Below are 72,089 nucleotides of genomic sequence, written 5' to 3' on the forward strand. Positions count from 1 at the left end.
GGCAAAAAAGCCTTGTCATAGCAGCAGACAAGTTTTTGAAGCTGCTTATGCCTCCAACGTCCCCCGAACAACAAGATGCAGGGTCCTTCAGAGGTTTGCAGCTGTGCATACGCCATCCTGTCGACCTCCTCTATCCACTTCACACAAGCAGAAACGGCTCCAGTGGGCCAAATATTACATGAAGACTGATTTCAAAACTGTTTTGTTCACGGATGAGTGCCGTGCAGCGCTCGATGGTCCAGATGGATGGAGTGGAGGATGGCTGGTTGATGGACACCCCACGCAAACACGGCTACAGCGCCAACAAGGAGGAGGTGGAGTAATGTTTTGGGCTGGAATCATGGGGAGAGAGATTGTCGGCCCCTTTAGGATCCCTGAAGGCGCTAAAGATGAACTCCATAATGTATGTGGATTTTCTCAAACAGCACTTCCTGCCATGGTTCAAGAAGAAGAACCGTGTATTTCACAGCAAGATCATTTTTCTGCATGATAATGCACCATCTCATGCTGCACATAAAACATCTGCATCTCTGGCTGATATGGGCATAAAAGGGGACAAACTTATGGTGTGACCCCCATGCTCCCCTGACCTCTACCCCATTCAGATCCTTTGGAGCATCATGAAAAGGAGTGTCTATGATGGCGGGAGGCAGTTCACATCTAAGCAACAGCTCTGGGAGGGTATTCTGTCCTCATGCAAAACAATTGAAGCAGAAACCATCCAAAACCTGACAAATTCAATGGACGAGAGAGTTCAGAAGATCCTTTCGAACAAGGGGTCCTATGTGAAAATGTAACATCACCTAGAATAAAGTTTTGAGTTGAAAACTGTTTGATTTCAGTTTCTAATAACCTGCTAATGCTTATAATTTCAAAAATGACCATTTTTTTGGTCTTTATTAAAATGAAAAGGTTGATCGAAAAGTTTGGGGATCTAAGAGTGTGGCAACCCAGTAGTCATGATTACTTCGAATTCTGACAATATGAGGGTCATGCTGCAGGTAGTGCAGCAAGAAGGCACTTATATGTCTTGCGCATCTCGGAGCCCCAAAATTATTTTCCGGGCTAGATGCAGCTAAAAATTATTTTTAATTTTAAATCTGGTGGAGCTTATTATAGATGGCCTAATAGGATCAGTGCTGCACACTGCTACAAAGCCCAAATTATTTTCCAGTCAAGATACAGATAAACATCATTAGTAATTTGAAAGCTTAAAACGTTTGGTAGGGTGATTTTAACCAATCATCAAGCTTTTACTCTCCCCAGGATGACACAGGGGTAGAAAAGTCGTTTCGGATCCATGATTTGTTCATCTTTATGAACGTGAGTCTGTCTACATTATCAGTGGAGAGCCGCGTGCGCTTATCTGTCAGCACACCACCAGCAGCGCTGAACACACGTTCAGACAGAACGCTGGCTGCGGGGCATGACAAGATCTCCAAGGCGTAAGTGGCTAGCTCCGGCCATTTATCCAGATTGGAAGCCCAAAAAGAGCAAGGGTCCAGTGACACAGTCGTGGCTTCAATGTTTACTTGGAGATACTCCTGTACCATCGTCTCTAGGCGTTGACTATGTGTCAGACTTCTTGTCTCCTGTGGCCTTGCAAAGGATGGGCTAAAAAAGTGGTGAAATGATTCCGCAAAATTGATGTTACCAGCAGATACTGTGGTTCTGTTACGGTTTGAGTGCTGAACACTTGACGGTCCCACGGTTGGCAAGTTGGAACTGTGAGATTCACTACGTGCACCACTGGTATTTTGTGGAAAAGCACATGTAAGATTCTGCAACAGTCTCTGCTGATACTCCTGCATGCGTGCATCCCTTTCTATGGCAGGAATAATTTCTGCAAATTTACTTTTGTACCGGGGATCTAACAGTGTGGCAACCCAGTAGTCAGGATTATTTCTAATTCTCACAATTCGAGGGTCATGTTGCAGGTAGTGCAGCAAGAAGGCACTCATGTGTGTTGCGCATCCAGGAGCACCAAGTCCCTGTTGTGTTGGTGGCGAGGTAATAATCATGCTTCCTTCCTCTGTCCTCTCCCCCCAACCTCGCACAACAGAAATGTGATCAAGGTCTCCCTCATCTGATGAGTCTTCCATCAGTTCGTCCTCCACTTCTTCCTGGGCTCCTGCACCTTCCTCACTAGTTTGGCTGCTACCATGCGCCCTGGTAAAACGATCTCCCCCACCCTCACATGCCTGCCGCCTTGGTGCTGCCGACCTTCTGGACCTTGCAGATGTTAGCCCTTCCGCATACAACTCCTCCTCCTCTACTTCCTCCACCTCCTCTTGTGCCACCACCTGACTCCGAATTCTGTTTAACATGTGCTCCAGCATGTAAATCACCGGAATAGTCATGCTGATAATGGCATCGTCAGCACTAAACATCTTCGTCGCCATTTCAAAACTGTGCAGAAGGGTGCATAGGTCCCTGATCTGAGACCACTCCTCCAGCGTGATTTGCCCCACCTCTGAATCTCGTTGGCCCTGGCTATACGTCAGAACGTATTGCACCAGGGCTTGTCGGTGCTGCCACAGTCGCTGCAACATGTGCAGAGTTGAATTCCACCAGGTAGGCACATCGCATTTTAGCCGGTGAAGTGGCAGGCCCAACGACTTCTGTAGAGATGTAAGTCGCTGAGCTGCGGGATGCGAACGGCGGAAGTGAGCACACAGCGACCGTGCCCTCTGCAGAAGGCCATCTAGTCTGGGATAGTGGGCTAAAAATTGCTGGACAACCAGGTTCAACACGTGAGCCATACAAGGCACGTGTGTGACATTGCCCCGGCGAAGGGCCGCACCCAGGTTTGCAGCATTGTCGCACACGGCCTTCCCTGGTTTCAGGTCCAGTGGAGACAACCATTCATGAAATTGGTTCTCCAGAGCTGACCACAACTCCTCAGCTGTGTGACTCACATTTCCCAGACATTTCAATGTAAAAACCGCCTGATGACGTTGAGCCCTACTGCCAGCATAGTAAGGAGGTGTGCAGGATCCCTTCTGCGCAGTTAGAAAGCTTGTGGCATGACCAGACAGGCTTTGGGTGCAGGTGGAAGACCGAGAGGAGGTTGAGGAGGCAGAAGCAGTGGAGGAACTTTGACATAAAGAGGATTGACGCACAACTCGTGGGGACGGCAAGACTTGGACAGCAGCCCCTTGTCCTGCTGTCACAATAGTTACCCAGTGCCCAGTCAGCGACATGTAACGCCCCTGTCCATGCCTACTCGTCCAAGTGCCTGTGGTGAAATGCACCCTGTGACACACAGAGTTTCTCAAAGAAGCGGTGATGTTGTGTGCGACATGCTGGTGGAGCGCAGGCACACCTTTCTTTGAGAAGTAGTGCCGACTGGGCATCTGGTACTGGGGCACTGCGACGGACATAAGGTCTCGAAAATCCTCTGTGTCCACCAGGCGGAAAGGCAGCATTTCTGTAGCCAAGAGCTTGCAGATGGTGAAATTCAACCTCTTAGCTTTCTCATGGCTAGGAGGAAATGGTCTTTTACTTGTCCACATCTGAGGGACCGAGGGCTGGCTATTGTGCTTAGACGGGGTTGATAAGGGCGTCCCCGGCAAACTGCCGGTCTGTGAGGAAGATGCAGGCGGACATGTTAGGTTGCCTTCATCCAAAGGTGGTGCTATCGATGTCGGACAGCGCTCAACACCAGCTGGTGTTGCCACCTCCAAAGAAAATGATGACCTGCCAATCACGCTGGCTGTTGCGGGTAAAGAGGTGGCAGGTCTGCGCCCCAAAACAGGTGTGACTGCTGTCCCCCCAGTCACAGAGGATGAAGAGGCCGCGGATGCACAAGATATGGCAGACGGTGGTTGGCCCGGCCGGCTAGGCCGCATTGTAGCACACTGAGCTTCCCACTGCAACTTATGCTTCATGTCCATGTGCCGGTTCATGCATGAAGTACTCAAACTATGTATTTTTTGGCCTCTACTTAGCTTTTGCTGACAAATGTTACAGATAACACGAGTTGGGTCATCTTTATCGATCTGAAAAAATGCCCAGGCTATGCAAGGCTTAGCACCCATGCGACCTGAAGAGCCACCACGACTTGTGGTGAGAGGCAGAGTTGTGTTTGAGGATGCAGTTGTTGACGTGCTTCCAGTACTACGTCTCTGTCCAGGAAGGCGCAACCTGACCTCGTCGTCACTAGCATCTTCCTCCACCTCCTCTGCTGACCTCATCTCTTGGCTGACTGTGGGTTGACAGTAAGTGGGATCTCCGACCTCATCATCATCACCCTGTGCGTTATCACACCCGTCGTCCTCAGAGCCAACCTGTTCCTGCCCTGACAAAAAACTAAAGTTGTCGCTCCAATCAGGTATTTGAGTCTTATCATCGTCTTCCTCATTGTCTCCACCAACAGGAGTTACAGTTTGGGAATGAGGGTCTACATTATGGTCAGAACCTTCTGCGTCTGGTCCTGGATCCGACTCATAAAGATTCTGGGCATCAGTGCAGATCATTTCCTCGTCTGGATTCACAGAAGCGCTGGAGTCGACCTCTGATTCCCAGGCTATAGTATGAGTAAACAGCTCTGCAGACTCAACCATCTTTTCTACCTCATACTCAGACGGGCAGCTGGAGATTTGGGAGCTGTGAGGAAGCAAGTGCGATTTGGGTGACACCTTTGAGGACTGGAGTATTTGTGATGTTGAAGTTGATGTGGAGGAGAGCCCACTTAAAGGAGCACTTGATATCCGTTGAAGCACCTGCTGTTTTTGTGCCTCATCTGGAATTTGTAGCGATTGGCGTGGCCGTAAGAAAGGGATCTTATCACATTGTCCGCTAAAAGAAGTAGACATTTTAGTTTGGCTGGAAGATGGTCTTTCTTCTGCAGATGTTACTGTTGCTTTAACACCTACCCAACGGACACAACCTTTTTTCCCCTTCCCAACACGCCTATTCCCCTTTCCACCAGCAGCAGGCCTTTTTCCACTCATTTTGGTGGTTAACTAATTCACAACTCTGGAGTTGTTTGCACAAAAAAACAATGGATGGTAACCGAGCAGAGCTGAGTGGCCAAACTGTGGTATTAGGCCAAAACTATTGGCTGGGTTAGATGCAGAAAAAAATTATTTTGAATTTGCAACCTGATGGAGGTCAGTATAGATGGACTAATACAACAAGTCCCACACACAGCTAGAAGCCCAAATATTTTTTCAGAGGTACTGTAGATGCAGATAAAAAATAGTTTTAATTTGCAACCTGATGGAGGTCAGTATAGATGGACTAATAGAGAAAGTCCGACACACTACTAGAAGGCCAAATATTTTTTCAGAGGTAGATGCAGAAAAAACTATATTCAGTTTGCAACCTGATGGAGGTCAGTATAGATGGACTAATAGAACAAGTCCCACACACTGCTAGAAGCCCAAATATTTTTTTAGAGGTACTGTAGATGCAGATAAAAATTAGTTTTAATTTGCAACCTGATGGAGGTCAGTATAGATGGACTAATAGAGAAAGTCCGATACACTACTAGAAGGCCAAATATTTTTTCAGAGGTAGATGCAGAAAAAAATATATTCAGTTTGCAACCTGATGGAGGTCAGTATAGATGGATTAATAGAACAAGACCCACACACAGTTAGAAGCCCAATATTTTTTCAGAGGTAGATGCAGAAAAAAATATATTCAGTTTGCAACCTGATGGAGGTCAGTATAGATGGACTAATAGAACAAGTCCCACACACTGCTAGAAGCCCAAATATTTTTTCAGAGGTACTGTAGATGCAGATAAAAATTAGTTTTAATTTGCAACCTGATGGAGGTCAGTATAGATGGACTAATAGAGAAAGTCCGACACACTACTAGAAGGCCAAATATTTTTTCAGAGCTAGATGTAGAAAAAAATTATATTCAGTTTGCAACCTGATGGAGGTCAGTATAGATGGACTAATAGAGAAAGTCCGACACACTACTAGAAGGCCAAATATTTTTTCAGAGGTAGATGCAGAAAAAAATATATTCAGTTTGGAACCTGATGGAGGTCAGTATAGATGGACTAATAGAACAAGTCCCACACACTGCTAGAAGCCCAAATATTTTTTCAGAGGTACTGTAGATGCAGATAAAAATTAGTTTTAATTTGCAACCTGATGGAGGTCAGTATAGATGGACTAATAGAGAAAGTCCGACACACTACTAGAAGGCCAAATATTTTTTCAGAGGTAGATGCAGAAAAAAATATATTCAGTTTGCAACCTGATGGAGGTCAGTATAGATGGATTAATAGAACAAGACCCACACACAGCTAGAAGCCCAATATTTTTTCAGAGGTAGATGCAGAAAAAAATATATTCAGTTTGCAACCTGATGGAGGTCAGTATAGATGGACTAATAGAGAAAGTCCGACACACTACTAGAAGGCCAAATATTTTTTCAGAGGTAGATGCAGAAAAAAATATATTCAGTTTGCAACCTGATGGAGGTCAGTATAGATGGATTAATAGAACAAGACCCACACACAGCTAGAAGCCCAATATTTTTTCAGAGGTAGATGCAGAAAAAACTATATTCAGTTTGCAACCTGATGGAGGTCAGTATAGATGGACTAATAGAACAAGTCCCACACACTGCTAGAAGCCCAAATATTTTTTCAGAGGTACTGTAGATGCAGATAAAAATTAGTTTTAATTTGCAACCTGATGGAGGTCAGTATAGATGGACTAATAGAGAAAGTCCGACACACTACTAGAAGGCCAAATATTTTTTCAGAGCTAGATGCAGAAAAAAATTATATTCAGTTTGCAACCTGATGGAGGTCAGTATAGATGGACTAATAGAGAAAGTCCGACACACTACTAGAAGGCCAAATATTTTTTCAGAGGTAGATGCAGAAAAAAATATATTCAGTTTGCAACCTGATGGAGGTCAGTATAGATGGACTAATACAACAAGTCCCGCACACAGCTAGAAGCCCAAATATTTTTTCAGAGGTACTGTAGATGCAGATAAAAATTATTTTTAATTTGCAACCTGATGGAGGTCAGTATAGATGGACTAATAGAGAAAGTCCGACACACTACTAGAAGGCCAAATATTTTTTCAGAGCTAGATGCAGAAAAAAATTATATTCAGTTTGCAACCTGATGGAGGTCAGTATAGATGGATTAATAGAACAAGACCCACACACAGCTAGAAGCCCAATATTTTTTCAGAGGTAGATGCAGAAAAAAATATATTCAGTTTGCAACCTGATGGAGGTCAGTATAGATGGACTAATAGAACAAGTCCCACACACTGCTAGAAGCCCAAATATTTTTTCAGAGGTAATGTAGATGCAGATAAAAATTTGTTTTAATTTGCAACCTGATGGAGGTCAGTATAGATGGACTAATAGAATGATGCTATGCCCAAAAGATTTTACTTCACTAGGTGCAGTAAAAAAATTGGTATTCTATACACAGGTGGTATATCTTGCAACACAGATAGGCTACTCCACTGACTAACACACTCTGCAATAGGCCAAAAAGGATTAGCTTTGCTAGTTACAGACAAATGCTGTGAAAAAAACTTGCACAGCACTGGCACAGACCTGCCTGGCAAAAACTGATAGTAATTCATGTAACCTAGTCCTGAAAAGGACTCCAATTACAATTAGTCTTTACTCCCACAACCTATCTATTTAAGAGCACAGACCTCCCTGATAAAAGTCGTAGGAAATGCTGTAACCTAGTCCTTAAAAGGACTGCAATCACAACTATTCCCTACTCCAAAGCTATCTGTATATTTGTGCGAAAATTGGCTTGAAATTAACAAGGTATAGCGCACACAGCAACAGCGGTGCCGTCTAACACGTAGCTGCAGCAGTGAGAAAATGGTGGCGACGGGGAAAATGACTTGGTCTTATAGGGCAAGGACATGTGACATACACTGCCAATGACACATGCCCTTGCTTGTGTGAAAAAAAGCACTTCGCTCCGTGTGTGCGCTGCTGATAGGCTGACAGATTGCACCTCCCCACTGTAAATGCGGGAAAGAGAAAAAAAAATGGAGATCTTCATTGTTCCTGCAGAGATCCATCCCCTGCCCCTCCCCCCACCCCGCTGTACACTCAAACTGCGTATTAACATTAATTTTCATCATTACTGAGAAAAAATCCAGTTATGATTTTGGTGCACGAACAGTTATCGAACACAACCTCGAACAGCCGAATTTTTCTCAAATTGTTCGTGTTCGCCGAACGGCTCGAACACCGCCCAAAACAGCTCGAATTTGAGATTGGCGAACAGTTCGAGTAGAACAACGCTCATCTCTACTAACAAGTCATGTCAGACTAACTTAATTTCCTTCTATGACAGAATCACTGACTGGGTGGATCAGGGAAATGCTGTAGATATAGTATATCTTGACTTCAGCAAAGCATTTGACAAAGTATCTCACACCATCCTTATTGAAAAAATGACCAAGTATGCAATGGACCAGGCAACTGTTAGGTGGATTCATAACTGGCTTAGTGATCGGACTCAAAGGGTGGTTGTAAATGGCTTCACATCCAGCTGGATGAATGTCTCAAGTGGGGTACCACAGGGCTCCGTCCTGGGACCTTTATTGTTCAACATCTTTATCAATGATTTAGATGAAGGAATTGAGGGTAAACTGATTAAATTTGCTGATGACACAAAGCTAGGAGGGATAGCTAATACTAGAGAAGAGAGAGAGAGGATTCAAAAAGACCTAAATAAACTGGAGCAGTGGGCAGCAACCAACAGAATGGTTTTTAACAGGGAAAAATGCAAAGTACTACATCTGGGCAATAAAAATGAAAAAAGCATATACAGAATGGGAGGAATAGAGCTAAGCAACAGTACATGTGAAAAAGACTTAGGTATACTAATAGATCATAACTGAACATGAGTCAACAGTGTGATGCAGCAGCAAAAAAGGCAAATACAATTCTGGGATGTATTAACAGAAGCATACAGTCTAGATCACGTGAAGTCATTATCGGTCTGTACTCCTCTTTGGTCAGACCTCATCTGGAATACTGTGTACAGTTTTGGGCACCACATTTTAAAAAAGACATAGACAAACTGGAGCAAGTTCAGAGAAGAGCGACCAGAATGGTGACTGGTCTGCAAACCATGTCCTATGAGGAACGGTTGCAGGATTTGGGAATGATTAGCTTGCAAAAAAGAAGACCGAGAGGAGACTTAATAGCTGTCTACAAATATGTCAAGGGCTGTCACATTGTAGAAGGATCATCTTTATTCTCATTTGCACAAGGAAAGACTAGAAGCAATGGGATGAAACTAAATGGGAGGAGACACAGATTAGATATTAGAAAAAACTTTTTGACAGTTAGGGTGATTAATGAGTGGAACAGCCTGCCATGAGAGGTGGTGAGTTCCCCTTCAATGGACGTCTTCAAACAGAGGCTGGACAGACATCTGTCTGAGATGATCTAGTGAATCCTGCTTTGAGCAGGGGGTTGGACCAGATTACCCAGGAGGTCCCTTCCAACTCTACCATTCTATGATTCTATGATTCTATGATTTGAACACGCAACCTTCTGATATGGAGTCAGACGCGCTACAGTTGCACCTTGAGGTCATATGAAAAGTAACTTTCCGCCCATAATATAACTCACGTGAAAAGTGCATGAAGAAATCGTGGCACACCTTCTCGAAATTTTCTACTTTTACTCACAGATTGAAAAAGACATAAACAAGGATGAATGAACATCTTGATATTGTTAATGCACGGTTTTCCAGTTTAAAATTCAGAGTCTAGTAAAGAACCCTTTTTTCTTATGAATTCAAAGACGACAATGCTATGATCAAAGTGAAAAGAGATCCCAACGTGCCTTAAATATTCAATGTTTTGATTTCGCTTCCCTATCATTTTTCTCATCAAATAATTGTTTATAAGATATTAATCTATAACATTCAACTAAAAGACACTTTTTCAGACACTGTGCTGACAGATAGCAACACAGCTTCAATTTTAATCCAGACATGGGTTAAGTTATGAAAAAGTTATTTGACCCCGACGTGATTTGAACACACAACCTTCTGATCTGGAGTCAGACGCACTACCGTTGCACCACGAGGTCATACACAAAGTAACTTTCCACCCATAATATAACTCACTTAAAAAGTGCATGAAGCAATCGTGGCACACCTTCTCGAAATTTGCTACTTTTACTTACAGACTGAAAAAGACATAAACAAGGACGAATGAACATCTTGATATTGGGAATGCAGGGTTTTCCAGTTTAAAATTTAGAATCTAGTAAAGAACCCTTTTTTCTTATGTATTCAAAGATGACAATGCTATGATCAAAGTGAAAGGAGATCCCTACGTGCCTTAAATATTCAACGTTTTAATTTTGTTTCCCGATGATTTTTCTCATCAAAGTATTGTTGATAATATATTAATCTATATCATTTAACTGAAAGACTCTTTTTTAGACACTGCGCTGACTGATAGCCACATAGATCCCAATTTCAGTTTTAATCCAGACATGGGTTAAGTTTTGAAAATTTTTTTTGACCTTGACATAATTTGAACACACAACCTTCTGACCTGGAGCCAGATGAGCTACCATTGCGCCACGACATCATATGATAAGAAACGTTCTGCCCATAATTCACATGAAAAGTGCATGAAGAAATCATGGCACAACTTCTCGAAATTTGCTACTTTTACTTACAGACTAGTGTTGAGCCACACCCGTAGTGTTCAAGTTCGGTTCGGTTCGTCGAACACCAGTGTGTTCGTCGAACTGTTCGTCGAACACCTTCGAACACCGTTAAAACCAATGGCAGGCAAACAAAAACACATAGAAACACATAGAAAACACCTTCAAAGGTGTCCAAAAGCTGACAAACTGCTCAGAAGACACAACTAACACATGGAAAAGTGACAAGTACATATAGTCATGCGAAAAGAAAAGAGGTGGAGGAGTAAAAGGAGGGGGAGACACAGATATAGGCATGTCATGCCCTTCAAAAATCCAAAAAGTGAGAAGCCGAAACGTTCAGTCCGCTCCTGCCCGTGCCACCTCCATGTCGCTGGGTTTGTGCCAGAGCCGCGGTGAACCCTGACGGCCAGCCCCCCTCTCCCAATACTGGTGCCTGTCTGCTGGTGGGTCGAGCAAGCCCCCCTGTGGTGGAGGCAGCTCTAAGCTTTTTAATTTAAATTGTCTCTCTAATTTGAATGAATACACTTTAAATCCATTTACAAGGATCTATTGGAGGGCAAGTCTCATGCCAGCAGCCGTGTAATTCCAGCTCCAGTATCGTCCACTAAAGCTGCTGCAGTTAAAAAGCTTTTATAAGGATCGAGCTCGGCTGTCCACTGCAAGGCATCATACTGCCAGTCCCAGCCCCTATGCCTTGGGGTGCCTCCTGATGCTCTTCACTGAGTATCCCGTGGTCCCGAAGCATTTCCTTTGAAAAAATTAAGTGTCCAAACTACAGGTGGTGTAGCTTGCTTAACAGCCGGGATAATCCGCTGACTAGCAGACACTGCTACTAGGCACAAAGTATTTCCTGGGCTAGATGCAGTTAAAAATTTCTAATTAGATACTCTCGTTGGATGCTGAGAAAGCATTCCATAGAGTCTCCTGGCACGCCATATATGATTCTCTTAAAATGCTTGGGGTAGGGCTCGGTTGCTACAGAGGTATTGCACCTCACCCAGAGGTGTGATATCTCACTCTCAGGTAAGGATGGAGTGTGGATCAGGACCCGACACCTGCATGCATTACACCACATTGCCGTGGGGCAGGGTGACCAATATGCCTCTGAGATGGGCACGACAGTCCCTGTCCCTGGCTGGAGTGGGGGGAGGGAACACTGAGGAAGGGGAACCCTGTAGTGCAGGAGCAGGGAGGAAGCAGTTCCTGGGTGCATTGAGAAGGGAGTATAAAAGGTGGGCACCATCTTAGTTCAGTGCAGAGAAGTCTGAGCAGAAGTGGCAGGGAGCAGGGGCTCTGCATGAGCTCTGCTCCGGAGGCGGGCCTAGTAACAGAGGCCCAGGCCTGGAAGAGGGAGAAGGAAGGAAGAGGAGCGGAGAAGGCTCCAGGAACGAGGAATGAAGGGATCCCAGGGGTGCGGACGGGCGAGTTGCCACCGCACGCCCGAATCCACCTGCGTGGAGGGGTCAGGCCAAAGGGGGAGACCGGTCCCCGAAACTAGTGGAGGCAGGAAACGACCCTCAGCTAGAAACCGGAGGCTGTGACATTTTATGTGGCGCAGCCCCTCGCTACACCCGCTAGGAAGGCACCACATAGGGTCAGGGAAACTGGCGCCAAGTTTACCAAGAGGAGGCCTGAGGCAGCCAGACAGAAGGGTTGGTAAGAAAGGCCAGACAAAGGACAGACAAAGGGGGTCCTGTGAAGCGCTCCAAAGTTATCTGGGAATTGTCTGAGCCCCTCACCTGGTGAGCACAGTACGACGTGGGCAGCCGTTACCTGCAGACGTGGTCTGGATAATAAGAACTGTGAGTAAAGGCCCTGGACTGCATCACTGACTCCGTGTCATTACTGCTGCTGCCCTGCACCATCACCCCCATCCTCTGCATACACTGCCCTGAGGCTATACTCCTCCCGTGGGGAGTTATGCTACGCTCTGCTGCACCCACAACACCAGCCTCAGCGGTCTGCCCTGCAGCGGCGGTTCACTCTGACCGCAATCCACGGGTGGCGTAGTTGGACATTTAAACATCAAAACCACATAAATAGTTCCGCCACTGGTTTGACCACCCTGAGCCACGGAACCAGGTCGCCGCCACGAAGACTACAACCACCAGCATCCACCAAAAAGGGTCCGGCTCCGGGTGTCCCAAGGCCCAGTGGGTGCATCAGAACATTTTCATCACCTTTCACAATCACCAATGGGACAAGGCAGGGATGTCCTCTGTCCCCTCTCTTATACATCCTAGTGACGGAGCACCTGCTCTCATCAATTCGCCATAACCCCAATATTAGGTGGATTGAGGTGGGAGGCACCGAGTACAAGTGCTCTCTATTTGCTGATGATGTCCTAGTATATATCACTCAATCACATATATCCATCCATGCTGTTATGGCTGAAATAGATCACTTTGTTACATGGTCAAATTTTAAAATCAATGCAGCGAAGTCTGAGGCCCGCGATGTCTCCCTCCCCAAATCCATATAGGATTCCATCCAGTCCAACTTTCCCTTTGCCTGGCCCTCACAGGGTATCAAATACTTAGGAATTCCTATTCATAGAGACCTCTCCCATCTATGTTATCTTAATTTTGGGCCCTTTATTGAACAACTCCATACAGACCACGGTTGGCAAGTTAGAACTGTAAGATTCACTATGTGAACCACTGGTGTTTTGTGGAAAAGCACATGTACACTGTGTTCCAAATTATTATGCAAAAAGTGTTTAGGAGTGATAAGGGAAGAATTTGTTTGTTTGTCAGTTAAACTCATTGATGGTGATGTGTCAGGGCTCTTTATATCACTGTAAGCAATTGCAGACACCTGTGCTAATTAGTTTGGCAGGTGTGTCCAATGAAAGGCAAGACTACTTAAGAAGGCTGTCTCACATTATTAAGCAGCCTACATTTTCTGCCAAAATGGGAAAGAAAAAGGATGTGTCGGCTGCTGAGAAGCAACAAATTGTGGAGTGTTTAGGTCAAGGCATGACTACAATCAACATTGTGCGATGATCAGGATGAAGTGTCTTGGCAATCAAGAAGTATGTAGCTGATTCACAGTACACACGTGTGCGTGCTGATAAGGGCAAATTGAGGACTCTTTCCTACAGGCAATTACAGCAGGTTAAAAGAGCAGCGGCAAAAAAGCCTTTTCATAGCAGCAGACAAGTTTTTGAAGCTGATGGTGCCTCCAACGTCCCCCGAACAACAAGATGCAGGGTCCTTCAGAGGTTTGCAGCTGTGCATACGCCATCCTGTCGACCTCCTCTATCCACTTCACACAAGCAGAAACGGCTCCAGTGGGCCAAACATTACATGAAGACTGATTTCAAAACTGTTTTGTTCACGGATGAGTGCCGTGCAGCGCTCGATGGTCCAGATGGATGGAGTGGAGGATGGCTGGTTGATGGACACCCCACGCAAACACGGCTACAGCGCCAACAAGGAGGAGTTGGAGTAATGTTTTGGGCTGGAATCATGGGGACAGAGATTGTCAGCCCCTTTAGGATCCCTGAAGGCGCTAAAGATGAACTCCATAATGTATGTGGATTTTCTCAAACAGCACTTCCTGCCATGGTTCAAGAAGAAGAACCGTGTATTTCACAGCAAGATCATTTTTTTGTATGATAATGCACCATCTCATGCTGCACATAAAACATCTGCATCTCTGGCTGATATGGGCATAAAAGGGGGCAAACTTATGGTGTGACCCCCATGCTCCCCTGACCTCTACCCCATTCAGAACCTCTGGAGCATCATCAAAAGGAGTGTCTATGATGGCGGGAGGCAGGTCACATCTAAGCAACAGCTCTGGGAGGGTATTCTGTCCTCATGCAAAACAATTGAAGCAGAAACCATCCAAAACCTGACAAATTCAATGGACGAGAGAGTTCAGAAGCTCCTTTCGAACAAGGGGTCCTATGTGAAAATGTAACATCACCTAGAATAAAGTTTTGAGTTGAAAACTGTTTGATTTCAGTTTCTAATAACATGCTAATGCTTATAATTTCAAAAATGACCATTTTTTTGGTCTTTATTAAAATGAAAAGGTTGATCGAAAAGTTTGGGGGATCTAAGAGTGTGGCAACCCAGTAGTCATGCTTGCTTCGGATTCTGACAATATGAGGGTCATGTTGCAGGTAGTGCAGCAAGAAGGCACTTATGTGTCTTGCGCATCTCGGAGCCCCAAAATTACTTTCCGGGCTAGATGCAGCTAAAAATTATTATTAATTTTAAATCTGGTGGAGCTTAGTATACATGGCCTAATAGGATCAGTGCTGCACACTGCTACAAAGCCCAAATTATTTTCCAGTCAAGATACAGATAAACATGATTAGTAATTTTAAATCTGGTGGAGCTTATTATAGATGGCCTAATAGAATCAGTGCTGCACACTGCTACAAAGCCCAAATTATTTTCCAGCCAAGATACAGATAAACATGATTAGTAATTTGAAAGCTTAAAATGGTTGGTAGGGTGATTTTAACCAATCATCAAGCTTTTACTCTCCCCAGGATGACACAGGGGTAGAAAAGTCCTTTCGGATCAATGATTTGTTCATCTTTATGAACGTGAGTCTGTCTACATTATCAGTGGAGAGCCGCGTGCGCTTATCTGTCAGCACACCACCAGCAGTGCTGAACACACGTTCAGACAGAACGCTGGCTGCGGGGCATGACAAGATCTCCAAGGCGTAAGTGGCTAGCTCCGGCCATTTATCCAGATTGGAAGCCCAAAAAGAGCAAGGGTCCAGTGACACAGTCATGGCTTCAATGTTTACTTGGAGATACTCCTGTACCATCGTCTCTAGGCGTTGACTATGTGTCAGACTTCTTGTCTCCTGTGGCCTTGCAAAGGATGGGCTAAAAAAGTGGTGAAATGATTCCGCAAAATTGATGTTACCAGCAGATACTGTGGTTCTGTTACGGTTTGAGTGCTGAACACTTGACGGTCCCATGGTTGGCAAGTTGGAACTGTGAGATTCACTACGTGCACCACTGGTGTTTTGTGGAAAAGCACATGTAAGATTCTGCAACAGTCTCTGCTGATACTCCTGCATGCGTGCATCCCTTTCTATGGCAGGAATAATTTCTGCAAATTTACTTTTGTACCGGGGATCTAACAGTGTGGCAACCCAGTAGTCAGGATTATTTCTAATTCTCACAATTCGAGGGTCATGTTGCAGGTAGTGCAGCAAGAAGGCACTCATGTGTGTTGGGCATCAAGGAGCACCAAGTCCTGTTGTGTTGGTGGCGAGGTAACAATCATGCTTCCTTCCTCTGTCCTCTCCCCCCAACCTCGCACAACAGAAATGTGATCAAGGTCTCCCTCATCTGATGAGTCTTCCATCAGTTCGTCCTCCACTTCTTCCTGGGCTCCTGCACCTTCCTCACTAGTTTGGCTGCTACCATGCGCCCTGGTAAAACCATCTCCCCCACCCTCACATGCCTGCCGCCTTGGTGCTGCCGACCGTCTGGACCTTGCAGATGTTAGCCATTCCGCATACAACTCCTCCTCCTCTACTTCCTCCACCTCCTCTTGTGCCACCACCTGACTCCGAATTCTGTTTAACATGTGCTCCAGCATGTAAATCACCGGAATAGTCATGCTGATAATGGCATCGTCAGCACTAAACATCTTCGTCGCCATTTCAAAACTGTGCAGAAGGGTGCATAGGTCCCTGACCTGAGACCACTCCTCCAGCGTGATTTGCCCCACCTCTGGATCTCGTTGGCCCAGGCTATACGTCAGAACGTATTGCACCAGGGCTTGTCGGTGCTGCCACAGTCGCTGCAACATGTGCAGAGTTGAATTCCACCGGGTAGGCACATCGCATTTTAGCCGGTGAAGTGGCAGGCCCAACGACTTCTGTAGAGATGTAAGTCGCTAAGCTGCGGGATGCGAACGGCGGAAGTGAGCACACAGCGACCGTGCCCTCTGCAGAAGGCCATCTAGTCCGGGATAGTGGGCTAAAAATTGCTGGACAACCAGGTTCAACACGTGAGCCATACAAGGCACGTGTGTGACATTGCCCCGGCGAAGGACCGCACCCAGGTTTGCAGCATTGTCGCACACGGCCTTCCCTGGTTTCAGGTCCAGTGGAGACAACCATTCATGAAATTGGTTCTCCAGAGCTGACCACAACTCCTCAGCTGTGTGACTCACATTTCCCAGACATTTCAAAGTAAAAACCGCCTGATGACGTTGAGCCCTACTGCCAGCATAGTAAGGAGATGTGCAGGATCCCTTCTGCGCAGTTAGAAAACTTGTGGCAAGACCAGACAGGCTTTGGGTGCAGGTGGAAGACCGAGAAGAGGTTGAGGAGGCAGAAGCAGTGGAGGAACTTTGACATAAAGAGGATTGACGCACAACTCGTGGGGACGGCAAGACTTGGACAGCAGCCCCTTGTCCTGCTGTCACCATAGTTACCCAGTGCCCAGTCAGCGACATGTAACGCGCCTGTCTGTGCCTACTCGTCCAAGTGTCTGTGGTGAAATGCACCCTGTCACACACAGAGTTTCTCAAAGAAGCGGTGGTGTTGTGTGCGACATGCTGGTGGAGCGCAGGCACACCTTTCTTTGAGAAGTAGTGCCGACTGGGCATCTGGTACTGGGGCACTGCGACGGACATAAGGTCTCGAAAATCCTCTGTGTCCACCAGGCGGAAAGGCAGCATTTCTGTAGCCAAGAGCTTGCAGATGGTGAAATTCAACCTCTTAGCTTTCTCATGGCTAGGAGGAAATGGTCTTTTACTTGTCCACATCTGAGGGACCGAGGGCTGGCTATTGTGCTTAGACGGGGTTGATAAGGGTGTCCCCGGCAAACTGCCGGTCTGTGAGGAAGATGCAGGCGGACATGTTAGGTTGCCTTGATCCAAAGATGGTGCTATCGATGTCGGACAGCGCTCAACACCAGCTGGTTTTACCACCTCCAAAGAAAATGATGACCTGCCAATCACGCTGGCTGTTGCGGGTAAAGAGGTGGCAGGTCTGCGCCCCAAAACAGGTGTGACTGCTGTCCCCCCAGTCACAGAGGATGAAGAGGCCGCGGATGCACAAGATATGGCAGACGGTGGTTGGCCCGGCCGGCTAGGCCGCATTGTAGCACACTGAGCTTCCCACTGCAACTTATGCTTCATGTCCATGTGCCGGTTCATGCATGAAGTACTCAAACTATGTATTTTTTGGCATCTACTTAGCTTTTGCTGACAAATGTTACAGATAACACGAGTTGGGTCATATTTATCGATCTGAAAAAATGCCCAGGCTATGCAAGGCTTAGCACCCATGAGACCTGAAGAGCCACCACGACTTGTGGTGAGAGGCAGAGTTGTGTTTGAGGATGCAGTTGTTGACATGCTTCCAGTACTACGTCTCTGTCCAGGAAGGCGCAACCTGACCTCGTCGTCACTAGCATCTTCCTCCACCTCCTCTGCTGACCTTATCTCTTGGCTGACTGTGGGTTGACAGTAAGTGGGATCTCCAACCTCATCATCATCACCCTGTGCGTTATCACACCCGTCGTCCTCAGAGCCAACCTGTTACTGCCCTGACAAAAAACTAAAGTTGTCGCTCCAATCAGGTATTTGAGTCTCATCATCGTCTTCCTCATTGTCTCCACCAACAGGAGTTACAGTTTGGGAATGAGGGTCTACATTATGGTCAGAACCTTCTGCGTCTGGTCCTGGATCCGACTCATAAAGATTCTGGGCATCAGTGCAGATCATTTCCTCGTCTGGATTCACAGAAGCGCTGGAGTCGACCTCTGATTCCCAGGCTATAGTATGAGTAAACAGCTCTGCAGACTCAACCATCTTTTCTACCTCATACTCAGACGGGCAGCTGGAGATTTGGGAGCTGTGAGGAAGCAAGTGCGATTTGGGTGACACCTTTGAGGACTGGAGTATTTGTGATGTTGAAGTTGATGTGGAGGAGAGCCCACTTAAAGGAACACTTGATATCCGTTGAAGCACCTGCTGTTTTTGTGCCTCATCTGGAATTTGTAGCGATTGGCGTGGCCGTAAGAAAGGGATCTTATCACATTGTCCGCTAAAAGAAGTAGACATTTTAGTTTGGCTGGAAGATGGTCTTTCTTCTGCAGATGTTACTGTTGCTTTAACACCTACCCCACGGACACAACCTTTTTTCCCCTTCCCAACATGCCTATTCCCCTTTCCACCAGCAGCAGGCCTTTTTCCACTCATTTTGGTGGTTAACTAATTCACAACTCTGGAGTTGTTGCACAAAAAAACAATGGATGGGAACAGAGCAGAGCTGAGTGGCCAAACTGTGGTATTAGGCCAAAACTATTGACTGGGTTAGATGCAGAAAAAAATTATATTCAATTTGCAACCTGATGGAGGTCAGTATAGATGGACTAATAGAACAAGTCTCACACACAGATAGAAGCCCAAATATTTTTTCAGAGGTAGATACAGAAAAAAATTGTATTCTGTTTGCAACCTGATGGAGGTCAGTATAGATGGACTAATAGAACAAGTCCCACACACAGCTAGAAGGTCAAATATTTTTTCAGAGGTTGATGCAGATAAAAATTATTTTTAATTTGCAGCCTGATAGAGGTCAGTATAGATGGACTAATAGAGAAAGTCCTACACACTGTTAGAAGGCCAAATATTTTTTCAGAGCTAGATGCAAACAAAAATTATTTTGAATTTGCAACCTGATGGAGGTCAGTATAGATGGACTAATAGAGAAAGTCCCACACACTGCTAGAAGGCCAAATATTTTTTCAGAGCTAGATGCAGACAAAAAATTATTTTTAATTTGCAACCTGATGGAGGTCAGTATAGATGGACTAATGGAGAAAGTCCCACACACTGCTAGAAGGCCAAATATTTTTTCAGAGCTAGATGCAGATATAAATTATTTTTAATTTGCAACCTGATGGAGGGTAGTATAGATGGACTAATAGAACAAGTCCCACACACAGCTAGAAGGCCAAACATTTTTTCAGAGGTAGATGCAGATAAAAATTATTTTTAATTTGCAGCCTGATAGAGGTCAGTATAGATGGACTAATAGAGAAAGTCCTACACACTGTTAGAAGGCCAAATATTTTTTCAGAGCTAGATGCAGACAAAAATTATTTTGAATTTGCAACCTGATGGAGGTCAGTATAGATGGACTAATAGAGAAAGTCCCACACACTGCTAGAAGGCCAAATATTTTTTCAGAGCTAGATGCAGACAAAAAATTATTTTTAATTTGCAACCTGATGGAGGTCAGTATAGATGGACTAATGGAGAAAGTCCCACACACTGCTAGAAGGCCAAATATTTTTTCAGAGCTAGATGCAGATATAAATTATTTTTAATTTGCAACCTGATGGAGGTCAGTATAGATGGACTAATAGAACAAGTCCCACACACAGCTAGAAGGCCAAATATTTTTTCAGAGGTAGATGCAGATAAAAATTATTTTTAATTTGCAGCCTGATGGAGGTCAGTATAGATGGACTAATAGAGAAAGTCCCAAACACTGCTAGAAGCCCAAATATTTTTTCAGAGGTAGATGCAGAAAAAAATTGCATTCAGTTTGTAACCTGATGGAGGTCAGTATAGATGGACTAATAGAACAAGTCCCACACACAGCTAGAAGGCCAAATATTTTTTCAGAGGTAGATGCAGATAAAAATTATTTTTAATTTGCAGCCTGATGGAGGTCAGTATAGATTGACTAATAGAGAAAGTCCCACACACTGCTAGAAGGCCAAATATTTTTTCAGAGCTAGATGCAGACAAAAATTATTTTGAATTTGCAACCTGATGGAGGTCAGGATAGATGGACTAATAGAGAAAGTCCCACACACTGCTAGAAGGCCAAACATTTTTTCAGAGCTAGATGCAGACAAAAAATTATTTTTAATTTGCAACCTGATGGAGGTCAGTATAGATGGACTAATAGAGAAAGTACCACACACTGCTAGAAGGCCAAATATTTTTTCAGAGCTAGAAGCAGAAAAAAATTATATTCAGTTTGCAACCTGATGGAGGTCAGTATAGATGGACTAATAGAACAAGTCCCACACACAGCTAGAAGCCCAAATATTTTTTCAGAGGTAGATGCAGAAAAAAATTATATTCAGTTTGCAACCTGATGGAGGTCTGTATAGATGGATTAATAGAACAAGTCCCACACACAGCTAGAAGCCCAATATTTTTTCAGAGGTAGATGCAGAAAAAAAATATATTCAGTTTGCAACCTGATGGAGGTCAGTATAGATGGACTAATAGAGAAAGTCCCACACACTGCTAGAAGGCCAAATATTTTTTTCAGAGCTAGATGCAGACAAAAAATTATTTTTAATTTGCAACCTGATGGAGGTCAGTATAGATGGACTAATAGAACAAGTCCCACACACAGCTAGAAGGCCAAATATTTTTTCAGAGGTAGATGCAGATAAAGATTATTTTTAATTTACAGCCTGATGGAGGTCAGTATAGATGGACTAATAGAGAAAGTCCCACACACTGCTAGAAGCCCAAATATTTTTTCAGAGGTAGATGCAGAAAAAAATTGCATTCAGTTTGCAACCTGATGGAGGTCAGTATAGATGGACTAATAGAACAAGTCCCACACACAGCTAGAAGGCCAAATATTTTTTCAGAGGTAGATGCAGATAAAAATTATTTTTAATTTGCAGCCTGATGGAGGTCAGTATAGATGGACTAATAGAGCAAGTCCCACACACTGCTAGAAGGCCAAATATTTTTTCAGAGCTAGATGCAGACAAAAATTATTTTGAATTTGCAACCTGATGGAGGTCAGTATAGATGGACTAATAGAGAAAGTCCCACACACTGCTAGAAGGCCAAATATTTTTTCAGAGCTAGATGCAGACAAAAAATTATTTTTAATTTGCAACCTGATGGAGGTCAGTATAGATGGACTAATAGAGAAAGTCCCACACACTGCTAGAAGGCCAAATATTTTTTTCAGAGCTAGATGCAGACAAAAAATTATTTTTAACTTGCAACCTGATGGAGGTCAGTATAGATGGACTAATAGAGAAAGTCCCACACACCAGTAGAAGGCCAAATATTTTTTCAGAGCTAGATGCAGAAAAAAATTAGATTCAGTTTGCAACCTGATGAAGGTCAGCATAGATGGACTAATAGAACAAGTCCCACACACAGCTAGAAGGCCAAATATTTTTTCAGAGTTAGATGCAGATAAAAATTATTTTTAATTTGCAGCCTGATGGAGGTCAGTATAGATGGACTAATAGAGAAAGTCCCACACACTGCTAGAAGGCCAAATATTTTTTCAGAGCTAGATGCAGACAAAAAATTCTTTTTAATTTGCAACCTGATGGAGGTCAGTATAGATGGACTAATAGAACAAGTCCCACACACAGCTAGAAGGCCAAATATTTTTTCAGAGCTAGATGCAGATAAAAATTATTTTTAATTTGCAACCTGATGGAGGTCAGTATAGATGGACTAATAGAGAAAGTCCCACACACTGCTAGAAGGCCAAATATTTTTTTCAGAGCTAGATGCAGAAAAAAATTATATTCAGTTTGCAACCTGATGGAGGTCAGTATAGATGGACTAATAGAACAAGTCCCACACACAGCTAGAAGGCCAAATATTTTTTCAGAGGTAGATGCAGATAAAAATTATTTTTAATTTGCAGCCTGATGGAGGTCAGTATAGATGGACTAATAGAGAAAGTCCAACACACTGCTAGAAGGCCAAATATTTTTTCAGAGCTAGATGCAGACAAAACATTATTTTGAATTTGCAACCTGATGGAGGTCAGTATAGATGGACTAATAGAGAAAGTCCCACACACTGCTAGAAGGCCAAATATTTTTTCAGAGCTAGATGTAGATAAAAATTATTTTTAATTTGCAACCTGATGGAGGTCAGTATAGATGGACTAATAGAGAAAGTCCTGCACACTACTAGAAGGCCAAATATTTTTTCAGAGCTAGATGCAGAAAAAAATTATATTCAGTTTGCAACCTGATGGAGGTCAGTATAGATGGACTAATAGATAAAGTCCCACACACTGCTGGAAGGCCAAATATTTTTTCAGAGCTAGATGCAGACAAAAAATTATTTTGAATTTGCAGCGTGATGGAGGTCAGTATAGATGGACAAATAGAACAAGTCCAACACACTGCTAGAAGGCCAAATATTTTTTCAGAGCTAGATGCAGAAAAAAATTATATTCAGTTTGCAACCTGATGGAGGTCAGTATAGATGGACTAATAGAACAAGTCCCACACACAGCTAGAAGGCCAAATATTTTTTCAGAGGTAGATGCAGATAAAAATTATTTTTAATTTGCAGCCTGATGGAGGTCAGTATAGATGGACTAATAGAGAAAGTCCCACACACTGCTAGAAGCCCAAATATTTTTTCAGAGGTAGATGCAGAAAAAAATTGCATTCAGTTTGCAACCTGATGGAGGTCAGTATAGATGGACTAATAGAACAAGTCCCACACATAGCTAGAAGGCCAAATATTTTTTCAGAGGTAGATGCAGATAAAAATTATTTTTAATTTGCAGCCTGATGGAGGTCAGTATAGATGGACTAATAGAGAAAGTCCCACACACTGCTAGAAGTCCAAATATTTTTTCAGAGCTAGATGCAGACAAAACATTATTTTGAATTTGCAACCTGATGGAGGTCAGTATAGATGGACTAATAGAGAAAGTCCCACACACTCCTAGAAGGCCAAATATTTTTTCAGAGCTAGATGTAGATAAAAATTATTTTTAATTTGCAACCTGATGGAGGTCAGTATAGATGGACTAATAGAGAAAGTCCCACACACTTCTAGTAGGCCAAATATCTTTTCAGAGCTAGATGCAGAAAAAAATTATATTCAGTTTGCAACCTGATGGAGGTCAGTATAGATGGACTAATAGAACAAGTCCCACACACAGCTATAAGCCCAAATATTTTTTCAGAGGTAGATGCAGATAAAAATTATTTTTTATTTGCAACCTGATGGAGGTCAGTATAGATGGACTAATAGAGAAAGTCCCACACACTGCTAGAAGGCCAAATATTTTTTCAGAGCTAGATGCAGACAAAAAATTTTTTGAATTTGCAGCGTGATGGATGTCAGTATAGATGGACTAATAGAACAAGTCCAACACACTGCTAGAAGGCCAAATATTTTTTCAGAGCTAGATGCAGAAAAAAATTATATTCAGTTTGCAACCTGATGGAGGTCAGTATAGATGGACTAATAGAACAAGTCCCACACACAGCTAGAAGGCCAAATATTTTTTCAGAGGTAGATGCAGATAAAAATTATTTTTAATTTGCAGCCTGATGGAGGTCAGTATAGATGGACTAATAGAGAAAGTCCCACACACTGCTAGAAGCCCAAATATTTTTTCAGAGGTAGATGCAGAAAAAAATTGCATTCAGTTTGCAACCTGATGGAGGTCAGTATAGATGGACTAATAGAACAAGTCCCACACACAGCTAGAAGGCCAAATATTTTTTCAGAGGTAGATGCAGATAAAAATTATTTTTAATTTGCAGCCTGATGGAGGTCAGTATAGATGGACTAATAGAGCAAGTCCCACACACTGCTAGAAGGCCAAATATTTTTTCAGAGCTAGATGCAGACAAAAATTATTTTGAATTTGCAACCTGATGGAGGTCAGTATAGATGGACTAATAGAGAAAGTCCCACACACTGCTAGAAGGCCAAATATTTTTTCAGAGCTAGATGCAGACAAAAAATTATTTTTAATTTGCAACCTGATGGAGGTCAGTATAGATGGACTAATAGAGAAAGTCCCACACACTGCTAGAAGGCCAAATATTTTTTTCAGACCTAGATGCAGACAAAAAATTATTTTTAACTTGCAACCTGATGGAGGTCAGTATAGATGGACTAATAGAGAAAGTCCCACACACCGCTAGAAGGCCAAATATTTTTTCAGAGCTAGATGCAGAAAAAAATTATATTCAGTATGCAACCTGATGAAGGTCAGCATAGATGGACTAATAGAACAAGTCCCACACACAGCTAGAAGGCCAAATATTTTTTCAGAGTTAGATGCAGATAAAAATTATTTTTAATTTGCAGCCTGATGGAGGTCAGTATAGATGGACTAATAGAGAAAGTCCCACACACTGCTAGAAGGCCAAATATTTTTTCAGAGCTAGATGCAGACAAAAAATTATTTTTAATTTGCAACCTGATGGAGGTCAGTATAGATGGACTAATAGAGAATGTCCCACACACTGCTAGAAGGCCAAATATTTTTTCAGAGCTAGATGCAGATAAAAATTATTTTTAATTTGCAACCTGATGGAGGTCAGTATAGATGGACTAATAGAGAAAGTCCCACACACTGCTAGAAGGCCAAATATTTTTTTCAGAGCCAGATGCAGAAAAAAATTATATTCAGTTTGCAACCTGATGGAGGTCAGTATAGATGGACTAATAGAACAAGTCCCACACACAGCTAGAAGGCCAAATATTTTTTCAGAGGTAGATGCAGATAAAAATTATTTTTAATTTGCAGCCTGATGGAGGTCAGTATAGATGGACTAATAGAGAAAGTCCCACACACTGCTAGAAGGCCAAATATTTTTTCAGAGCTAGATGCAGACAAAACATTATTTTGATTTTGCAACCTGATGGAGGTCAGTATAGATGGACTAATAGATAAAGTCCCACACACTGCTAGAAGGCCAAATATTTTTTCAGAGCTAGAAGTAAATAAAAATTATTTTTAATTTGCAACCTGATGGAGGTCTGTATAGATGGACTAATAGAGAAAGTCCCACACACTTCTAGAAGGCCAAATATTTTTCCAGAGCTAGATGCAGAAAAAAATTATATTCAGTTTGCAACCTGATGGAGGTCAGTATAGATGGACTAATAGAACAAGTCCCACACACAGCTAGAAGCCCAAATATTTTTTCAGAGGTAGATGCAGATAAAAATTATTTTTTATTTGCAACCTGATGGAGGTCAGTATAGATGGACTAATAGAGAAAGTCCCACACACTGCTAGAAGGCCAAATATTTTTTCAGAGCTAGATGCAGACAAAAAATTATTTTGAATTTGCAGCGTGATGGAGGTCAGTATAGATGGACTAATAGAACAAGTCCAACACACTGCTAGAAGGCCAAATATTTTTTCAGAGCTAGATGCAGAAAAAAATTATATTCAGTTGGCAACCTGATGGAGGTCAGTATAGATGGACTAATAGAACAAGTCCCACACACAGCTAGAAGGCCAAATATTTTTTCAGAGGTAGATGCAGATAAAAATTATTTTTAATTTGCTGCCTGATGGAGGTCAGTATAGATGGACTAATAGAGAAAGTCCCACACACTGCTAGAAGCCCAAATTTTTTTCAGAGGTAGATGCAGAAAAAAATTGCATTCAGTTTGCAACCTGATGGAGGTCAGTATAGATGGACTAATAGAACAAATCCCCCACACAGCTAGAAGGCCAAATATTTTTTCAGAGGTAGATGCAGATAAAAATTATTTTTAATTCGCAGCCTGATGGAGGTCAGTATAGATGGACTAATAGAGAAAGTACCACACACTGCTAGAAGGCCAAATATTTTTTCAGAGCTAGATGCAGACAAAAAATTATTTTTAATTTGCAACCTTATGGAGGTCAGTATAGATGGACTAATAGAGAAAGTACCACACACTGCTAGAAGGCCAAATATTTTTTCAGAGCTAGAAGCAGAAAAAAATTATATTCAGTTTGCAACCTGATGAAGGTCAGTATAGATGGACTAATAGAACAAGTCCCACACACAGCTAGAAGCCCAAATATTTTTTCAGAGGTAGATGCAGAAAAAAATTATATTCAGTTTGCAACCTGATGGAGGTCTGTATAGATGGATTAATAGAACAAGTCCCACACACAGCTAGAAGCCCAATATTTTTTCAGAGGTAGATGCAGAAAAAAATATATTCAGTTTGCAACCTGATGGAGGTCAGTATAGATGGACTAATGGAGAAAGTCCCACACACTGCTAGAAGGCCAAATATTGTTTCAGAGCTAGATGCAGACAAAAAATTATTTTTAATTTGCAACCTGATGGAGGTCAGTATATATGGACTAATAGAGAAAGTCCCACACACTGCTAGAAGTCCAAATATTTTTTTCAGAGCTAGATGCAGACAAAAAATTATTTTTAATTTGCAACCTGATGGAGGTCAGTATAGATGGACTAATAGAGAAAGTCCCACACACTGCTAGAAGGCCAAATATTTTTTTAGAGCTAGATGCAGATATAAATTATTTTTAATTTGCAACCTGATGGAGGTCAGTATAGATGGACTAATAGAGAAAGTCCCACACACTGCTAGAAGGCCAAATATTTTTTTCAGAGCTAGATGCAGAAAAAAATTATATTCAGTTTGCAACCTGATGGAGGTCAGTATAGATGGACTAACAGAGAAAGTCCCACACACTGCTAGAAGGCCAAATATTTTTTCAGAGCTAGATGTAGATAAAAATTATTTTTAATTTGCAACCTGATGGTGGTCAGTATAGATGGACTAATAGAGAAAGTGCCACACACTTCTAGAAGGCCAAATATTTTTTCAGAGCTAGATGCAGAAAATAATTATATTCAGTTTGCAACCTGATGGAGGTCAGTATAGATGGACTAATAGAACAAGTCCCACACACACAGCTAGAAGCCAAAATATTTTTTCAGAGGTAGATGCAGATAAAAATTATTTTTTATTTGCAACCTGATGGAGGTCAGTATAGATGGACTAATAGAGAAAGTCCCACACACTGCTAGAAGGCCAAATATTTTTTCAGAGCTAGATGCCGACAAAAATTTATTTTGAATTTGCAGCGTGATGGAGGTCAGTATAGATGGACTAATAGAACAAGTCCAACACACTGCTAGAAGGCCAAATATTTTTTCAGAGCTAGATGCAGAAAAAAATTATATTCAGTTTGCAACCTGATGGAGGTCAGTATAGATGGACTAATAGAACAAGTCCCACACACTGCTAGAAGCCCAAATATTTTTTCAGAGCTAGATGCAGAAAAAAATTATATTCAATTTGCAACCTGATGGAGGTCAGTATAGATGGACTAATAGAATGATGCTATGCCCAAAAGATTTTACTTCACTAGGTGCAGTAAAAAAATTGGTATTCTATACACAGGTGGTATATCTTGCAACACAGATAGGCTACTCCACTGACTAACAAACTCTGAAACAGGCCAAAAAGGATTAGCTTTGATAGATTCAGCCAAATGCTGTGAAAAAAACTTGCACAGCACTGGCACAGACCTGCCTGGCAAAAACTGATAGGAACTGATGTAACCTAGTCCTGAAAAGGACTGCAATTACAATTAGTCTTTACACCCACAATCTATATATTTAAGAGCACAGACCTGCCTGATAAAGGTCGTAGGAAATGCTGTAACCTAGTCCTTAAAAGGACTGCAATCACAACTATTCCCTACTCCCAAGCTATCTGTAGATTTGTGCGAAAATTGGCTTGAAATTAACAAGGTATAGCGCACACAGCAACAGCGGTGCCGTCTAACACGCAGCTGCACCAGTGAGAAAATGGTGGCGATGGGGAAAATGGCTTGGTCTTATAGGGCAAGGACATGTGACATACACTGCCAATGACACATGCCCTTGCTTGTGTGAAAAAAAGCACTTCGCTCCATGTGTGCGCTGCTGATAGGCTGACAGATTGCACCTCCCCACTGGAAATGCGGGAAAGAGAAAAAAAAATGGAGATCTTCATTGTTCCTGCAGAGATCCATCCCCTGCCCCTCCCCCCACCCCGCTGTACACTCAAACTGCGTATTAACATTAATTTTCATCATTACTGAGAAAAAACCCAGTTATGATTTTGGTGCACGAACAGTTATCGAACATAACCTCGAACAGCCGAATTTTTCTCAAATCGTTCGTGTTCGCCGAACGGTTCGAACACTGCCCAAAACAGCTCGAATTTGACATTGGCGAATAGAGATGAGCGTTGTTCTACTCGAACTGTTCGCCAATCTCAAATTCGAGCTGTTTTGGGCGGTGTTCGAGCCGGTCGGCGAACACGAACAATTTGAGAAAAATTCGGCTGTTCGAGGTTATGTTCGATAACTGTTCGTGCACCAAAATCATAACTGGATTTTTTCTCAGTAATGATGAAAATTAATGTTAATACGCAGTTTGAGTGTACAGCGGGGCGGAGGGAGGGGCAGGGGATGGATCTCTGCAGGAACAATGAAGATCTCCATTTTTTTTTCTCTTTCCCGCATTTGCTGTGGGGAGATGCAATCTGTCAGCCTATCAGCAGCGCACACACGGAGCGAAGTGCTTTTTTTCACACAAGCAAGGGCATGTGTGATTGGCAGTGTATGTCACATGTCCTTGCCCTATAAGACCAAGCCATTTTCCCCGTCGCCACCATTTTCTCACTGCTGCAGCTGCGTGTTAGACGGCACCGCTGTTGCTGTGTGCGCTATACCTTGTTAATTTCAAGCCAATTTTCGCACAAATATACAGATAGCTTGGGAGTAGGGAATAGTTGTGATTGCAGTCCTTTTAAGGACTAGGTTACAGCATTTCCTACGACTTTTATCAGGCAGGTCTGTGCTCTTAAATAGATAGATTGTGGGAGTAAAGACTAATTGTAATTGGAGTCCTTTTCAGGACTAGGTTACATCAGTTCCTATCAGTTTTTGCCAGGCAGGTCTGTGCCAGTGCTGTGCAAGTTTTTTTCACAGCATTTGGCTGAATCTAGCAAAGCTAATCCTTTTTGGCCTATTGCAGAGTGTGTTAGTCAGTGGAGTAGCCTATCTGTGTTGCAAGATATACCACCTGTGTATAGAATACCAATTTTTTTACTGCACCTAGTGAAGTAAAATCTTTTGGGCATAGCATCATTCTATTAGTCCATCTATACTGACCTCCATCAGGTTGCAAACTGAATATAATTTTTTTCTGCATCTAGCTCTGAAAAAATATTTGGGCTTCTAGCAGTGTGTGGGACTTGGTCTATTAGTCCATCTATACTGACCTCCATCAGGTTGCAAATTAAAAATAATTTTTTTCTTCATTTAGCTCTGAAAAAATATTTGGGCTTCTAGCAGTGTGTGGGACTTGTTCTATTAGTCCTTCTATACTGACCTCCAGCAGGTTGTAAATTGAATATAATTTTTTTCTGCATCTAGCTCTGAAAAAATATTTGGGCTTCTAGCGGTGTGTGGGACTTGGTCTATTAGTCCATCTATACTGACCTCCATCAGGTTGCAAATTAAAAATAATTTTTTTCTGCATCTAGCTCTGAAAAAATATTTGGGCTTCTAGCAGTGTGTGGGACTTGGTCTATTAGTCCATCTATACTGACCTCCATCAGGTTGCAAATTAAAAATAATTTTTTTCTTCATTTATCTCTGAAAAAATATTTGGGCTTCTAGCAGCGTGTGGGACTTGTTCTATTAGTCCATCTATACTGACCTCCATCAGGTTGCAAATTAAAAATAATTTTTTTCTGCATCTAGCTCTGAAAAAATATTTGGGCTTCTAGCAGTGTGTGGGACTTGGTCTATTAGTCCATCTATACTGACCTCCATCAGGTTGCAAATTGAATAAAAAAATTTTCTGCATCTAGCTCTGAAAAAATATTTGGGCTTCTAGCGGTGTGTGGGACTTGGTCTATTAGTCCATCTATACTGACCTCCATCAGGTTGCAAATTAAAAATAATTTTTTTCTGCATCTAACCCAGCCAATAGTTTTGGCCTAATACCACAGTTTGGCCACTCAGCTCTGCTCGGTTACCATCCATTGTTTTTTTGTGCAAACAACTCCAGAGTTGTGAATTAGTTAACCACCAAAATGAGTGGAAAAAGGCCTGCTGCTGGTGGAAAGGGGAATAGGCGTGTTGGGAAGGGGAAAAAAGGTTGTGTCCGTGGGGTAGGTGCAGAAGAAAGACCATCTTCCAGCCAAACTAAAATGTCTACTTCTTTTAGCGGACAATGTGATAAGATCCCTTTCTTACGGCCACGCCAATCGCTACAAATTCCAGATGAGGCACAAAAACAGCAGGTGCTTCAACGGATATCAAGTGCTCCTTTAAGTGGGCTCTCCTCCACATCAACTTCAACATCACAAATACTCCAGTCCTCAAAGGTGTCACCCAAATCGCACTTGCTTCCTCACAGCTCCCAAATCTCCAGCTGCCCGTCTGAGTATGAGGTAGAACAGATGGTTGAGTCTGCAGAGCTGTTTACTCATACTATAGCCTGGGAATCAGAGGTCGACTCCAGCGCTTCTGTGAATCCAGACGAGGAAATGATCTGCACTGATGCCCAGAATCTTTATGAGTCGGATCCAGGACCAGACGCAGAAGGTTCTGACCATAATGTAGACCCTCATTCCCAAACTGTAACTCCTGTTGGTGGAGACAATGAGGAAGACGATGATAAGACTCAAATACCTGATTGGAGCGACAACTTTAGTTTTTTGTCAGGGCAGGAACAGGTTGGCTCTGAGGACGACGGGTGTGATAACGCACAGGGTGATGATGATGAGGTCGGAGATCCCACTTACTGTCAACCCACAGTCAGCCAAGAGATGAGGTCAGCAGAGGAGGTGGAGGAAGATGCTAGTGACGACGAGGTCAGGTTGCGCCTTCCTGGACAGAGACGTAGTACTGGAAGCACGTCAACAACTGCATCCTCAAACACAACTCTGCCTCTCACCACAAGTCGTGGTGGCTCTTCAGGTCGCATGGGTGCTAAGCCTTGCATAGCCTGGGCATTTTTTCAGATCGATAAAGATGACCCAACTCGTGTTATCTGTAACATTTGTCAGCAAAAGCTAAGTAGAGGCCAAAAAATACATAGTTTGAGTACTTCATGCATGAACCGGCACATGGACATGAAGCATAAGTTGCAGTGGGAAGCTCAGTGTGCTACAATGCGGTCTAGCCGGCCGGGCCAACCACCGTCTGCCATATCTTGTGCATCCGTGGCCTCTTCATCCTCTGTGACTGGGGGGACAGCAGTCACACCTGTTTTGGGGCGCAGACCTGCCACCTCTTTACCCGCAACAGCCAGCGTGATTGGCAGGTCATCATTTTCTTTGGAGGTGGTAACACCAGCTGGTCTTGAGCGCTGTCCGACATCGATAGCACCACCTTTGGATCAAGGCAACCTAACATGTCCGCCTGCATCTTCCTCACAGACCGGCAGTTTGCCGGGGACACCCTTATCAACCCCGTCTAAGCACAATAGCCAGCCCTCGGTCCCTCAGATGTGGACAAGTAAAAGACCATTTCCTCCTAGCCATGAGAAAGCTAAGAGGTTGAATTTCACCATCTGCAAGCTCTTGGCTACAGAAATGCTGCCTTTCCGCCTGGTGGACACAGAGGATTTTCGAGACCTTATGTCCGTCGCAGTGCCCCAGTACCAGATGCCCAGTCGGCACTACTTCTCAAGGAAAGGTGTGCCTGCGCTCCACCAGCATGTCGCACACAACATCACCGCTTCTTTGAGAAACTCTGTGTGTCACAGGGTGCATTTCACCACAGACACTTGGACGAGTAGGCATGGACAGGGGCGTTACATGTCGCTGACTGGGCACTGGGTAACTATGGTGACAGCAGGACAAGGGGCTGCTGTCCAAGTCTTGCCGTCCCCACGAGTTGTGCGTCAATCCTCTTTATGTCATTTTTCCTCCACTGCTTCTGCCTCCTCAACCTCCTCTCGGTCTTCCACCTGCACCCAAAGCCTGTCTGGTCATGCCACAAGCTTTCTAACTGCGCAGAAGGGATCCTGCACACCTCCTTACTATGCTGGCAGTAGGGCTCAACGTCATCAGGCGGTTTTTACATTGAAATGTCTGGGAAATGTGAGTCACACAGCTGAGGAGTTGTGGTCAGCTCTGGAGAACCAATTTCATGAATGGTTGTCTCCACTGGACCTGAAACCAGGGAAGGCCGTGTGCGACAATGCTGCAAACCTGGGTGTGGCCCTTCACCGGGGCAATGTCACACACGTGCCTTGTATGGCTCACGTGTTGAACCTGGTTGTCCAGCAATTTTTAGCCCACTATCCCAGACTAGATGGCCTTCTGCAGAGGGCACGGTCGCTGTGTGCTCACTTCCGCCGTTCGCATCCCGCAGCTCAGCGACTTACATCTCTACAGAAGTCGTTGGGCCTGCCACTTCACCGGCTAAAATGCGATGTGCCTACCCGGTGGAATTCAACTCTGCACATGTTGCAGCGACTGTGGCAGCACCGACAAGCCCTGGTGCAATACGTTCTGACGTATAGCCTGGGCCAACGAGATTCAGAGGTGGGGCAAATCACGCTGGAGGAGTGGTCTCAGATCAGGGACCTATGCACCCTTCTGCACAGTTTTGAAATGGCGACGAAGATGTTTAGTGCTGACGATGCCATTATCAGCATGACTATTCCGGTGATTTACATGCTGGAGCACATGTTAAACAGAATTCGGAGTCAGGTGGTGGCACAAGAGGAGGTGGAGGAAGTAGGGGAGGAGGAGTTGCATGCGGAAGGGCTAACATCTGCAAGGTCCAGACGGTCGGCAGCACCAGGGCGGCAGGCATGTGAGGGTGGGGGAGATGATTTTACCAGGGCGCATGGTAGCAGCCAAACTAGTGAGGAAGGTGCAGGAGCCCAGGAAGAAGTGGAGAACGAACTGATGGAAGACTCATCAGATGAGGGAGACCTTGATCACATTTCTGTTGTGCGAGGTTGGGGGGGAGAGGACAGAGGAAGGAAGCATGATTGTTACCTCGCCACCAACACAACAGGGACTTGGTGCTCCTGGATGCGCAACACACATGAGTGCCTTCTTGCTGCACTACCTGCAACATGACCCTCGAATTGTGAGAATTAGAAATAATCCTGACTACTGGGTTGCCACACTGTTAGATCCCCGGTACAAAAGTAAATTTGCAGAAATTATTCCTGCCATAGAAAGGGATGCACGCATGCAGGAGTATCAGCAGAGACTGTTGCAGAATCTTACATGTGCTTTTCCACAAAACACCAGTGGTTCACGTAGTGAATCTTACAGTTCTAACTTGCCAACCGTGGTCTGTATGGAATTGTTCAATAAAGGGCCCAAAATTAAGATAACATAGATGGGAGAGGTCTCTATGAATAGGAATTCCTAAGTATTTGATACCCTGTGAGGGCCAGGCAAAGGGAAAGTTGGACTGGATGGAATCCTATATGGATTTAGGGAGGGAGACATCGAGGGCCTCAGACTTCGCTGCATTGATTTTAAAATTTTACCATGTAACAAAGTGATCTATTTCAGCCATAACAGCAGGGATGGATATATGTGATTGAGTGATATATACTAGGACATCATCAGCAAATAGAGAGCACTTGTACTCGGTGCCTCCCACCTCAATCCACCTAATATTGGGGTTATGGCGAATTGATGAGAGCAGGTGCTCCGTCACTAGGATGTATAAGAGAGGGGACAGAGGACATCCCTGCCTTGTCCCATTGGTGATTGTGAAAGGTGATGAAAATGTTCTGACGCACCCCCTGGGCCTTGGGACACCCGGAACCGGACCCTTTTTGGTGGATGCTGGTGGTTGTAGTCTTCGTGGCGGCGATCCGGTTCCGTGGCTCAGGGCGGTCAAACCAGTGGCGGAACTATTTATGTGGTTTTGATGTTTAAATGTCCGACTACGCCACCCGTGGATTGCGGTCAGAGTGAACCGCCGCTACAGGGCAGACCGCTAAAGCTGGTGTTGTGGGTGCAGCAGAGCGTAGCATAACTCCCCACGGGAGGAGTATAGCCTCAGGGCAGTGTATGCGGAGGATAGGGGTGATGGTGCAGGGCAGCAGCAGTAACGACACGGAGTCAGTGATGCAGTTCAGGGCCTTTACTCACAGTTCTTATTATCCAGACCACGTCTGCAGGTAACGGCTGCCCACGTCGTACTGTGCTCACCAGGTGAGGGGCTCAGACAACTCCCAGATAACTTTGGAGCGCTTCACAGGACCCCCTTTGTGTGTCCTTTGTCTGGCCTTTCTTACCAACACTTCTGTCCGGCTGCCTCGGGCCTCCTCTTGGTAAACTTGGCGCCAGTTTCCCTGACCCTATGTGGTGCCTTCCTAGCGGGTGGAGCAAGGGGCTGCGCCACATAAAATGTCAGAGCCTCTGGTTTCTAGCTGAGGGTCGTTTCCTGCCTCCACTAGTTCGGGGACCGGTCTCCCCCTTTGGCCTGACCCCTCCACGCAGGTGGATTCGGGCATGCGGTGGCAACTCGCCCGTCCGCACCCCTGGGATCCCTTCATTCCTCGTTCCTGGAGCCTTCTCCGCTCCTCTTCCTTCCTTCTCCCTCTTGCAGGCCTGGGCCTCTGTTACTAGGCCCGCCTCCGGAGCAGAGCTCATGCAGAGCCCCTGCTCCCTGCCACTTCTGCTCAGACTTCTCTGCACTGAACTAAGATGGTGCCCACCTTTTATACTCCCTTCTCAATGCACCCAGGAACTGCTTCCTCCCTGCTCCTGCACTGCAGGGTTCCCCTTCCTCAGTGTTCCCTCCCCCCACTCCAGCCAGGGACAGGGACTGTCGTGCCCATCTCAGGGGCATATTGGTCGCCCTGCCCCACGGCAATGTGGTGTAATGCATGCAGGTGTCGGGTCCTGATCCACACTCCATCCTTATCTGAGAGTGAGATATCACACCTCTGGGTGAGGTGCAATACGTCTGTAGCAACCGAGCCCTCGGTGCTACAGTTCCATTTATCTTCAGCCTAGGTGACGTATTGTGATACAGGGCCGTGATTTTGGCTATAAAAGGGTCCCCTAGACCCCTACCCCAAGCTTTTTAAGAGAATCATATATGGCGTGCCAGGAGACTCTATGGAATGCTTTCTCAGCATCCAACGAGAGTATCTACTTACAAATTATTAACTGCATCTAGCCCAGGAAATACTTTGTGCCTAGTAGCAGTGTCTGCTAGTCAGCGGATTATCCCGGCTGTTAAGCAAGCTACACCACCTGTAGTTTGGACACTTAATTTTTTCAAAGGAAATGCTTCGGGACCACGGGATACTTAGTGAAGAGCATCAGGAGGCACCCCAAGGCATAGGGGCTGGGACTGGCACTAGGATGCCTTGCGGTGGACAGCCGAGCTCGATCCTTATAAAAGCTTTTTAACTGCAGCAGCTTTAGTGGACGCTACTGGAGCTGGAATTACGCGGCTGCTGGCATGAGACTTGCCCTCCAATAGATCCTTGTAAATGGATTTAAAGTGTATTCATTCAAATTAGAGGGACAATTTAAATTAAAAAGCTTAGAGCTGCCTCCACCACAGGTGGGCTCTCTCGACCCACCAGCGGACAGGCACCAGTATTGGGAGAGGGGGGCTGGCCGTCAGGGTTCACCGCGGCTCTGGCACAAACCCGGCGACACGGAGGTGGCACGGGCAGGAGCGGACTGGCCGTCTCGGCTTCTCACTTTTTGGATTTTAGAAGGGCATGACATGCCTATATCTGTGTCTCCCCCTCCTTTTACTCCTCCACCTCTTTTCTTTTCGCATGACTATATGTACTTGTCACTTTTCCATGTGTTAGTTGTGTCTTCTGAGCAGTTTGTCAGCTTTTGGACACCTTTGAAGGTGTTTTCTATGTGTTTCTATGTGTTTTTGTTTGCCTGCCATTGGTTTTAACGGTGTTCGAAGGTGTTCGACGAACAGTTCGACGAACACACGGGTGTTCGACGAACCGAACCGAACTCAAACACTACGGGGGTGGCTCAACAATATTGGCGAACAGTTCGAGTAGAACAATGCTCATCTCTATTACTGACTGAAAAAGACATAAACAAGGATGAATGAACATCTTGATATTGGGAATGCAGTGATTTCTAGTTTCAAATTTAGAATCTAGTAAAGAACACTTTTTTCTTACGGTTTCATAGATGACAATGCTATGATCAAAGTGAAAGGAGATCCCGATGTGCATTAAATATTCAATGTTTTGATTTTGTTTCACGATGATTTTTCTCATCAAAGAATTGTTTGTAAGAAATTAATCTATAACATTCAACTAAAAGACACTTTTTCAGACACTGTGCTGACAGATAACAACACAGCTTAAATTTTAATCCAGACATGGGTTAAGTTATGAAAAAGTAGCTTGACCTTGGTGTCATTTGAACACTCAACCTTCTGGTCTGTAGTAATATGGGCTACCGTTGTGCCACAAGATCATATGAACAGAAACTTTCCGCCAATAATTCACATGAAAAGTGCATGAAGAAATCGCGCAAACCTTCTCGAAATTTGCTACTTTTTCTCACAGACAGAAAATGACATAAACAAGGACGAATGAACATCTTGATATTGGGAATGCAGGGTTTTCCTGTTTAAAATTTAGAATCTAGTAAAGAACCCTTTTTTCTTATGGATTCATAGATGACAATGCTATGATCAAAGTGAAAGGAGATCCCGATGTGCATTAAATATTCAATGTTTTGATTTTGTTTCACGATGATTTTTCTCATCAAAGAATTGTTTGTAAGAAATTAATCTATAACATTCAACTAAAAGACACTTTTTCAGACACTGTGCTGACAGATAACAACACAGCTTCAATTTTAATCCAGTTAAGTTATGAAAAAGTATTTTGACCTCGACATGATTTGAACACGAAACCTTCCGATCTGGAGTCAGACGCGCTACCGTTGCGCCACGAAATCATACGAAAAGTAACTTTCCGCCCATAATATAACTCACTTAAAAAGTGCATGAAGAAATCATGGCGCACCTTCTCGAAATTTGCTACTTTTACTTACAGACTGAAAAAGACATAAACAAGGACGAATGAATATCTTGGTATTGGGAATGGAGGGTTTTCCAGTTTAAAATTTAGAGTCTAGTAAAGAACCCTTTTTTCTTATGGATTCAAAGATGACAATGCTATGATCAAAGTGAAAGGAGATCCCAACGTGCCTTAAATATTCAATATTTTGGTTTTGCTTCCTGATTATTTTTCTCATCAAATAATTGTTTATGAGATATTAATCTATAACATTCAACTAAAAGACACTTTTTTAGACACTGCGCTGACAGATAGCAACACAGTTTCAATTTTAATCCAGACATGGGTTAAGTAATGAAAAAGTTGCTTGACACTGGCGTGATTTGAGCACGCAACCTTCTGATCTGGAGTCAGACGCGCTACCGCTGCGTCACGAGATCGTACAAAAAGTAACTTTCCACCCATAATATAACTCACGTGAAAAGTGCATGAAGAAATCGTGTCACACCTTCTCGAAATTTGCTACTTTTACTTACAGACTGAAAAAGACATAAACAAGGACGAATGAACATCTTGGTATTGGGAATGCAGGGTTTTCCAGTTTAAAATTTAGAGTCTAGTAAAGAACCCTTTTTTCTTATGGATTCAAAGATGACAATGGTATGATCAAATTGAAAGGAGATACCAAAGTGCCTTAAATATTCATTGTTTTGATTTTGCTTCCTGATTATTTTTCTCATCAAATAATTGTTTATAAGATATTAATCTATAACATTCAACTAAAAGACACTTTTTCAGACTCTGTGCTGACAGATAGCAACACAGCTTCAATTTTAATCCAGACATGGGTTACGTTATGAAAAAGTTCTCTGACCCCGACATGATTTGAACACGCAATCTTCTGATCTGGAGTCAGACGCGCTACCGTTGCACCACGAGGTCATATCGAAAGAAACTTTCCGCCGATAATATAACTCACTTAAAAAGTGCATGAAGAAATCGTGGCACACCTTCTCGAAATTTGCTACTTTTACTTACAGACTGAAAAAGACATAAACAAGGACGAATGAACATCTTGATATTGGGAATGCAGGGATTTCCAGTTTAAAATTTGGAATCTAGTAATGAACACTTTTTTCTTATGGTTTCAAAGATGACAATGCTATGATCAAAATGAAAAGAAATCCCGAAGTGCATTAAATATTCAATGTTTTGATTTCGTTTCCCGATGATTTTTCTCATCAAAGAATTGTTTGTAAGATATTAATCTATAACATTCAACTAAAAGACACTTTTTTAGACACTGTGCTGACAGATTGCAACACAGCATCAATTTTAATCCAGACATGGGTTAAGTAATGAAAAAGTTGCTTGATCCTGGCGTGATTTGAGCACACAACCTTCTGATTTGTAGTCAGATGCGCTATCGTTGCGCCATCGTTGCGCCACAAGATCATATGAAAAGAAACTTTCCGCCCATAATTCACATGAAAAGTATATAAAGAAATCGCGCAAACCTCGAAATTTGCTACTTTTGCTCACAGACTGAAAAAGACATAAACAAGGAAGAATGAACATCTTGATATTGGGAATGCAGGGTTTTCCTGTTTAAAATTTAGAATCTAGTAAAGAACCCTTTTTTCTTATGGATTCAAAGATGACAATGCTATGATCAAAGTGAAAAGAGATACCGACGTGCCTTAAATATTCAATGTTTTGAATTTGTTTCCCGATGATTTTTCTCATCAAAGAATTGTTTGTAAGATATTAATCTATAACATTCAACTAAAAGACACTTTTTCAGACACTGTGCTGACAGATAGCAACACAGTTTCAAATTTATTCCAGACATGGGTTAAGTAATGAAAAAGTATTTTGACCCCGACATGATATGAACACGCAACCTTCTGATACGGAGTCAGATGCACTACAGTTGCACCTCAAGGTCATATGAAAAGAAGCTTTCCGCCCATAATATAACTCACGTAAAAAGTGCATGAAGAAATCGTGCCACACCCTCTCGAAATTTGCTACTTTTACTCACAGACTGAAAAAGACATAAACAAGGATGAATGAACATCTTGATATTGGGAATGCAGGGATTGCCAGTTTAAAATTTAGAATCTATTAATAAACCCTTTTTTCTTATGGTTTCACAGATGACAATGCTATGATCAAAGTGAAAAGAGATCCCGAAATGCATTAATTATTCAATGTTTTGATTTCGTTTCACGATGATTTTTCTCATCAAGGAATTGTTTATAAGATATCAATCTATAACATTCAACTAAAAGACACTTTTTAAGACAATGCACTGACAGATAGCAACACAGTTTCAATTTTAATCCAGAAATGGGTTAAATAAAGAAAAAGTTGCTTGACCCTGGCGTGATTTGAACACACAACCTTCTGAACTGGAGTCAGACACGCTACCATTGCACCACAAAATCATACGAAAAGAAACTTTCCGCCCATAATTCACATGAAAAGTGTATGAAGAAATCGCTCAAACCTTCTCGAAATTTGCTACTTTTGCTCACAGACTGAAAATGACATAATCAAGGACGAATGAACATCTTGATTTGGGAATACAGGGTTTTCCTGTTTAAAAATTAGAATCTAGTAAAGAACCCTTTTTTCTTATGGATTCAAAGATGACAATGCTATGATCATAGTGAAAGGAGATGCCGACTAGTGTTGAGCCACCCCCGTAGTGTTCGAGTTTGAGTTCGGTTCGTCGAACACCCGTGTGTTCGCCGAACTGTTCGCCGAACACCGTTAAAACCAATGGCAGGCAAACAAAAACACATAGAAACACATAGAAAACTCCTTCAAATGTGTCCAAAAGCTGACAAACTGCTCAGAAGACACAACTAACACATGGAAAAGTGACAAGTACATATAGTCATGCAAAAAGAAAAGAGGTGGAGGAGTAAAAGGAGGGGGAGACACAGATATAGGCATGTCATGCCCTTCTAAAATCCAAAAAGTGAGAAGCCGAGACGGCCAGTCCGCTCCTGCCCGTGCCACCTCCGTGTCGCCGGGTTTGTGCCAGAGCTGCTGTGAACCCTGAAGGCCAGCCCCCCTCTCCCAATACTGGTGCATCGAGCGAGCCCCCCTGTGGTGGAGGCAGCTCTAAGCTTTTTAATTTAAATTGTCTCTCTAATTTGAATGAATACACTTTAAATCCATTTACAAGGATCTATTGGAGGGCAAGTCTCATGCCAGCAGCCGCCGTAATTCCAGCTCCAGTAGCGTCCACTAAAGCTGCTGCAGTTAAAAAGCTTTTATAAGGATCGAGCTCGGCTGTCCACCGCAAGGCATCCTACTGCCAGTCCCAGCCCCTATGCCTTGGGGTGCCTCCTGATGCTCTTCACTGAGTATCCTGTGGTCCCGAAGCATTTCCTTTGAAAAAATTAAGTGTCCAAACTACAGGTGGTGTAGCTTGCTTAACAGCCGGGATAATCCGCTGACTAGCAGACACTGCTACTAAGCAAAAAGTATTTCCTGGGCTAGGTGCAGTTAAAAATTTGTAATTAGATACTCTCGTTGGATGCTGAGAAAGCATTCCATAGAGTCTCCTGGCACGCCATATATGATTCTCTTAAAAAGCTTGGGGTAGGGGTCTAGGGGAACCTTTTATAGCCAAAATCACGGCCCTGTATCGCAATACATCACCTAGTCTGAAGATAAATTGAACTGTAGCACCCTAATGGCTCGGTTGCTACAGAGGTATTGCACCTCACCCAGAGGTGTGATATCTCACTCTCAGGTAAGGATGAAGTGTGGATCAGGACCCGACACCTGCATGCATTAAACCACATTGCCGTGGGGCAGGGCGACCAATATGCCCCTGAGATGGGCACGACAGTCCCTGTCCCTGGCTGGAGTGGGGGGGAGGGAACACTGAGGAAGGGGAACCCTGTAGTGCAGAAGCAGGGAGGAAGCAGTTCCTGGGTGCATTGAGAAGGGAGTATAAAAGGTGGGCACCATCTTAGTTCAGTGCAGAGAAGTCTGAGCAGAAGTGGCAGGGAGCAGGGGCTCTGCATGAGCTCTGCTCCGGAGGTGGGCCTAGTAACAGAGGCCCAGGCCTGGAAGAGGGAGAAGGAAGGAAGAGGAGCGGAGAAGGCTCCAGGAACGAGGAACGAAGGGATCCCAGGGGTGCGGACGGGCGAGTCACCTCTGCACGCCCGAATCCACCTGCGTGGAGGGGTCAGGCCAAAGGGGGAGACTGGTCCCCGAAACTAGTGGAGGCAGGAAACAACCCTCAGCTAGAAACCGGAGGCTGTGACATTTTATGTGGCGCAGCCCCTCGCTACAGCCGCTAGGAAGGCACCACATAGGGTCAGGGAAACTGGCGCCAAGTTTACCAAGAGGAGGCCCGAGGCAGCCGGACAGAAGTGTTGGTAAGAAAGGCCAGACAAAGGACACACAAAGGGGGTCCTGTGAAGCGCTCCAAAGTTATCTGGGAGTTGTCTGAGCCCCTCACCTGGTGAGCACAGTAAGACGTGGGCAGCCGTTACCTGCAGACATGGTCTGGAAAATAAGAACTGTGAGTAAAGGCCCTGGACTGCATCACTGACTCCGTGTCGTTACTGCTGCTGCCCTGCACCATCACCCCCATCCTCCGCATACACTGCCCTGAGGCTATACTCCTCCCGTGGGGAGTTATGCTACACTCTGCTGCACCCACAACACCAGCCTCAGCGGTCTGCCCTGCAGCGGCGGTTCACTCTGACCGCAATCCACGAGTGGCGTAGTCGGACAATTAAACATCAAAACCACATAAATAGTTCCGCCACTGGTTTAACCGCCCTGAGCCACGGAACCGGGTTGCCGCCACGGAGACTACAACCACCAGCATCCACCAAAAAGGGTCCGGCTCCGGGTGTCCCAAGGCCCAGGGGGTGCATCAGAACATTTTCATCACCTTTCACAATCACCAATGGGACAAGGCAGGGATGTCCTCTGTCCCCTCTCTTATACATCCTAGTGACGGAGCACCTGCTCTCATCAATTCGCCATAGCCCCAATATTAGGTGGATTGAGGTGGGAGGCACCGAGTACAAGTGCTCTCTATTTGCTGATGATGTCCTAGTATATATCACTCAATCACATATATCCATCCATGCTGTTATGGCTGAAATAGATCACTTTGTTACATGGTCAAATTTTAAAATCAATGCAGCAAAGTCTGAGGCCCTCGATGTCTCCCTCCCCAAATCCATACAGGATTTCATTCAGTCCAACTTTCCCTTTGCCTGGCCCTCAAAGGGTATCAAATACTTAGGAATTCCTATTCATAGAGACCTCTCCCATCTATGTTATCTTAATTTTGGGCCCTTTATTGAACAACTCCATACAGACCACGGTTGGCAAGTTAGAACTGTAAGATTCACTACGTGAACCACTGGTGTTTTGTGGAAAAGCACGTGTACACTGTGTTCCAAATAATTATGCAAAAAGTGTTTAGGAGTGATAAGGGAAGAATTTGTTTGTTTGTCAGTTAAACTCATTGATGGTGATGTGTGTCAGGGCTCTTTATATCACTGTAAGCAATTGCAGACACCTGTGCTAATTAGTTTGGCAGGTGTGTCCAATGAAAGGCAACACTACTTAAGAAGGCTGTCTCACATTATTAAGCAGCCTACATTTTCTGCCAAAATGGGAAAGAAAAAGGATGTGTCGGCTGCTGAGAAGCAACAAATTGTGGAGTGTTTAGGTCAAGGAATGACTACAATCAACATTGTGCGATGATCAGGATGAAGTGTCTTGGCAATCAAGAAGTATGTAGCTGATTCACAGTACACACGTGTGCGTGCTGATAAGGGCAAATTGAGGACTCTTTCCTACAGGCAATTACGTCAGGTTAAAAGAGCAGCGGCAAAAAAGCCTTGTCATAGCAGCAGACAAGTTTTTGAAGCTGCTGGTGCCTCCAACGTCCCCCGAACAACAAGATGCAGGGTCCTTCAGAGGTTTGCAGCTGTGCATACGCCATCCTGTCAACCTCCTCTATCCATTTCACACAAGCAGAAACGGCTCCAGTGGGCCAAACATTACATGAAGACTGATTTCAAAACTGTTTTGTTCACGGATGAGTGCCGTGCAGCGCTCGATGGTCCAGATGGATGGAGTGGAGGATGGCTGGTTGATGGACACCCCACGCAAACACGGCTACAGCGCCAACAAGGAGGAGGTGGAGTAATGTTTTGGGCTGGAATCATGGGGAGAGAGATTGTCGGCCCCTTTAGGATCCCTGAAGGGGTAAAGATGAACTCCATAATGTATGTGGATTTTCTCAAACAGCACTTCCTGTCATGGTTCAAGAAGAAGAACCGTGTATTCCACAGCAAGATCATTTTTATGCATGATAATGCACCATCTCATGCTGCACATAAAACATATGCATCTCTGGCTGATATGGGCATAAAAGGGGACAAACTTATGGTGTGACCCCCATGCTCCCCTGACCTCTACCCCATTCAGAACCTCTGGAGCATCATCAAAAGGAGTGTCTATGATGGCGGGAGGCAGTTCACATCTAAGCAACAGCTCTGGGAGGGTATTCTGTCCTCATGCAAAACAATTGAAGCAGAAACCATCCAAAACCTGACAAATTCAATGGACGAGAGAGTTCAGAAGCTCCTTTCGAACAAGGGGTCATATGTGAAAATGTAACATCAGCTAGAATAAAGCTTTGAGTTGAAAACTGTTTGATTTCAGTTTCTAATAACCTGCTAATGCTTATAATTTCAAAAATGACCATTTTTTTGGTCTTTATTAAAATGAAAAGGTTGATCGCAAGAGAAGTATGCTGCCTCCCAGGGGCGAAGATCAAGGATGTTTCCGATAGGATACCGAAGCTCATCAGTTCCAAGGATGTCCACCCATTTCTTTTGATACATGTTGGCACCAATGACACGGCAAAGAAGGACCTACCGACAATCTGCAAGGACTTTGAAGCATTGGGGAAGAAAGTAAAAGAACTGGATGTGCAGTTAGTTTTTTCTTCTATCTTTCCAGTAGACGGGCATGGCGTCAGGAGATGGAACAGGATCCTTGATGTGAACAACTGGCTGAGACGATGGTGCAGACAACAAGGATTTGGATTCCTGGACCACGGTGTGAATTACCTCTATGACGGACTCCTTGCCAGAGATGGACTACACCTCAACAAACCCGGGAAACACACATTCGCCAGGAGACTCGCAACTAGAGATGAGCGGTGTTCGACTAGAACTGTTCGCCAATCTCAAATTCGAGCTGTTTTGGGCGGTGTTCGAGTTGTTCCACGAACCCGAACGATTTGCAAAAAATTCGGCTGTTCGAGGTTATGTTCGATAACTGTTCGTGCACCAAAAGCGTGTCCTGCATGTCTGGCGCTATTTAGAGCACCAATCATGCAGGGATTGTCTGCCACTCACTGTAATGCCACAGCCATGGTGGTTGTGGCATTACAGTGATTGCCCAAATCGATGGGAACAGTGCCAACAGTGAAACATGAAAAGCCGGATATTCAGCAGCGGCATACACCTGTACCCGACAATTTAGAACCGAAAGAATAGAGCTTCACACATAGATTAGATAGATAGAAACATGTCAGTCACATATATACGAAGTACAGTGAAATTGCTGCTTACTGTACTTGTCATTTAGCGTAAAGGATTTATCAAAAAAAATAATAGTGTTTTCATGCACCGTCTCTTTAAAAAAGCCGGCCGGCAATTCAGCAGCGGTACCCGACAATTTAGAATAGAAGGAATAGAGAATCACACATAGATTAGATAGATAGAAACATGTCAGTCACATATATAAGAAGTGCAGTGACAGTGTTGATTACTGTACTTGTCATTTAGTGTAAAGGATTTATTTAAAAAAATAATAGTGTTTTCATGCACTGTCTCTTTAAAAAAGCCGGCCGGCAATTCAGCAGCGGTACCCGACAATTTATAACAGACAGAATAGAGCATCATACATAGATTAGATAGATAGAAACATGTCAGCCACATATATACGAAGTACAGTGACAGTGTTGCTTACTGTACTTGTCATTTAGCGTAAAGGATTTATCAAAAAAAATAATAGTGTTTTCATGCACCGTCTCTTTAAAAAAGCCGGCCGGCAATTCAGCAGCGGTACCCGACAATTTATAACAGACAGAATAGAGCTTCACACATAGATTAGATAGATAGAAACATGTCAGTCACATATATATGAAGTACAGTGATAGTGTTGGTTACTGTACTTGTCATTTAGTATTAAAATAAAGGATTTATTATTAAAAAAATTGGCGTGGGGTTCCCCTTAATTTTAGGCTCTAGCGGAGGTTAAGCAGACAGCTGGGGCAGATGTTTGAAGCCTGGGAAGGGGGTAATACCCACGGAGCTTCCCAGGCTACTAATATCAGCCCCCAGCTGAATACATAGCCTTTACTAGCTATTAAAATGGGGGACCCCCCCAAAAAAATGACGTGGGGTCCCCCCTAATTTAATAGCTAGCAAAGGCTAGGCAGACAGCTGGGGGCTGATATTAATAGCCCAGGAAGGGAGCCATGAATATTGGCCCCCTCCCAGGCTAGAATCACCAGCCGTCAGCCGCCCCAGAAATGGCGCATTCATAGGATGCGCCAATTCTGGCACTTAGCCTCGCTCTTCCACGCTGCCCTGGTGCGGTGGCAGGGGGTAATAGGGTTGGGGTTGATGTCAGCTTATAATGCCAGCTGACATCAAGCCCAGGTTAGTAATGGAGAGGCGTCTATAAGACACCCCAATTACTAACCCCATAGTCAAAGTTAAAAAAAACACAAACACCCAGAATAAAGTCCTTTAATTGAAATAAAGACACAATCCTTTATTGTTCTAAATTAAACCATACTTACCGTCACGCCCATTCCAGCTGAAGCCAACGATCTCCTGCAATAAAAGAAAAATAATAAAGCAACCTCATCCTTACCTTTCCATGGTTCCCACGACAGCTTCAGCTCTGCTACATCGAGATGACAGGCTGGACCGCAGCAGAACGCTGCCATCCAGCCTCTCATCCCGCAGACACTGAGAAGCGCAGGCTTGCTTGCGCTGCTCAGCGTCTCTCTGTGACGACATCCAAATGAGCCGAGTTCATGTCCAATGAACTCGGCTCACCTCATGCACGTCACTGACAGCGTGGGAAAATTCTCAAGCTGAAGCGGTGAGTGCAGGAGAATTCTCCCACGCTGTCAGTGACGTGCATAAGGTGAGCTCATGTCCAATGAACTCAGCTCACCTCCTGCACGTCACTGACAGCGTGGGAGAATTCTCCTGCACTCAGCGCTTCAGCGTGAGAATTCTCCCGCTGAAGCGCTGAGTGCAGGAGAATTTTCCCACGCTGTCAGTGACGTGCATAAGGTGAGCTCATGTCCAATGAACTTAGCTCACCTCCTCCACGTCACTGACAGCGTGGGAGAATTCTCCTGCACTCAGCGCTTCAGTGTGAGAATTCTCCCACGCTGAAGCGCTGAGTGCAGGAGAATTTTCCCACGCTGTCAGTGACGTGCATGAGGTGAGCCGAGTTCATTGGACATAAACTCGGCTCATCTGGATGCCCTCACAGAGAGACACTGTGGAGCGCAAGCAAGCCTGCGCTTCTCAGTGTCTGCGGGATGACAGGCTGGATGGCAGCGTTCTGCTGCGGTCCAGCCTGTCATCTCGATGTAGCAGAGCTGAAGCTGTCATGGGAACCATGGAAAGGTAAGGATGATGTTGCTTTATTATTTTTCTTTTATTTCAGGAGATCGTTGGCTTCAGCTGGAATGGGCGTGATGGTAAGTATGGTTTAATTTAGAACAATAAAGAATTGTGTGTTTATTTCAATTAAAGGACTTTTTTCTGGGTGTTGTGTTTTTTTTAAATACTTTACTAGAAATTCATGGTGGTCATGTCTAATATTGGCGTGACCCCATGAATTTTGGGCTTAGGGCCAGCTGATAATGCCAAGCTGGCCCTAACCCCTTTATTACCCAGTGAGCCACCGCATCAGGGCCCTGGATGAGTTGGGTACAGCGCCAGAAGATGGCGCTTCTATGAACGCGCCATTTTCCGGGGTGGCTGCGGACTGCAATTTGCAGCGGGGGTGGCCCAGAAAGCTTGGGCCTCCCTGCGCTGCGGATTCCAGCCCCCAGCTGCCTAGTTGTACCTGGCTGGACACAAAAACAGGGCGAAGCCCCACGTCAATTTTCTTTAAATTATTTCATGAAATAATTAAGAAAAAAAGGGCTTCCCTATATTGTTGTGTCCGGCCAGGTACAAATAGGCAGCTGGTGGTTGGGGGCAGCCCGTTCCTGCCTGCTGTACCTGGCTGGACACAAATATAGTGCGAAGCCCCACGTCAATTTTTTTTTAATTATTTCATGAATTTCCTGAAATAATTTAAAAAAATTGAAGTGGGGCTTCGCACTATATTTGTGTCCAGCCAGGTACAGCAGGCAGGAACGGGCTGCCCCCAACCACCAGCTGCCTATTTGTACCTGGCCGGACACAACAATATAGGGAAGGCCTTTTTTTCTTAATTATTTCATGAATTTCATGAAATAATTAAAAAAAAAGTACGTGGGGCTTCGCCCTATTTTTGTGTCCAGCCAGGTACAACTAGGCAGCTGGGGGCTGGAATCTGCAGCGCAGGGAGGCCCAAGCTTTCTGGGCCCCCCCCCGCTACAAATTGCAGTCCGCAGCCACCCCGGAAAATGGCGCGTTCATAGAAGCGCCATCTTCTGGCGCTGTACCCAACTCATCCAGGGCCCTGGTGCGGTGGCTCACTGGGTAATAAAGGGGTTAGGGCCAGCTTGGTATTATCAGCTGGCCCCAAGCCCAAAATTCATGGGGTCACGCCAGTATTAGACATGACCGCCATGAATTTCTAGTAAAGTATTTAAAAAAAACACAACACCCAGAATAAAGTCCTTTAATTGAAATAAAGACACAATTCTTTATTGTTCTAAATTAAACCATACTTACCATCACACCCATTCCAGCTGAAGCCAACGATCTCCTGCAATAAAAGAAAAATAATAAACCAACCTCATCCTTACCTTTCCATGGTTCCCACGACAGCTTCAGCTCTGCTACATCGAGATGACAGGCTGGACCGCAGCAGAACGCTGCCATCCAGTCTGTCATCCCGCAGACACTGAGAAGCGCAGGCATGCTTGCGCCCCTCACTGTCTCGCTGTGACGGCATCCAGATGAGCCGAGGTCATGTCCAATGAACTCGGCTCACCTCATGCACGTCACTGACGACGTGGGAAAATTCTCACGCTGAAGTGCTGAGTGCAGGAGAATTCTCCCACGCTGTCAGTGACGTGCATGAGGTGAGCCGAGTTCATTGGACATGAACTCGGCTCATCTGGATGTCGTCACAGAGAGACGCTGAGCAGCGCAAGCAAGCCTGCGCTTCTCAGTGTCTGCGGGATGACAGGCTGGATGGCAGCGTTCTGCTGCGGTCCAGCCTGTCATCTCGATGTAGCAGAGCTGAAGCTGTCGTGGGAACCATGGAAAGGTAAGGATGAGGTTGCTTTATTATTTTTCTTTTATTGCAGGAGATCGTTGGCTTCAGCTGGAATGGGCGTGATGGTAAGTATGGTTTAATTTAGAACAATAAAGGATTGTGTCTTTATTTCAATTAAAGGACTTTATTCTGGGTGTTTGTGTTTTTTTTAACTTTGACTATGGGGTTAGTAATGGGGGTGTCTTATAGACGCCTCTCCATTACTAACCTGGGCTTGATGTCAGCTGGCATTATAAGCTGACATCAACCCCAACCCTATTACCCCCTGCCACCGCACCAGGGCAGCGTGGAAGAGCGAGGCTAAGTGCCAGAATTGGCGCATCCTATGAATGCGCCATTTCTGGGGCGGCTGACGGCTGGTGTTTCTAGCCTGGGAGGGGGCCAATATTCATGGCTCCCTTCCTGGGCTATTAATATCAGCCCCCAGCTGTCTGCCTAGCCTTTGCTAGCTATTAAATTAGGGGGGACCCCACGTCATTTTTTTTGGGTCGTCCCCCATTTTAATAGCTAGTAAAGGCTATGTATTCAGCTGGGGGCTGATATTAGTAGCCTGGGAAGCTCCGTGGGTATTACCCCCTTCCCAGGCTTCAAACATCTGCCCCAGCCGTCTGCTTACCCTCCGCTAGAGCCTAAAATTAAGGGGAACCCCACGCCAATTTTTTTAATAATAAATCCTTTATTTTAATACTAAATGACAAGTACAGTAACCAACACTATCACTGTACTTCATATATATGTGACTGACATGTTTCTATCTATCTAATCTATGTGTGATGCTCTATCTTTCTGTTCTAAATTGTCGGGTACCGCTGCTGAATTGCCGGCCGGCTTTTTTAAAGAGACAGTGCATGAAAACACTATTATTTTTTTAAATAAATCCTTTACACTAAATGACAAGTACAGTAAGCAACACTATCACTGTACTTATTATATATGTGACTGACATGTTTCTATCTATCTAATCTATGTGTGAAGCTCTATTCTTTCTGTTCTAAATTGTCGGGTACAGATGCTGAATTGCCGGCCGGCTTTTTTAAAGAGACGGTGCATGAAAACACTAATTTTTTTTTAATAAATCCTTTACACTAAATGACAAGTGCAGTAACCAACACTGTCACTGTGCTTCTTATATGTGTGACTGACATGTTTCTATCTATCTAATCTATGTGTGATGCTCTATTCCTTCTTGTCTAAATTGTCGGGTACCGGTGTATGCCGCTGCTGAATTTGCCGGCCGGCTTTTTTAAAGAGAGTGTCTTCTGAGCATTTTGTCAGCTTTTGGACACCTTTGCAGGTGTTTTCTATGTGTTTCTATGTGTTTTTGTTTGCCTGCCATTGGTTTTAACGGTGTTCGACGGTGTTCTAAGGTGTTCGACGAACAGTTCGACGAACAGTTCCTCGAACATCCCGGTGTTCGACGAACCGAACCCGAACACTACGGGGGTGGCTCAACACTACTCGCAACACTCATCAGGAGGGCGTTAAACTAGAAGAAGAGGGGATGGGAAGAAAAACGCAGAACACGAACATGCAACCAGAGAACATACTAATGAAAGATATGAAGTGCGACAAAGAAGGTCCAAGACAAGATACTTGGAAGGGAGGTAAGAAAATTTCTAATACAATCCACAGGGAGAAGATTGGAACAAAACAAAATCGTGTAAACTGCGTGCTAGCAAATGCCAGGAGCCTGACAAACAAGATGGATGAACTGGAAGCAGAAATATCTACAGGTAACTATGACATAGTGGGAATAACGGAGACATGGTTAGATGAAAGCTATGACTGGGCAGTTAACTTACAGGGTTACAGTCTGTTTAGAAGGGATCGAAGAAATCGGAAAGGGGGTGGAGTCTGTCTATATGTAAAGACGTGTCTAAAGCCTACAATACGGGAGGATGTATGGGAGGGAAATGAGGAGGTCGAGTCCTTATGGGTGGAGATACATGGGGCAAAAAGCAATAATAAAATTATCATAGGAGTCTGTTATAAACCACCAAATATAGCAGAAGCCACGGAAAGTCTATTAATGAGACAAATAGACGAAGTAGCAAAAAATAACGAGGTGATTATTATGGGGGACTTCAACTACCCCGATATAGACTGGGAAACCGAAAGCTGTAGATCTCAGAAAGGAAACAGGTTTCTGTCAATTATCAAAGACAATTATTTGTCACAGCTTGTGCAGGAACCAACTAGAGGGACGGCCCTTTTAGACTTAATATTAACTAACAGGCCAGACAGAATAACTGAGGTGCAGGTCGGGGGGCACCTGGGAAATAGTGACCACAACATTATACAATTCCACATGTGCTTCAGTAGGGAGCCCAGCAAGGGAGTCACAAAAACACTGAACTTCAGGAGGGCAAAGTTTGATCAGCTAAGAGATGCCCTTCACCTTATAGACTGGGATAGTATCTTTAGTAATAGGAGCACGGATAGAAAATGGGAAATTTTCAAAACAGTCCTACATAGTCACTGTAGAAGGTACATACCTTATGGGAATAAAAGGGCTAGAAATAGGAGGAAGCCAATGTGGCTAAATAAGGAAGTCAAGAGGGCAATGGAAAACAAAAAAAGGGCTTTCGGTAAACTTAAACAAGAAGGCAGCGAGGAAGCGCTAATATCTTATAGGGAAAAAAACAAAATCTGTAAGAAACAAATAAGAATAGCAAAAGAGGAGACAGAGAGACTAATTGCCAAAGAAAGTAAAACGAATCCCAAACTGTTCTTTAACTATATAAACAGTAAAAGGATTAAAACTGATGGAGTTGGCCCATTGAAAAATAACCTGGGTAAAATCATAGAGGGCGATGAGGGTAAAGCAAACCTACTCAACAGCTTCTTCTCCACTGTTTTCACAAAAGAAAACAATTTATCGGAGGAAATGCAGAGTGATAAAGTAAACCCTCCGCTAAATATCACCCACCTAACCCAGGAGGAAGTTCAGAAACGCCTAAATAATATCAAAATAGACAAGTCACCAGGCCCAGATGGCATACACCCCCGGGTACTAAAAGAATTAAGTAATGTGATAGACAGACCGCTGTATCTTATATTCAAGCACTCTTTATGGACAGGGTCTGTCCCACTAGACTGGCGCCAAGCAAATGTGGTACCAATATTCAAAAAGGGGTCTAAAAGTGACCTTGGGAACTATAGACCAGTCAGCTTAATGTCTGTTGTGGGTAAATTGTTTGAAGGATTTCTTAGAGATGCTATTGTAGAATATCTTAATGATAATAACTGTCTAACTGCATATCAACATGGATTCATGAGGGATCGCTCCTGCCAAACAAACCTGATCGCCTTCTACGAGGAGGTGAGCTCGCAGCTGGACCGGGGAGAGTCAGTGGATGTTGTATACCTTGACTTCTCCAAAGCGTTTGATACCGTGCCACACGGGGGGTTGGTATATAAAATGAGAATGCTTGGTCTGGGGGATAATGTGTGCAAGTGGGTAAATAGCTGGCTGAGTGATAGAAAGCAGAGGGTGGTTATCAATGGAGTAAGCTCAGAGTGTGTCAGGGTTACTAGCGGGGTGCCTCAAGGGTCTGTCTTGGGCCCTATATTATTTAATATATTTATTAATGATCTAGTGGAAGGGTTGCATAGTAAAATAGCAATATTTGCAGATGATACTAAACTTTGTAAAGTAGTTAATACAGATGAGGATAGGGCACAGCTACAGGAGGATTTAGATACATTGGGGAGTTGGGCCAAAAAATGGCAAATGGGGTTCAATGCCGATAAATGTAAGGTCATGCACATGGGAAAGAAAAACAGCAGTCACCCATACATATTAAATGGGAAACCGTTGGGGAAATCTGACATGGAGAAGGACCTGGGCGTCTTGGTTAATAGCAAATTAAATTGGAGTGCCCAGTGTCAGGCAGCAGCTGCGAAGGCAAATAGAGTCATGGCATGCATCAGAAGAGGAATAGGAGCATGTGATGAGAACATTGTTCTTCCTCTGTATAAAGCGCTGGTAAGGTCGCACTTAGAATATTGTGCACAGTTCTGGGCTCCGTTGCTCAGGAAAGACATATTGGAGCTAGAGAGGGTACAAAGGAGGGTGACTAAGGTAATAAAGGGAATGGAGGGACTAGAATACCCAGAGAGGTTGTCAAAATTAGGCCTATTTACGTTGGAAAAGAGAAGGCTTAGGGGAGACCTCATAAACATGTATAAATACATCAGGGGGCAGTACAGAGATCTCTCCCATGACCTGTTTATACCAAGGATGGTGACAAAGACGAGAGGGCACACTATGCGTCTGGAGGAAAGGAGGTTCCTGCACCAGCATAGAAGGGGATTCTTTACGGTCAGAGCCGTGAGACTCTGGAACTCTCTGGGAGAGGAAGTGGTGATGTCCAACTCACTTAACGAGTTCAAGAGAGGCCTGGACGCCTTTCTTGAGAACAATAAAATTACATCTTATGCTTAGTTAATTAATCCAGGGATTTAATCTGACTGCCAGATTGGTGTCGGGAAGTGAATTTTTCCTCAATGATGTAAATTGGCCTATACCGCATGTTTTTTTGTTGCCTTCCCCTGGATCAACGCTGCGGAATAGCTGCAGTGCACAAGAAATAGGCTGAACTGGATGGACGATTGTCTTTTTTCGGCCTTATAAACTATGAAACTATGATCGAAAAGTTTGGGGGATCTAAGAGTGTGGCAACCCAGTAGTCATGATTACTTCGAATTCTGACAATATGAGGGTCATGTTGCAGGTAGTGCAGCAAGAAGGCACTTATGTGTCTTGCGCATCTCGGAGCCCCAAAATTATTTTCCGGGCTAGATGCAGCTAAAAATTATTATTAATTTTAAATCTGGTGGAGCTTAGTATAGATGGCCTAATAGGATCAGTGCTGCACACAGCTACAAAGCCCAAATTATTTTCCAGCCAAGATACAGATAAACATGATTAGTAATTTTAAATCTGGTGGAGCTTATTATAGATGGCATAATAGAATCAGTGCTGCATACTGCTACAGAGCCCAAATTATTTTCCAGCCAAGATACAGATAAACATGATTAGTAATTTGAAAGCTTAAAATGGTTGGTGAGGTGATTTTAACCAATCATCAAGCTTTTACTCTCCCCAGGATGACACAGGGGTAGAAAAGTCGTTTCGGATCCATGATTTGTTCATCTTTATGAATGTGAGTCTGTCTACATTATCAGTGGAGAGCCGCGTGCGCTTATCTGTCAGCACAACACCAGCAGCGCTGAACACACGTTCAGACAGAACGCTGGCTGCGGGGCATGACAAGATCTCCAAGGCGTAAGTGGCTAGCTCCGGCCATTTATCCAGATTGGAAGCCCAAAAAGAGCAAGGGTCCAGTGACACAGTCATGGCTTCAATGTTTACTTGGAGATACTCCTGTACCATCGTCTCTAGGCGTTGACTATGTGTGAGACTTCTTGTCTCCTGTGGCCTTGCAAAGGATGGGCTAAAAAAGTGGTGAAATGATTCCGCAAAATTGATGTTACCAGCAGATACTGTGGTTCTGTTACGGTTTGAGTGCTGAACACTCGACGGTCCCACGGTTGGCAAGTTGGAACTGTGAGATTCACTACGTGCACCACTGGTGTTTTGTGGAAAAGCACATGTAAGATTCTGCAACAGTCTCTGCTGATACTCCTGCATGCGTGCATCCCTTTCTATGGCAGGAAAAATTTCTGCAAATTTACTTTTGTACCGGGGATCTAACAGTGTGGCAACCCAGTAGTCAGGATTATTTCTAATTCTCACAATTCGAGGGTCATGTTGCAGGTAGTGCAGCAAGAAGGCACTCATGTGTGTTACGCATCCAGGAGCACCAAGTCCCTGTTGTGTTGGTGGCGAGGTAATAATCATGCTTCCTTCCTCTGTCCTCTCCCCCCAACCTCAAACAACAGAAATGTGATCAAGGTCTCCCTCATCTGAGGAGTCTTCCATCAGTTCGTCCTCCACTTCTTCCTGGGCTCCTGCACCTTCCTCACTAGTTTGGCTGCTACCATGCACCCTGGTAAAACTATCTCCCCCACCCTCACATGCCTGCCGCCTTGGTGCTGCCGACCGTCTGGACCTTGCAGATGATAGCCCTTCCGCATACAACTCCTCCTCCTCTACTTCCTCCACCTCCTCTTGTGCCAACATCTGACTCCGAATTCTGTTTAACATGTGCTCCAGCATGTAAATCACTGGAATAGTCATGCTGATAATGGCATCGTCAGAACTAAACATCTTCGTCGCCATTTCAAAACTGTGCAGAAGGGTGCATAGGTCCCTGATCTGAGACCACTCCTCCAGCGTGATTTGCCCCACCTCTGGATCTCGTTGGCCCAGGCTATACGTCAGAACGTATTGCACCAGGGCTTGTCGGTGCTGCCACAGTCGCTGCAACATGTGCAGAGTTGAATTCCACCGGGTAGGCATATCGCATTTTAGCCGGTGAAGTGGCAGGCCCAATGCCTTCTGTAGAGATGTAAGTCGCTGAGCTGTGGGATGCGAACGGCGTAAGTGAGCACACAGCGACCGTGCCCTCTGCAGAAGGCCATCTAGTCCGGGATAGTGGGCTAAAAATTGCTGGACAACCAGGTTCAACACGTGAGCCATACAAGGCACGTGTGTGACATTGCCCCGGCGAAGGGCCGCACCCAGGTTTGCAGCATTGTCGCACACGGCCTTCCCTGGTTTCAGGTCCAGTGGAGACAACCATTCATGAAATTGGTTCTCCAGAGCTGACCACAACTCCTCAGCTGTGTGACTCACATTTCCCAGACATTTCAAAGTAAAAACCGCCTGATGACGTTGAGCCCTACTGCCATCATAGTAAGGAGGTGTGCAGGATCCCTTCTGCGCAGTTAGAAAGCTTGTGGCATGACCAGACAGGCTTTGGGTGCAGGTGGAGGACCGAGAGGAGGTTGAGGAGGCAGAAGCAGTGGAGGAACTTTGACATAGAGGATTGACGCACAACTCGTGGAGACGGCAAAACTTGGACAGCAGCCCCTTGTCCTGCTGTCACCATAGTTACCCAGTGCCCAGTCAGCGACATGTAACGCCCCTGTCCATGCCTACTCGTCCAAGTGTCTGTGGTGAAATGCACCCTGTCACATACAGAGATTCTCAAAGAAGCGGTGATGTTGTGTGCGACATGCTGGTGGAGCGCAGGCACACCTTTCTTTGTGAAGTAGTGCCGACTGGGCATCTGGTACTGGGGCACTGCGACGGACATAAGGTCTCAAAAATCCTCTGTGTCCACCAGGCGGAAAGGCAGCATTTCTGTAGCCAAGAGCTTGAAGATGGTGAAATTCAACCTCTTAGCTTTCTCATGGCTAGGAGGAAATGGTCTTTTACTTGTCCACATCTGAGGGACCGAGGGCTGGCTATTGTGCTTAGACGGGGTTCATAAGATTGTCCCCGGCAAACTGCCGGTCTATGAGGAAGATGCAGGCGGACATGTTAGGTTGCCTTGATCCAAAGGTGGTGCTATCAATGTCGGACAGCGCTCAACACCAGCTGGTGTTACCACCTCCAAAGAAAATGATGACCTCCCAATCAAGCTGGCTGTTGCGGGTAAAGAGGTGGCAGGTCTACGCCCCAAAACAGGTGTGACTGCTGTCCCCCCAGTCACAGAGGATGAAGAGGCCGCGGATGCACAAGATATGGCAGACGGTGGTTGGCTCGGCCGGCTAGGCCGCATTGTAGCACAGTGAGCTTCCAACTGCAACTTATGCTTCATGTCCATGTGCCGGTTCAGGCATGAAGTACTCAAACTATGTATTTTTTGGGGTCTACTTAGATTTTGCTGACAAATGTTACAGATAACACGAGTTGGGTCATCTTTATCGATCTGAAAAAATGCCCAGGCTATGCAAGGCTTAGCACCCATGCGACCTGAAGAGCCACCACGACTTGTGGTGAGAGGCAGAGTTGTGTTTGAGGATGCAGTTGTTGACGTGCTTCCAGTACTACGTCTCTGTCCAGGAAGGCGCAACCTGACCTCGTCGTCACTAGCATCTTCCTCCACCTCCTCTGCTGACCTCATCTCTTGGCTGACTGTGGGTTGACAGTAACTGGGATCTCCAACCTCATCATCATCACCCTGTGCGTTATCACACCCGTCGTCCTCAGAGCCAACCTGTTCCTGCCCTGACAAAAAACTAAAGTTGTCGCTCCAATCAGGTATTTGAGTCTCATCATCGTCTTCTTCATTGTCTCCACCAACAGGAGTTACAGTTTGGGAATGAGGGTCTACATTATGGTCAGAACCTTCTGCGTCTGGTCCTGGATCCGACTTATAAAGATTCTGGGCATCAGTGCAGATCATTTCCTCGTCTGGATTCACCGAAGCGCTGGAGTCGACCTCTGATTCCCAGGCTATAGTATGAGTAAACAGCTCTGCAGACTCAACCATCTGTTCTACCTCATACTCAGACGGGCAGCTGGAGATTTGGGAGCTGTGAGGAAGCAAGTGCAATTGGGGTGACACCTTTGAGGGCTGGAGTATTTGTGATGTTGAAGTTGATGTGGAGGAGATCCCACTTAAAGGAGCACTTGATATCCGTTGAAGCACCTGCTGTTTTTGTGCCTCATCTGGAATTTGTAGCGATTGGCGTGGCCGTAAGAAAGGGATCTTATCACATTGTCCGCTAAAAGAAGTAGACATTTTAGTTTGGCTGGAAGATGGTCTTTCTTCTGCAGATGTTACTGTTGCTTTAACACCTACCCCACGGACACAACCTTTTTTCCCCTTCCCAACACGCCTATTCCCCTTTCCACCAGCAGCAGGCCTTTTTCCACTCATTTTGGTGGTTAACTAATTCACAACTCTGGAGTTGTTTGCACAAAAAAACAATGGATGGGAACCAAGCAGAGCTGAGTGGCCAAACTGTGGTATTAGGCCAAAACTATTGGCTGGGTTAGATGCAGAAAAAAATTATATTCAATTTGCAACCTGATGGAGGTCAGTATAGATGGACTAATAGAACAAGTCCCACACAAAGCTAGAAGCACAAATATTTTTTCAGAGGTAGATGCAGAAAAAAATTGTGTTCAGTTTGCAACCTGATGGAGGTCAGTATAGATGGACTAATAGAACAAGTCCCACACACAGCTAGAAGCCCAAATATTTTTTCAAAGGTAGATGCAGAAAAAAATTATATTCAGTTTGCAACCTGATGGAGGTCAGTATAGATGGACTAATAGAACAAGTTCCACATACAGCTAGAAGCCAAAATATTTTTTCAGAGGTAGATGCAGAAAAAAAATATATTCAGTTTGCAACCTGATGGAGGTCAGTATAGATGGACTAATAGAGAAAGTCCCACACACTGCTAGAAGGCCAAATATTTTTTCAGAGCTAGATGCAGACAAAAATTATTTTGAATTTGCAACCTGATGGAGGTCAGTATAGGTGGACTAATAGAGAAAGTCCCATACACTGCTAGAAGCCCAAATATTTTTTCAGAGCTAGATGCAGAAAAAAATTATATTCAGTTTGCAACCTAATGGAGGTCAGTATAGATGGACTAATAGAACAAGTCCCACACACAGCTAGAAGCCCAAATATTTTTTCAGAGGTAGATGCAGAAAAAAATTATATTCAGTTTGCAACCTGAAGGAGGTCAGTATAGATGGACTAATAGAACAAGTACCACACACAGCTAGAAGCCCAGATATTTTTTCAGAGGTAGATGCAGATAAAAATTATTTTTAATTTGCAACCTGATGGAGGTCAGTATAAATGGACTAATAGAGAAAGTCCCACACACTGATAGAAGCCCAAATATTTTTTCTGAGCTAGATGCAGACAAAAAAATAATTTTGAATTTGCAACCTGATGGAGGTCAGTATAGATGGACTAATAGAACAAGACCCACACACTGCTAGAAGCCCAAATATTTTTTCAGAGCTAGATGCAGAAAAAAATTATATTCAGTTTGCAACCTGATGGAGGTCAGTATAGATGGACTAATAGAACAAGTCCCACACACTGCTAGAAGCCCAAATATTTTTTCAGAGCTAGATGTAGAAAAAAATTATATTCAATTTGCAACCTGATGGAGGTCAGTATAGATGGACTAATAGAACAAGTCCCACACACAGCTAGAAGCCCAAATATTTTTTCAGAGGTAGATGCAGATAAAAAATATTTTTAATTTGCAAAATGATGGAGGTCAGTATAGATGGACTAATAGAGAAAGTCCCACACACTGCTAGAAGCCCAAATATTTTTTCTGAGTTAGATGCAGACAAAAAAATTATTTTGAATTTGCAACCTGATGGAGGTCAGTATAGATGGACTAATAGAACAAGACCCACACACTGCTAGAAGCCCAAATATTTTTTCAGAGCTAGATGCAGAAAAAATTTTTATTCAGTTTGCAACCTGATGGAGGTCAGTATAGATGGACTAATAGAACAAGTCCCACACACTGCTAGAAGCCCAAATATTTTTTCAGAGCTAGATGCAGAAAAAAATTATATTCAATTTTCAACCTGATGGAGGTCAGTATAGATGGACTAATAGAGTGATGCTATGCCCAAAAGATTTTACTTCACTAGGTGCAGTAAAAAAATTGTTATTCTATACACAGGTGGTGTAGCTTGCAACACAGATAGGCTACTCCACTGACTAACACACTCTGCAATAGGCCAAAAAGGATTAGCTTTGCTAGATTCAGCCAAATGCTGTGAAAAAAACTTGCACAGCACTGGCACAGACCTGCCTGGCAAAAACTGATGGGAACTGATGTAACCTAGTCCTGAAAAGGACTGCAATTACAATTAGTCTTTACTCCCACAATCTATCTATTTAAGAGCACAGACCTGCCTGATAAAAGTCGTAGGAAACGCTGTAACCTAGTCCTTAAAAGGACTGCAATCACAACTATTCCCTACTCCCAAGCTATCTGTAGATTTGTGCGAAAATTGGCTTGAAATTAACAAGGTATAGCGCACACAGCAACAGCGGTGCTGTCTAACACGCAGCTGCAGCAGTGAGAAAATGGTGGCGACGGGGAAAATGGCTGGGTCTTATAGGGCAAGGACATGTGACATACACTGCCAATGACACATGCCCTTGCTTGTGTGAAAAAAAGCACTTCGCTCTGTGTGTGCGCTGCTGATAGGCTGACAGATTGCACCTCCCCACTGTAAATGCGGGAAAGAGAAAAAAAAATGGAGATCTTCATTATTCCTGCAGAGATCCATCCCCTGCCCCTCCCCCCACCCAGCTGTACACTCAAACTGCGTATTAACATTAATTTTCATCATTACTGAGAAAAAATCCAGTTATGATTTTGGTGCACGAACAGTTATCGAACATAACCTCGAACAGCCGAATTTTTCTCAAATAGTTCGGGTTCGCCGAACGGCTCGAACACCGCCCAAAACAGCTCGAATTTGAGATTGGCGAACAGTTCAAGTTGAACAACGCTCATCTCTAATGCCGTCGTGCCTAAAATATTTAATGTTTTGATTTTGTTCCCCGATAATTTTTCTCATCAAAGAATTGTTTGTAACATATTAATCTATAACATTCAACTAAAAGACACTTTTTTAGACACTGCGCTGACAGATAGCAACACAGTTTCAATTTTAATCCAGACATGGGTTAAGCAATGAAAAAGTTGCTTGACCCTGGCGTGATTTGAACACGCAATCTTCTGATCTGGAGTCAGACGTGCTACCGTTGCGCCACAAGGTCATATGAAAAGAAACTTTCCGCCCATAATATAACTCACTTAAAAAGTGCATGAAGAAATCGTGGCACACCTTCTCGAAATTTTCTACTTTTACTTACAGACTGAAAAAGACACAAACAAGGACAAATGAACATCTTGATATTGGGAATGCAGGGATTTCCAGTTTAAAATGTAGAATCTAGTAATGAACACTTTTTTCTTATGGTTTCAAAGATGACAATGCTATGATCAAAGTGAAAAGAGATCCCGAAGTGCATTAAATATTCAATGTTTTGATTTTGTTTCCCGATGATTTTTCTCATCAAAGCATTGTGATAATATATTAGATTTCAAGTTTAAAATTTAGAATCTAGTAATGATCCCTTTTTTCTTATGGAATCAGAGATGACAATGCTATGGTCAAAGTGAAAAGAGACACCGAAGTGCATTAAATATTCAATGTTTTGATTTCCCAATGATTTTTCTCATCAAAGAATTGTTGATAAGATATTAAACTATAACATTCAACTAAAACACACTTTTTTAGACACTGTGCTGAAAGATAGCAAAACAGTTTAAATTTTAATCCAGACATGGGTTAAGATATGAAAAAACTATTTAGAACCTGATGTGATTTGAAAACCCAACCTTCTGATCTGGAGTCAGATGCACTACCATTGCGCCACGAGGTCATATGAAAAGTGGCTTTCCGCCCATAATATGACTTACTTTAAAAGTGCATCAAGAAATCGTGGCACACCTTCTCGAAATTTGCTACTTTTACTTACAGACTGAAAAAACATAAACAAGGACGAATGAACATCTTGATATTGGGAATGTAGGGTTTTCCAGTTTAAAATTTAGAATCTAGTAAAGAACCCTTTTTCCTTATGGATCCAAAGATGACAATGCTATGATCAAAGTGAAAGGAGATCCCGACGTGCCTTAAATATTCAACATTTTAATTTTGTTTCCCGATGACTTTTCTCATCAAAGTATTGTTGATAATATATTAATCTATAACAATCAACTAAAAGACACTTTTTTAGACACTGCGCTGACAGACAGCAACACAGTTTCAATTTTAATCCAGACATGGGTTAAGATATGAATAAGTTTTCTGACCCCGACGTGATTTGCACATGCAATCTTCTGACCTGGAGTCAGACGCGCTACTGTTGTGCCACGACATCATATGATAAGAAACTTTCCGCCCATAATTCACATGAAAAGTGCATGAAGAAATCGTGGCACACCTCGAAATTTGCTACTTTTACTTACAGACTGAAAAAGACATAAACAAGGATGAATGAACATCTTGATATTGGGAGTGCAGGGATTTCTAGTTTAAAATTTAGAATCTAGTAAAGAACCCTTTTTTCTTATGGATTCAAAGATGACAATGCTATGATCAAAGTGAAAGGAGAACCCGACGTGCCTTAAATATTCAATGTTTTGATTTCGTTTCCCAATGATTTTTCTCATGAAAGAATTGTATGTAAGATATTAATCTATAACATACAACTAAAAGACACTTTTTCAGACACTGTGCTGATGGATACCAACACAGTTTCAATTTTATTCCAGACATGGGTTAAGTTAAGGAAATGTTTTTTGACCCCAGCGTGATTTGAACACGCAACCTTCTGATCTGGAGTCAGATGCGCTACCGTTGCACCACAAGATCATATGAAAATAAACTTTCCGCTCTTAATTCACATGAAAAGTGCATGAAGAAATCGTGGCACACCTTCTCGAAATTTGCTACTTTTGCTTACAGACTAAAAAAGACATAAACAAGGATGAATGAACATCTTGATATTGGGAATGTAGGGTTTTCCAGTTTAAAATTTAGAATCTAGTAAAGAACCCTTTTTCCTTATGGATCCAAAGATGACAATGCTATGATCAAAGTGAAAGGAGATCCCGACGTGCCTTAAATATTCAAAATTTTAATTTTGTTTCCCGATGACTTTTCTCATCAAAGTATTGTTGATAATATATTAATCTATAACAATCAACTAAAAGACACTTTTTTAGACACTGCGCTGACAGACAGCAACACAGTTTCAATTTTAATCCAGACATGGGTTAAGTTATGAAAAAGTTTTCTGACCCCGACGTGATTTGCACATGCAATCTTCTGACATGGAGTCAGATGCGCTACCGTTGTGCCACGACATCATATGATAAGAAACTTTCCGCCCATAATTCACATGAAAAGTGCATGAAGAAATCGTGGCACACCTTCTTGAAATTTGCTACTTTTGCTCACAGACTGAAAAAGACATAAACAAGGATGAATGAACATCTTGATATTGGGAATGCAGGGATTTCTAGTTTAAAATTTAGAAACTAGTAATGAACACTTTTTTCTTATGATTTCAAAGATGACAATGCTATGATGAAATTGAAAGGAGATCCTGACGTGACTTAAATATTCAATGTTTTGACTTCGCTTCCCGATGATTTTTCTCATCAAAGAATTGTTTATAAGATATTAATTTATAGCTTTTAACTAAAAGACACTTTTATAGACACTGTGTTGACAGATAGCAACACAGCTTCAATTTCAATCCAGACATGGGTTAAGTTATGAAAAAGGTTTTTGACCCTGACGTGATTTGAATACGCAGCTTTCTGATCTGGAGTCAAACGCGCTACTGTTGCGCCATGATGTCTTAGGAAAAGTAACTTTCCGCCCATAATATAACTCACTTATAAAGTGCATGAAGAAATCGAGGCACACCACGAAATTTGCTACTATTACTTACAGACTGAAAAAGACATAAACAAGGACGAATGAAAATCTTGATATTGGGAATGCAGGGTTTTCCAGTTTAAAATTTAGAATCTAGTAAAGAACCCTTTTTTCTTATGGATTCAAAGATGACAATGCTATGATCAAAGTGAAAGAAGATCCCGACGTGCCTTAAACATTCAACGTTTTAATTTCATTTCCCGATGATTTTTCTCATCAAAGTTTTGTTGATAATATATTAATCTATAACATTTAGCTAAAAGACTCTTTTTTAGACACTGCGCTGACTGATAGCCACATAGTTTCCAATTTCAGTTTTAATCCAGACATGGGTTAAGTTTTGAAAAATTGTTTTGACCTTGATGTAATTTGAACACACAACCTTCTGATTTGGAGTCAGATGTGCTACCGCTGTGCCACGACTAGTGTTGAGCATTCTGATACTGAAATATTGGGTATCGGCCGATATTCGCGGTATCGGAATTCCGATACTTTTGCAATATCGTATACCGGAATCGGAAGTTCCCATAATGCAATGAGCCATTTTCATTTTATTCAGCCAATGAGGATCCTAAGAAGTGTGGGCACATCCTGTTAGGCATGTAGGCATCTTAACTAATGGCATGGCTGTGATTGGCTGCTGAAATGATGTCATGATGCACTATAAAAGCCGCCGCCGCCATTTTGAGCTCACTCTGCTGTGAATTCAGTTAGGGATAGGACGCTGTTGTTCTGAGGGACAGTTTTAGCTACCTATTTGGTCTATTCTGCTTTACCCAAGCTACTTTATAAATCGCTGTGCCTTGCAGCGCTAGTGCACAGTTCTCTGCTGTTCACCGCTGTCTGCAAGGTCTGGTGTGTGAGTGCAGCTCACCCTGTAGTGTGTGCTTCAACCACGTCTGGTTGTAGTGCACTCAGTGTGTGTCACTGCCTCATACATTTGTAAAGAGAGGAGAGAACAAGGCGCAATGGTGACTCAGTATTGCAATTTGTAGAGGGGTGTGGGAATGGCTACTAACCTTATGAAGTTGTGCACCTCTGCACAACAACAGTGTAAAGCTCCACAAGCTCCGCTGTGTTGGTGGCTGTCATCTATTTCCAGTGGCGTTCACAGATCCTGATCTCTCGGTGGTGGACCAAGTGGTCAGGTTAGTAGCATGTAACGCCGAGATGGATGCCCAGCTTCACCAACACCCCCGGCAGCGTTCCGGAGGGGTTAGGGCAGCGCAGCTTGGAAAACCAGGGTAGTAATTCTAATTAAATTGTTCCCACAGGTGAAAGGACAATAGATTAAAGGCAGCTCTACCGCACCCCAACAGGGGGAAAAAGGACAATCAGTGAATATGAATAGCGGTACCAGAGCGCCAATAACAGGGCAAAAATATTAAAAGGACTGATTTATTAATACACACAACGCGTTTCGGTGGACACAGCCACCTTCATCAGGTGTGACAAGCAGCAAACAATTGATCCTTATATACATTTGACTAGGTATACAATTACTTAAAAGGGGCAGGGCCAGATACAGAGTAATACCTCTATATTAACCCCTTGAGTTCATATATGCTCAATAGAGTAAAAAGGATTGTTATAAATTAATGCTTAATGAAGCATATAGGGTTCTTATAAAAAGGATTCGCTGTATCAAAACTTGTGAATCCTATAATCATAATACTTCATAGGATATATTGTCATCTACCACTCTATATTATAGATTATAAAAAAAAAAATAATAATAATAATAATTTTTACATACAACATAAAACAATGTATAAATATAAAGTTATAAAATTACAATCAGTTTCTATCATTATAATTAGGAAAAGTAGACGAAGAAAGGAAAGAGAAAAAAAAAAAAAATATATTTTTTTTCCCCTTCCAAATTTCTTCTCCCTTCTCTCTCTCCTCCCTCCTCCCCTCCCTCTCTCCTTTCTCCTCTTCCCTCCTTCTCTCTCTCCTCCCCCCTCCTCCTCCATATGAAAGATATATATAATAAATTTGCTAAAATATGAAAACAATTATTTAAAAAGTTGTCTTCTCTATATTAAGGTTCAAACCTTCAGGAGACAAGGTTCCCATTTTGAAAATCCAATAATTTTCACGTGTAATGAGACGATTTAGTCTATCAGGGTGTGTATCAACTATATGATCAATGATAGTTAGTTTTAGGTTATTAGGATTTTTTTGATGTTCTTTTAGGAAATGATTAGAAACACTATGTAGGGGAAAGCCTTTTCTAATGTTTTGGCGATGTTTATTTAATCTTGAGTGCATTTCCTGGATAGTGCGGCCAATGTATTGCAGGCCGCAGGTGCACTGGAGCAGATATATCACATATGAGGACTGACATGTAAGTCTAAAGCGAATGGGATATATCTCTCCAGTGACCGCAGAGACGAATGTTTTAGCTCCGTTATCAATGGATTGACAGCATAAGCATTTAGGGACGTTACATTTATAACATCCATTATTGCTCATAGGAGCTGAATTTAAATGGTTCGGTCTTCTACCAATTGTTGTATTGCTAGGGGCTATATAGTTTCCTAGATATATGACATGAGGAAATTCAGGTAAATGACCAGTTAATATTGGATCATTACTTAAAATGAACCAGTATTTTTTTAACAAACTGGATAACACTTGCGTAGGTTTACCATAAGTAGTAATCAGATTTAAACTGAAATCGTTGTATGGCTCTTGGCTGGTATTCTTGGATTTGTTGATACACAGGTTCTGTGATAGGGATCTAGTTTTGGAGAAAGCATCCTTTAATAATTTCTGGGGGTATCCATTAGCTCTAAAACGTTTTTGTAAAACCTTAGATTCCAGAAAAAAATCTGAATCATGTGTACAATTTTTTCTGACACGCCAATATTGACCATATGGAATATTTCTAATCCAGCTGGGTAGATGGCCACTGTCAAATTCAAGATAGCTGTTTACATCCACTTCCTTAAAGTGGGTAGATGTGGATATTTTACCCGAATTGTCTATATTTATCTGAAGGTCAAGATATTGAATATTACTCTCAGATATGGTAGAGGTAAAGGAAAGACCCCAGTCGTTAGAGTTTAATTCATCAATAAATTTGGCAGCCTCCACAGTATTTCCCCTCCATATTATAAACAGATCATCTATAAAGCGGCGGTACATAACGATGGGTTTATCGGCGCCGAGGGATTGCGCGATGTGGATAGACTCGAATGCCCCCATATATAGATTTGCATAACTGGGGGCAAACCTCGTCCCCATCGCGCAGCCCCTCAGCTGCCGATACATCACCCCCTCAAAAGAAAATACATTGTTCTCAAGAATGAAAGTTATACCCCTCAATAAAAAGTTTTTTTGAGGATCTTGTAAGTTTGGGTCCTCATCTAGGAATTTTTTAATTGCCTGTAAGCCCAATACATGTGTGATATTGGAATAAAGAGAGCTTATATCGAGTGTAATAAGGAGACAGCCTGGAAGAGGGGGTAATTCTCTCAATAGTCTAATTAAATGTGTAGAATCCTTTAAATGAGAATCTAGGGATAAAACGTACTTCTGTAAAAAAAGATCAATATAGTGGGATAAGTTGGATGTGATAGAATTAATACCAGAAATAATAGGGCGTCCAGGGGGATTAAATTTATCTTTATGAATTTTGGGTAAAAAATAAAAATAAGGGACTTTGAATTTTTTAATGTCTAAAAAGGATTTTTCTTTTTTATTGAGGAAGCCAGCTGTAGAGGCGCCTGCTACAAGTCCTTTGTACTCCAAAAAAATGGTTACAGATGGGTCTGCTTCTAATTTCACGTAGTAGTTTGAGTCGTCTAAGATTCTGAGGCCCTCCTTGATGTACCAGCCCCTGTTCATTATCACAGTCCCCCCTCCCTTATCTGCTCTCTTTATAATTATTTCTTTATTATCCTGAAGGGTTTTTAATGCACATTTCTCCTGGTAGCTCAAGTTATTAACTTTTTTTGAAATTGGGGGGAATGTCCTAAGGTCCCTCAAAATTAATTGTTGGAAAGTTTCAAGGTGTGAACCTTTGTGATGTAATGGATAAAAATTATTTTTCCCCTTCACATTTACATGAGTGAAAGGGTCCAGTAATGGGGGGCCTGGTATATTAGATTCTTGAATGGAGGGGGATACTGTTGAGCATCAACTAATAGGATGTGATTTTCTCTTATCTTCCAATAGAAAATGCCTTTTTAGTGTCAATTTCCTTATAAATTCATTTAAATCACAGAACAAAGTGAAATTATTAAATGGGACAGCTGGACAGAAGGATAATCTTCGAACTAACAAGGATCGTTCAGCTTCAGATAGCACATAGCTAGAAATATTAAAAATACCCCCACAACCGATAGGGGTTTCTATCTGCAGGGAATTTGTATTCTGGTTCATTGGCAAGATTTCATTTTCTTTATATTTGGATTGTGTCTCAATTTCGGCATTTGGACTATTTTTGTTGTTGAGGCCTCGGGTTTTTCCACTCCCTCTACATCCCCTAAATTTCTTTTTCGTTTTGGACAGCGTCCGGGGACCACGTGAAAAAAATGTGTAATTTTCGTTTTATTAGTTTGAGATGCAACTGCATTCTGTGTTTGAGGATTTATCAAGATACTATTTTCATTCAAAATCGGAGATAATTCCAAGGATGTCATTCTGTTTATAGGGGGTTTTATGTGGTTTATGCCACTTGTTTTATCAGAAGGTCTCCCTTGATTTAAAATATTCAGTGTATCCGCTATCGGGATCTGTTCAGATGACTCCCCAGCAATAGGAATCTGTATTGCACTAGAAAGTAGTGTTGAGCCACCCCCGTAGTGTTCGAGTTCGGTTCGGTTCGTCGAACACCCGTGTGTTCGCCGAACTGTTCGTCGAACACCTTCGAACACCATTAAAACCAATGGCAGGCAAACAAAAACACATAGAAACACATAGAAAACACCTTCAAAGGTGTCCAAAAGCTGACAAACTGCTCAGAAGACATAACTAACACATGGAAAAGTGACAAGTACATATAGTCATGCGAAAATAAAAGAGGTGGAGGAGTAAAAGGAGGGGGAGACACAGATATAGGCATGTCATGCCCTTCTAAAATCCAAAAAGTGAGAAGCCGACACGGCCAGTCCGCTCCTGCCCGTGCCACCTCCGTGTCGCCGGGTTTGTGCCAGAGCCGCGGTGAACCCTGACGGCCAGCCCCCCTCTCCCAATACTGGTGCCTGTCCGCTGGTGGGTCGAGCGAGCCCCCCTGTGGTGGAGGCAGCTCTAAGCTTTTTAATTTAAATTGTCTCTCTAATTTGAATGAATACACTTTAAATCCATTTACAAGGATCTATTGGAGGGCAAGTCTCATGCCAGCAGCCGCGGTAATTCCAGCTCCAGTAGCGTCCACTAAAGCTGCTGCAGTTAAAAAGCTTTTATAAGGATCGAGCTCGGCTGTCCACCGCAAGGCATCCTACTGCCAGTCCCAGCCCCTATGCCTTGGGGTGCCTCCTGATGCTCTTCACTAAGTATCCCATGGTCCCGAAGCATTTCCTTTGAAAAAATTAAGTGTCTAAACTACAGGTGGTGTAGCTTGCTTAACAGCCGGGATAATCCGCTGACTAGCAGACACTGCTACTAGGCACAAAGTATTTCCTGGGCTAGATGCAGTTAAAAATTTGTAATTAGATACTCTCGTTGGATGCTGAGAAAGCATTCCATAGAGTCTCCTGGCACGCCATATATGATTCTCTTAAAGAGCTTGGGGTAGGGGTCTAGGGGACCCTTTTATAGCCAAAATCACGGCCCTGTATCGCAATACGTCACCTAGGCTGAAGATAAATGGAACTGTAGTACCCTGAGGGCTCGGTTGCTACAGACGTATTGCACCTCACCCAGAGGTGTGATATCTCACTCTCAGGTAAGGATGGAGTGTGGATCAGGACCCGACACCTGCATGCATTACACCACATTGCCGTGGGGCAGGGCGACCAATATGCCCCTGAGATGGGCACGACAGTCCCTGTCCCTGGCTGGAGTGGGGGGAGGGAACACTGAGGAAGGGGAACCCTGTAGTGCAGGAGCAGGGAGGAAGCAGTTCCTGGGTGCATTGAGAAGGGAGTATAAAAGGTGGGCACCATCTTAGTTCAGTGCAGAGAAGTCTGAGCAGAAGTGGCAGGGAGCAGGGGCTCTGCATGAGCTCTGCTCCGGAGGCGGGCCTAGTAACAGAGGCCCAGGCCTGCAAGAGGGAGAAGGAAGGAAGAGGAGCGGAGGAGGCTCCAGGAATGAGGAATGAAGGGATCCCAGGGGTGCGGACGGGCGAGTCGCCACCGCACGCCCGGATCCACCTGCGTGGAGGGGTCAGGCCAAAGGGGGAGACCGGTCCCCGAACTAGTGGAGGCAGGAAACGACCCTCAGCTAGAAACCGGAGGCTCTGACATTTTATGTGGCGCAGCCCCTTGCTCCACCCGCTAGAAAGGCACCACATAGGGTCAGGGAAACTGGCGCCAAGTTTACCAAGAGGAGGCCCGAGGCAGCCGGACAGAAGTGTTGGTAAGAAAGGCCAGACAAAGGACACACAAAGGGGGTCCTGTGAAGCGCTCCAAAGTTATCTGGGAGTTGTCTGAGCCCCTCACCTGGTGAGCACAGTACGACGTGGGCAGCCGTTACCTGCAGACGTGGTCTGGATAATAAGAACTGTGAGTAAAGGCCCTGAACTGCATCACTGACTCCGTGTCGTTACTGCTGCTGCCCTGCACCATCACCCCCATCCTCCGCATACACTGCCCTGAGGCTATACTCCTCCCGTGGGGAGTTATGCTACGCTCTGCTGCACCCACAACACCAGCCTTAGCGGTCTGCCCTGTAGCGGCGGTTCACTCTGACCGCAATCCACGGGTGGCGTAGTCGGACATTTAAACATCAAAACCACATAAATAGTTCCGCCACTGGTTTGACCGCCCTGAGCCACGGAACCGGATCGCCGCCACGAAGACTACAACCACCAGCATCCACCAAAAAGGGTCCGGCTCCGGGTGTCCCAAGGCCCAGGGGGTGCGTCAGAACATTTTCATCACCTTTCACAATCACCAATGGGACAAGGCAGGGATGTCCTCTGTCCCCTCTCTTATACATCCTAGTGACGGAGCACCTGCTCTCATCAATTCGCCATAACCCCAATATTAGGTGGATTGAGGTGGGAGGCACCGAGTACAAGTGCTCTCTATTTGCTGATGATGTCCTAGTATATATCACTCAATCACATATATCCATCCCTGCTGTTATGGCTGAAATAGATCACTTTGTTACATGGTAAAATTTTAAAATCAATGCAGCGAAGTCTGAGGCCCTCGATGTCTCCCTCCCTAAATCCATATAGGATTCCATCCAGTCCAACTTTCCCTTTGCCTGGCCCTCACAGGGTATCAAATACTTAGGAATTCCTATTCATAGAGACCTCTCCCATCTATGTTATCTTAATTTTGGGCCCTTTATTGAACAATTCCATACAGACCACGGTTGGCAAGTTAGAACTGTAAGATTCACTACGTGAACCACTGGTGTTTTGTGGAAAAGCACATGTACACCGCGTTCCAAATTATTATGCAAAAAGTGTTTAGGAGTGATAAGGGAAGAATTTGTTTGTTTGTCAGTTAAACTCATTGATGGTGATGTGTGTCAGGGCTCTTTATATCACTGTAAGCAATTGCAGACACCTGTGCTAATTAGTTTGGCAGGTGTGTCCAATGAAAGGCAAGACTACTTAAGAAGGCTCTCTCACATTATTAAGCAGCCTACATTTTCTGCCAAAATGGGAAAGAAAAAGGATGTGTCGGCTGCTGAGAAGCAACAAATTGTGGAGTGTTTAGGTCAAGGCATGACTACAATCAACATTGTGCGATGATCATGATGAAGTGTCTTGGCAATCAAGAAGTATGTAGCTGATTCACAGTACACACGTGTGCGTGCTGATAAGGGCAAATTGAGGACTCTTTCCTACAGGCAATTACGTCAGGTTGAAAGAGCAGCGGCAAAAAAGCCTTGTCATAGCAGCAGACAAGTTTTTGAAGCTGCTTGTGCCTCCAACGTCCCCCGAACAACAAGATGCAGGGTCCTTCAGAGGTTTGCAGCTGTGCATACGCCATCCTGTCGACCTCCTCTATCCACTTCACACAAGCAGAAATGGCTCCAGTGGGCCAAACATTACATGAAGACTGATTTCAAAACTGTTTTGTTCACGGATGAGTGCCGTGCAGCGCTTGATGGTCCAGATGAATGGAGTGGAGGATGGCTGGTTGATGGACACCCCACGCAAACACGGCTACAGCGCCAACAAGGAGGAGGTGGAGTAATGTTTTGGGCTGGAATCATGGGGAGAGAGATTGTCGGCCCCTTTAGGATCCCTGAAGGCGCTAAAGATGAACTCGATAATGTATGTGGATTTTCTCAAACAGCACTTCCTGCCATGGTTCAAGAAGAAGAACCGTGTATTTCACAGCAAGATCATTTTTCTGCATGATAATGCACCATCTCATGCTGCACATAAAACATCTGCATCTCTGGCTGATATGGGCATAAAAGGGGACAAACTTATGGTGTGACCCCCATGCTCCCCTGACCTCTACCCCATTCAGAACCTTTGGAGCATCATTAAAAGGAGTGTCTATGATGGCGGGAGGCAGTCCACATCTAAGCAACAGCTCTGG

At 43.8% G+C, this 72,089-nt stretch overlaps 5 non-coding genes across 5 annotated transcripts; all 5 read right to left on the bottom strand.

The window, feature by feature from the left end:
- Nucleotides 1–10,000: 10,000 nt before the first annotated feature.
- On the bottom strand, nt 10,001–10,072 carry TRNAW-CCA (transfer RNA tryptophan (anticodon CCA)). Its single transcript has one exon. It is a non-coding gene; the product is annotated as a tRNA-Trp (tRNA).
- A 28,228-nt stretch (nt 10,073–38,300) lies between these two features.
- Nucleotides 38,301–38,372, bottom strand: TRNAW-CCA (transfer RNA tryptophan (anticodon CCA)). Its single transcript has one exon. It is a non-coding gene; the product is annotated as a tRNA-Trp (tRNA).
- Nucleotides 38,373–39,808: 1,436 nt separating this feature from the next.
- On the bottom strand, nt 39,809–39,880 carry TRNAW-CCA (transfer RNA tryptophan (anticodon CCA)). The gene has a single exon. It is a non-coding gene; the product is annotated as a tRNA-Trp (tRNA).
- A 20,718-nt stretch (nt 39,881–60,598) lies between these two features.
- On the bottom strand, nt 60,599–60,670 carry TRNAW-CCA (transfer RNA tryptophan (anticodon CCA)). The gene has a single exon. It is a non-coding gene; the product is annotated as a tRNA-Trp (tRNA).
- A 1,592-nt stretch (nt 60,671–62,262) lies between these two features.
- TRNAW-CCA (transfer RNA tryptophan (anticodon CCA)) lies at nt 62,263–62,334 on the bottom strand. Its single transcript has one exon. It is a non-coding gene; the product is annotated as a tRNA-Trp (tRNA).
- Nucleotides 62,335–72,089: the final 9,755 nt, after the last annotated feature.

Source organism: Phyllobates terribilis, unplaced genomic scaffold (assembly GCF_046119375.1).
Source record: "Phyllobates terribilis strain yellow unplaced genomic scaffold, ASM4611937v1 Scaffold_11__3_contigs__length_659146591, whole genome shotgun sequence".
Taxonomy (NCBI): domain Eukaryota; kingdom Metazoa; phylum Chordata; class Amphibia; order Anura; family Dendrobatidae; genus Phyllobates; species Phyllobates terribilis.